Source organism: Hyperoodon ampullatus (genome assembly GCF_949752795.1).
Source record: "Hyperoodon ampullatus genome assembly, chromosome: 4".
In the NCBI taxonomy this organism is placed as follows: Eukaryota; Metazoa; Chordata; class Mammalia; order Artiodactyla; family Ziphiidae; genus Hyperoodon; species Hyperoodon ampullatus.
Window position 1 is genome coordinate 56,349,444 of NC_136917.1, and position 67,781 is coordinate 56,417,224.

The following is a 67,781-nucleotide window of genomic DNA, read 5'->3' on the forward strand; positions in this document are numbered from 1 at the left end:
AACTGGAAAGTTGAATAGGGCTGAAATTCTTCTGAGCCAGTATCAATAAATTCTAGACTTGGCTCAAAACCAGTGGACTATAGACCACTAATAATGTATCAGGTGACCCACAGTGTTTGTGGTATCAAAAAATATTTTAAAAATTATCTATAAATTTCTATTCTGAAAATCAGATCAAAATGACACTGGGCCATCCAATCAGTTATAGAGTAAAGGGCTTCCTCCAAAGAAGATTAATTTAGCAGAAATTCAGGTTGGAAAGAATGTAACATTGAGTAAATAACATCAGGCTCTCGGTACAATTTTAATAAGGCTTCTACCCACCCCAGTTGTAAGCAGTACTACTGAGGGAGCTCCCACAGAATGTCTTAGAGGGATGTTTCTCAGAGATAAAAAGGACTATAAGTTTAACTCTTGACCCCTCTCTCCTTACCTAAAGCTTGGAGAAGAAAATAAATATTTAATTTTTAACTACTCAAAGCTTTGCGCACATTGTAATACTAATATTTTCTAGTTTTCATTTTCGGAACCTTTGGCTTAATATTTCCTCAATCATGTTGCAATGAAAAATGTCTGAATATGCCTTAATCAGTAGTACCACATGAAAATATCAAACTTGTTCTTCCATATCTTCTACATAGGAAGAGGGAATCAATGGTACCCTAAATATCCTGCAAAGTTACTCTGTATACTTGACAAAAGATTAGGGCAAACCATTCCACTTCCATATCTTGAGCAGCAGCAGTTAACTAGTCTTCAACCTCATCTTCCCAAATATCTCCATTAACATCCACAGCATGGAACAACCTGGAAGCATAAAATAAGGTACATTTTAATACAACTGATAGAAACTGAATATAATTTCTTTCCTTTTCTCAAATATACTTTCTGTACTCTTCTGATAACATCTTTGTATATCTTTTCCTCTCCTTTAATCATTCCACTGGGGAGGGCTGAAATATGGGTCCCTTAAAGTTTATAGGAACAGCCCTTTTAAGGATCCAGACAACTCTCTAGGACCAAGAATAAACAATAATGGGAGATGGGTATCACAAAACTGATACTAAATGTGTACAATATGTGGAATAAGCCAAGACTGGAAAATTCAGGTAGTCTAGAAGCTAACTCCTTCAAAACACTATAACTTTATTACACGCTAATCACTCCATCCTCTCCATCTTCACTGTCCTTGCACTCTCCATCTATAGAATATTTTTCAGTTGCCCATTTGTTTTCCTCCCGTTATGTTACTTAAAATTTATGCAATTTTCAACACTATATTTCCAATGGTTCATGGGAAGAGCCTGTTTCTTCAACTTATCTTTCAGTTTCATAACACCAATGATTGATTGTAGGTACTCCACAGATGTCTATTAACAAAGATTATCAGCTGATGCTGAAATTGGAGCTGGTGGAGAACTAGATATTCACATTGTGCCAAGGAATCACCCCACAGATCACTTACTAATAACAAAAAGAGAAACCTTACCTTTACAATGGAACAAATGGTAGAACTGAGCATCATACTAACAGTGAGACAGCCCATTATTGATCTGATGTGGTACAACATGAAGTACGTCACCCCTTATTAAGTATTCTTATCAAAAATGTTACTCTAAATCTAGTCAAACTCCAGTCTAGAGCTAACTTCCACTTTACAGGAAATAGAGAGGATAGAGAAACAAACTCAAAGGTACCATGGAGAAACAAAACTCGAGAAGGTAAGAAGTTATATAGGACAACAGCCTGGACTCTTCAAAAAGTCAATGTTCCCCTCAACACAAACAAACAAACAAAAGAAAGGTGGGCAAAACTTTTCTCCATTAAGAAACTAAAGAGACAGAACCAAATAAAGTGATTGAACTTGATTAGATCCTGGTATAATAAAACAGCTTCAAGAGATATTTTTAGGGATAGTTGATAAGACTTAAATATTTTATTAGATGATAGTATGCCATTGTTGTTAAATTTTTTGCAGTACTGTTGTTATATAGAAGACTTTTCTTATCTTAGGAAAGACGTGTGAAAGCATATAGAGGGACTTCCCTGGTGGCACAGTGGTTAAGAATCCACCTGCCGATGCAGGGGACACGGGTTTGAGCCTTGGTCCAGGAAGATCCCACATGCCGCGGAGCAACTAAACCTGTGTGCCACATCTACTGGGCCTGAGCTCTAGAGCCCGTGACCCACAACTACTGAGCCCACGTGCCACAACTACTGAAACATATGCGCCTAGAGCCTGTACTCCGCAACAAGAGAAGCCACCGCAATGAGAAGCCCACGCACCGCAACCAAGAGTAGTCCCCGCTCACTGCAACTACAGTAAGCCTGTGCGCAGAAACGAAGACCCAAAGCAGCCAAAAATAAATAAATAAATTAATTAAAGAAAAAAAGCATATAGACATGAAGCATCATATTTCCAACTTAGGGTCAAGTAGTTCAGCAATAAATTTAGAAAACAAATATGGCAAAATATGACCAATCGTTCATTTTGGTGGAAGGTATCCTATTAATCATAGTCCTATCCTTTCTGTATGTTTGAAAATTTTCACTAAAAAAATTGAGGAGGATAATAAATAAAAGAAAATCCCCAGATAGTATATTTTCATCATAAAACTCATTTTCAAGAAAATTCATACATGGGGGAAAATATATGAGAATTCTCTAAATAAGCAAAGTACTGAAGTAAAACTTTCTGGGCTTATGGTCCGCAAACCAAGTACCCAAAACTGCTGAGACTAGGAGCTCTGTGTGTACGTACCGGTTAAAACATGGGGAAGCAGTATCAGTGAAATGCCTATAAGGGTTTGCTCTGGAGAGAGAACCCATGCAAATCCAGCAGAAATATTGCATACAGCCAGTACATGTCATCTTGTTACATCCATCTAATTTCTGGTGGGAAAGACAGAGAAAAATATCAAGGCTACAAAAGCAAAAGAGAAATGCACAATGCCAAAATGATTTGGTACAACATTCTCCTTGTCTTCTCCCTTTTCTAATGCAGGGTGGAGATATACAGGTAACACACAACGATAACTATGAATGCTTAACTCTTTTGCATTACAGGTAAAATACAGAAAATACTTAGCAGGTGTTCCTACAGTTAGATACTTAGCAAAACCTCTTCTGATAAACAGTAAATACAAACCAAACATGTATAAGTGAAACGTATAGTTAGATTAATATTAAAATGTTTGGATTTAATATGTGGTATTTAAACTTTTTACATAAATCTAAGTAAACATTTGGTACCAAGTCCCCTATTCTATAAGAGCTGAGGCATGTCAGAAGTGGTTAAATAGAACGCCAGTTTCCTTAATGGAGTAACTGGGGCATCACCACAAGGGTCAGCTCAGATATGATGGACTGGAACAACAGAATCAAATGCAAAGACATATTTCAATTTTGAAACATATTAAGATTTTGTCAAGAAGCAGTAGATGTATCTATCTATCTTGACTCAGATGTCTCCATTTCATAAGCAGGCACTTGTAAAACAGCTATTAAATTCCAGGGTATATAGTTCGGAGGAGAAGTCAGGCTTGATTCTTTTTTAGTCACGTAGATGAGTTAAGAGTTGACTGTAGCTCGAGTATGGCCTCTTTATAACCCACTCAATTTTGAGGTGGATATAATGGGAGAACAACTGTCACTGTATGAAAGCACTTTGAAATGGGAAGTCTACATACATTTTAGGTCAGTAACAATATTTAGTAGTAAATTTACATCTTCCAAGTTAAGAAAGTTTAATGAATACCAAAATGTGTTTTCTTAGTCACAAAATTAAAAGGCTTCTTGAGGAAATCGTAACATGCTTGCAATTAGGTTTGCCTCCATGTCTGTCCCCAGACCTTTACCTCGATGGGAGTCCCACAACATGGGCAGCTCTTTGAGTTCTTTTCTAGCCACTCCTTACTTTCCATCTCTTCCAGTGCCTTCTGAATCACCCTCTTACCATACCTCTGTTCCAAAAATCTTTTATTGGCCTCATCTGCTTGCAGGTACTCATTTCGTAAGTCCATTAATTTCTCTAGAAAGTGAAATGGAAAATTAACTTTTATACAACTTGTAATGCTGATTAAAAACCACTAAAATTGGCCATAACCTTTGACTACTCAATAATGCTATTCCTGGGATTTTATCATAAGGAATTAATCCAAAGTAAAGTTACATATAAAAATGGCAAACAAATTAAATGTCCAAGGGAATAATTATGTGTGGAGCCACTTAAGATATAATATTTAGCTATTAAAACTTATAATTAGGATGGCTACAACTCAGTTAAAATACTCATTATGGAATTCAGAAAAAAGCATATTTAGGTTGTAACTAGGTAAAAATTACACATGCATGAAAGACAAAGAATAGACAGCAATCCTCCAAGTAGAAAAGCTGGACTTGTTAAAGGTGACAGAATAACAGCTTATCTTTTTCCTTTGATTTTAACTTATTAATGTTGATATTTTTGTGCAACTAGTACAACTAGTAGTACAGTTTAAGACTGACTTATCTAAATGACACAAAGGTTGAAACAGACGCTGATTTTCTACTAAATCAGCATCATTCACCATTTGATTAACAACAGGTCTACGAAATTAAACAAAAGCACCTAAGGGCAAAGACCAGCTGTTCAATTTTGTATATAAAAAGAAGCCAGGGCTTCCCTGGTGGCGCAGTGGTTGAGAGTCCGCCTGCCGATGCAGGGGACACGGGTTCGTGCCCTGGTCCGGGAAGATCCCACATGCCGCGGAGCGGCTGGGCCCGTGAGCCATGGCCGCTGAGCCTGCGCGTCCGGAGCCTGTGCTCCGCAACGGGAGAGGCCACAGCAGTGAGAGGCCCGCGTACCGCAAAAAAAAAAAAAAAAAGAAGCCAGTGAATAAAGTTTACCACCCACAGGAAATGAAAAGTCCCTCCTGTCAACTTTTCCCCTTAATACTCTTCAGTCTGGTTTCTACTGCTTTATCACTTAACTCAAATGGAATGGGCAGCCATTCCCAAAGGCTTTAGTTGTAGACAAGGCTTTTGCTCACAATTCTATTACCTTAATCTTTCAACACAATTAATTAAAGACCTCTCTCAACAATGTTCTAGCTATTTTATTAATTTACTTTCCTCACATTATTTAGAGGTGGACATCTTCCCTCTAAATGCAGTGGACATCTTCAGGGGCGGAATTCTATCTGCACTTTTGCTTCACCTGTGAATCCTTTCTCTGTGTTGTTCATTCCCATGACTCCATCACTTCTACTTAGATGTAGCAGACATGTATTTTTTTATCCTGTCACTTTTATCTCCTCTACTAATTCAAAGCGTTTTTGTGTTCCTAGACATCTTAAGGACAAAGGTTACTGCTCTAATGTTCTCAAAATAATAAAATTATTAGTATATCATATATTTTGTACGGTAATATCGAATATATAGATACAGAGACTGAGAAAGAGATTCCTAATTTTGCTGAAGCCCCCAAGCCTATCTTTGATTTCTTCCCCAAACACTGTGAAACACCTGAAATGTACTTCAGCCTCTCAATGATAAGGATACAGAAGTCTAAAGTAAAGGCTATCATTATATTCTGGTAAGTTCTCCATCCCATCTGCCTATAACCACTACAAAACTCTGCAATAGGCAACTGGAAGTACTGTATTTACTCATTCTCCTCTCAGGGTCCTTTCTTAGAGATAATGACACTCTGCTAACAATTAATAACTATAGTAATACTGGCATTACTAGTTACTATTTTGTGGTTTAAGACTTAAATATAAGACATAACACCATAAAACCTCTAGAAGAGAACATAGGCAATAGAAATAAAAGCAAAAATAAACAAATGTGACCTAATCTAACTTACAAGCTTCTGTACAGCAAAGGAAACCGTAAACAAAATGAAAAGACAACCTATAGGCTGGGAGAAAACATTTGCAAATATGTAACCGACAAGGTCTAAATTTCCAAAATATACAAACAGTTCATACAACTCAACAAAAAACAAGCAAACAACTCAATAGAAAAATGGGCAAAACAACTAAATAGACATTTCTCCAAAGAAGACATCCAGATAACCAAAAGACATATAAAAAGAGGCTCATCACTGCTAACTATTAGAGAAATGCAAATCAAAACTATGATGAGGTTCCACCTCACACCAGTCAGAATGGCCATCACTAAAAAGTCTACAGGGGAGGACTTCCCTGGTGGCACAGTGGTTAAGAATCTGCCTGCCAATGCAGGGGACACAGGTTCGAGCCCTGGTCTGGGAAGATCCCACATGACGCAGAGCAACTAAGCTCATGTGCCACAACTACTGAGCCTTCGCTCTAGAGTCCGCGAGCCACAACTACTGAAGCCCGCGCGCCCTAGAGCCCCTGCTCTGCAACAAGAGAAGCCACCGCAATGAGAAGCCCGTGTACTGCGACGAAGAGTAGCCCCCGCTCGCCACAACTAGAGAAGCCCACGTGCAGCAACAAAGACCCAACACAGCCAAAAATAAATAATAAATAAATTTATAAAAATAAGTAAATAAATAAATAAAAATAAAAACTAAACTTTAAAAGAAAAAAAAGAGTCTACAGGGGACTTCCCTGGCAGTCCAGTGGTTAAGGCTCCACACTCCCAATGCAGGGGGCACGGGATCAATCCCTGGCCAGGGAACCAAGATCCCACATGCCACACATCAAGGCCAAAAAAACCCACAAAATAACAAACAAGTCTACAAATAACAAATGCTGGAGGGGGTATGGAGAAAAGGGAACCTTCCTACATTGTTGGTGGGAATGTAAATTGGTGTAGCCACTATGGAAAACTGTATGGAGATTCCTCAAAAAACTAAAAATAAGAGTAGCCATATGATCTAGCAATCCCACTCCTGGGCATGTATCCAGACAAAACTATAATTCAAAAAGATACCTATGTTCATAGCAGCACTATTTACAACAGCCAAGACATGGAAACAACCGAAAGTCCATCGCCAGAGGAATGGATAAAGAAGATGTGGTACGCATATAGATACAACAGAATATTACTCAGCCATAAAAAAGAATGAAATAAGGCCATTTGCAGCAACATGGATGGACTTAGAGATTATCATACTAAGTGAACTAAGTCATAAAGACAAATACCATATAATATCACTTATACGTGGAATCTAAAATATGACACAAATGAACCTATCTACAAAACAAGAACAGACTCACAGACATACAAAACAGACTTGTGGTTGCCAAGCGGGAGGGGGCCTGGGGGAGGGATGGATTGGGAGGCTGGGGTTAGCAGATGCAAACTATTATATTTATACAGAATGGATAAACGACAAGGTCCTACTGTATAGCACAGGGAACTATATTCAATATCCTGTGATAAACCATACTGGAAAAGAATATAAAAAAGAATGTATACATATGTATAACTTAATCACTTTGCTGTACAGCAGAAATTAACACATTTTAAATCAACTATATTTCAATAATTTAAATAAATAAATAAATACACAAACTAAAAAAAAATAGTTACCATTTTGCATTTTACATACATTAGCCCATTCTCAAACTATGGTTAAGTACCAGTTTTTTTCCCTCACTCTGTCAAGGACCAGTACTTTTGCAAAATATAATCAAATGAATTATTAGAAAAATGAGGGTAAAAAGACAAAAAATATAAGCCTAAATTTTTATTAGATTTGACTGCCATAAAATTTAGTCAGTGAATAGTGATAGCAAAATCGTTATTAAAGTTTCAAACACTGACTCTCAATTTCTGTATTTACCTTGTCACAGACCAGTATAACAACTATAACAACTTTAAGTAGCACCACAATAGGTCATTTCAAACTTACAATAACCTTATGAAGTAGCTATTATCATCAGCCCTTTTAGTTTGAGAAAGACTAAGTCACCAAAGTCTAGTCAAATTGATGTCCAGGGCCTGATTCCTCAAACCTTAATCTAGATCAGAAATGGCTAACAGGTTTTACCTCCTGTGACTACCTCAATAGAGGGTGGCCTTCTGAAGCACTGTGTTGAGGAAGATTCTGAGGCCTCCCTGGGCTCATTGAGAAAGCACTTGATGACTGATCAAACGTGTACCGTGGAAACAAGAGTGATAGCTTAGATGCTCTGCATTTGCCGACCAGGATCTACATTATTCCATATTCATAGACAGAAATTACTCTGTCATTCCTTCCCTGGAATGCTCCCCCCGATATCTGCGTGGCTTGTTTCCTTACTTCCTTTAAGTCTTTACTCAAACCACTTTGCCAGCGAGGCCGCCCCTGGTTTTTCTAAATAAAATCCGAAGCCCCTTCCCCTTCAGAACACTTCATAGCCTGTCCCTGCTTTATTTTTTTTTCCCTCTTCAGCATTTACCACCATCGAATATTCTTATTTATTTTGTTTGCCTATCTCCCCCATTAGAATGTAAGTTCCATGAGGGAATTTGGTCACTGCTATATCCCCAGAACCTAAGACAGTAACTGACTCAAAAGTATGTGTTGAACAAACACAGAAGAACACAATTCTTCCAAACTGGAGAATTTAAGTCATGTCCCTTTTTATTTGGGGGGGGTGGGGCAGGGCGGGTGGAGCGCTGGGAGACTGAGTTCACACAGTTACAACCTACCTGCAGTCACCTTACATGGAGAAACCCCATGGTAGGTCAATCTGCATAAAGTACAGAAGGCAAAATTGCAGCTGGAACAGATGCCCATTGTGCACCCAGGCTCCTGCATCACAGGCAGCTGGCAGGATGGGCGGGGGCAGTACACCACATCTGCCATCAGGTCCAAGGTAGACTGGAGGAGAAGCCGGTCATAACGGGCAAATAACTCTGCTTCCACTAGCTCTTTGACCTGGAGGGAAATATAAAACATCATAGGTTTGATGATTTCCCAACCAGTTGTGATCCTGAGGAGATCCTTAGGAAGCTAGTGTAAACCAGAGGCACATAAACTAAAACTCTATCTCCCTTCAAAATCAAACCAAGTATGGGAGGTCTACATCTTGACTGAGATGGTGGTTACATGGGTCTACACATGTGTCAAACTAAGCAGACGGTACACTTTAAATGAGTACATTTATGCCTTAATGGAGTTGACTGAAAAAAAAGAAGACCAAGCAGGCTGTCTTTAAAGTCTGTAAAACATTTGGTTAACTATTCTAAGAGATAACCCCTCAAGATCCCAACGTCACATAAAGACAGGGTAGTAGTTCCCCCACCTAGCAGATATACAGAGTAAATCACCAGAATTACTTTACTTTTTAAACTGCTCATCCCTGCGGAGGCCCACCCATTCCAAAGCCAGCAAAGGAAGCATTTACATTTGTTTAAACTAAGATCATGGCATTCTTGATGGATACAATGAAACAACTTGTGGGCTGGCTCCCAGGCCTCAGACTGCCCTGATGAGCCCTATCAAGAAGTTCCTGAGAAAATGTCTCCCTTTGTGAGAGAGAATTAGGGGGCAGCTGTCAGCAGAGTAAAAGAGTTACCTGACCAGGAGTGGCCACTGAAGGGCACTTGGGTTCTGGGCAGTTGAGGCACTGAACTTGGCCATCTCTGATCTGGATTTCAAAGTAGTCCTTGAGACAGGCTTTGCAGTACACATGCCTGCACTCCAAGAAGTACATGCACTCACTACCCAGCTTCTCACAGAAGCAGATATTGCACAGGAACAATTTACTATTAAAGCATTTTATCTGTTGAGCCTGATCGAAGTCCAAGATTTCCTGGATCAGACTGGACAACGATTCCACATCCTGCACGGCTCTCTTGTCCACAACTTCCACTTGGTCTACATCAGATCCAGCAGCTCCTCCAAAATCTAGCTCTGTGTTGGAAGAAGCTTGAGCCATCCTCCTCTGAACTTTTTTCTGAGAACCCATCTTGAGTTCAAAAGGAGAGACAATATTCAGGTACGCTAAGGTCTCTTCTTTAAGAAACTGCATCCAGGCAAATAGGACCACGCTGCCGCGGTGTTCTTCCCACAGGTTGTCTAAGTGCTTGCAGAGAGCAGACAGCTAGGGGAAAACACATGAGGATGCTGGTAAGTTTGGAAAGATGACGATGCTGTCAACTCCTGATTTCCCTTGAAATCTTTTTAAGTCAGGCTTTTCCACTTCCTAACATGATTTTTCACTTCTGTGATAAACTGTGCTGCACAACAGCATCAGTGTTCTTATCGAAGCACTTCTTAAACTATTCAGCAACACGAGCCACAGCAGAACACAAGGTCAGAAGCTAAAAGAAGTATCATTAAGACAAGAGAAACAGCAAGGCTCTACCAGATGCAGAACTAGGTTTACATACGAGCCACTGCAATGGGGGACTTTTTCTGTTCTTTATTTTTCTTCACGTTAGTATTGCTACCTCATGTAGGAGAAGAGATCTAGTTCTAAAATGAACTATTTCTATTACTTGGAGTCCTAGCCCTGTAGGTACCCTACAATAATGATTAGGAAAAGAACAGTTTAAAAATACTATCCAGGGCTTCCCTGGTGGCGCAGTGGTTGAGAGTCCGCCTGCCGATGCAGGGGATACGGGTTCGTGCCCCGGTCTGGGAGGATCCCACATGCCACGGAGCGGCTGGGCCCGTGAGCCATGGCCGCTGGGCCTGCATGTCTGGAGCCTGTGCTCCGCAACGGGAGAGGCCACAACAGTGAGAGGCCCGCGTACCGCAAAAACAAACAAACAAACAAAAAAAACCATCCAAACCTTAAAATTAATTCTTTCAGTTGTATCAAGAAGCCACCTCGTGCAAAAGAATCACTAACAGAATCTAACCTCAGAGTCCTTGGTATTCAGATTTACAAGCTGATTTTAACTAAGCAACCTGGGCTTACACCAGATCCTGGCTAATAGAGGGAGGCAGGCTGATATTGAACCCAGACATGATTATAAGCCCTTAACATGGTTTGGCTGCCATAGGCAAAGCTCACATTTCCTAACCTAAGCAACCAAAGTTTAAACTATTTTGACTTTTCCTCCTTAAAACTGGTCTGTTCAATTTGAAAGGCAAATATAAGAAGATTTTCCATTAGAAATGTAAAATATTTTTAAGTAGAGCTCAGGAATCATAAGCAGCTTTTCTTTTTAAGGTAAACATCAAAAAATAAGCCTTCCAGATGTAAACAAATTTTGTAAATTTGAATACCAAGTGAAAAAGGACCACATTCTCTCTTCCTTACACTGCGTAGTGCTATTCACTAAACCCTATACAGGCACAAACTTAAACACTTACTGACTACTTCAAGATTGGACAACTAATGCTTTTATACATTTGCATGAATATGCTTATATGATCAACCAGAAACCTGATGAAATCTTTAAAATGTAATAAATACTAAAAGGGAAGCCCTGTTCGTGAGTATTGTTTGAGCTACCAAGTCCAGTGAAGAAGCCATTCTCCTCCATCCTCTTTTCTTCTCTAGTCCCTTCTCAAAAGAGGCATCTGGGATGTACATAAATGTGAGGAAAAAGGGAGTAAGAAAGAGAAGAGCATGAGAGAGACTGTGTATATATATTGGAAGAGGAATAATGGAAAATACTAGAAAACTAAACCCACTTCTATCTACCAACCAAATTCAGTGAGGGACAGGTCCATGAATCAACTTCACTATCAACAGGTGAAATTCATAATGCCAAGGAATCAGGGGCCAGTAACAAACAAGAATTGAAGAAAGAAGGAACATAGAACAATTAAAATGCCAATTATATGGACAAAAATTTATTTGATAGAGAATCCTACTGTAATTTTAGCTGTGTAACATAAAATAATGAATAACCCTCTTCTCCCCACACCCTAAAAGCCAGCATTAAGTAGATGTTATTTGGCTAGAATCTGAAACTGTATATGTGCAAACATGAATGGACATAAAGTATCAAGAGCTCTCTGGAGAAATGGGACTATAAATATCTAGATAATTCAGTCAACTCTCAGTGATCTAAATGTCAAACACCTTTGATATTCTTGGGCAAATCATCCACTGTCTTGCATGTGCTGCCTCTGACACAGATATTAAAATGTAAGGTAGGGCTTCCCTGGTGGCGCAGTGGTTGAGAGTCCGCCTGCCGATGCAGGGGACACGGGTTCGTGCCCTGGTCCGGGATTGTGCCCCGGTCCGGGAGGATCCCACATGCCGCGGAGCCGCTGGGCCCATGAGCCATGGCCGCTGAGCCTGCGCGTCCGGAGCCTGTGCTCCGCAACGGGAGAGGCCACAACAGTGAGAGGCCCGCATACCGAAAAAAAAAAAAAAAAAAGGTAAAATTCCTTTTTATTCTACATGTATTATTCTTTTTTAAAGTTTAATTTTATTTTTAAACTGTAAGTTCAATTTTACAAAAGCACTCTCATCTAAAGATTAGACTGGTGATGAGCAGGGGTGGGAATGAAAATTACATGATCAAAAAGGAAAAACTGACAGCTGTTCTTTGAGGTCAAGTAACTCTGACAGCTTTTGTCTTAATACATCAGCCTATCAATCTTCATCATGACTTCTAGAAAAATAACTGCTACTGATCCATTATCTATCCCAGAATACATTATATTAGCTTCAAGTCATATTTATGTCTCAATCAAGAGCTGAGGTTGTTACTAGAAAAAGATATACAACCCAGAGGAAATGAAAATCATAATATAAGATCTCAAGCCTTAATGAGATATCTACAGGAATCATACACATTTCTAATTGTGTGCATTCACACCTATGTGAGAGTAGTCAACAACTCTGTTATTAATATACAGACTTTTAAAAATAAAAGCACTCTTATGTTTTCTTAGGAAATATTTATTATAACTCCATTAGCTCAATTTTAGTCCTCCTAACTACAATTAAATCTTTCATTTAAGGAATGGATAAGAAACTAAAAAAAATAAAAAGCAATACCAACATCTAAGGAAAATGAGGAGGACCTTATAGTATCCGTTACAATACAGATTAAATAGGAAAATAGCAAGACAAAGAGAGAAACAATATACTTGATTAAAAATTACTCCTACTGCAATTCAACATGATTAATCGTTCTAATTACGCCATTCTTTTCTAAAACACCAAACATTTTCAATTTATTAACATTACAATTCATGAAGGCAAGGGAAAAAAAATTACAAAATCAAACCCATTTGTTCTTCATGCACTGAATTCAAGATCATCAAGGTAGTGTTTAATTAAAGATGATTTTTAAGTTTCTAAAAATGGATAGGAGAAATTAAGTTTCGGGTCTAACCTGAGTTGGTGACAGCCATTTGCCACTAAGTGTGAATGAAGGTGGGGCGGAGGATGGATAATCTGGTGGCAGTTCAAAGTTCAGCACAAGTGGAGGCAGAAAGCAAATGGTGTATTCAAAGCCACTATTCTGGAGACACTCATTTGAATTGCCTGAACCAAAAACAAAGATTAGAAAGGATCAGTTGGTCAACACTTGAGTGTCCGTTACTGCTGAGCAGTGCTCAAGAAAAACGTAATGCTTTAGTTGAGGGGATAAAAACCCTCCCCCAAAGCACCTTCTATTCCCTAACGTTACTTCGTAGCCGCCACCTTAAAAAAAAAAATCTTGTAAGCCCTTAAAAAAATCTACTAAGCATCATGAAATTTAAAATGAAGATACACAACTTATTCTTGTATACACTTTTGAGTATAATTCCTAACACTAATGACAAGTAATACACAATGTTTTCTTTTGTTGTTGTTTTCCAGTAGATGATTAAAGACACAATCTAGAGAACAGGACGTTTATTTCTATCAAAGAGCCCTGACCTACTTAGACCAGCATGTGCCAACTACCCATGAATCATAGTTGGGTGAATTTGTGCCAACACAAGGATCTCTTGAGGGCAAGATGCAACACACAACACTCTCACAATTAAAGTTTCATTTTCAGTTATCACGCTTACTTTGTTTACTCAAAGCCTTTAGAGTAGAAACATTTTGAGAAAGTGTTCACAGATGACATCTGGTACATTGGTATCAAAAGTACCAGTTTTCAACTTTTTTCTGAAGCAGAAGGTCACAGAGTAGCAGCAAGTGCCATGTGCTTATGGTGGTTGAAAAGATTCTGGAAACCAAATAGTATTAACAACCGCCATGGTACTTTAAATCTTTCCAAGTGTTTTCACATATATTATTTCATTTTCTCTTTTATTATCCCTACTTAACAGCCAATGATCATGGCTAATGAACTGCTAGTTAAGACAATTAGGATGCATGAAATATGCAGGATAATATCCTAATTCAGTGATCAAAAAGGCAGAATCAAATTGAAAATTGTTCACCCCCAGCTCAATTTTCAATTAAAAGAGAAACAGGCATTAAATCTGTAATACTACCATATGTCACTAATGCCTATAAACACAAGATGATAAATAATTTAGGGTACACTAAGAAACTGAGAATAACCTTTATTTAGAAAAATCTGTTTAAGAGAATATTAACTAACCGCTCACAAATATCTTGAAATTTTGTGGTAAGTCCAAATAGATCCTGGTTTCTCCACCCTGGACAGACTCTGCTTTTCTAAATTCATCTCCATCATAAATACTCGCCAGGGCCAGCAATTCATCCTCCTGAGCTTCTCGGTCTTCTGACGACATTTAATTTTCTGAGGAGCTGAAGACAATCATTCAAGTCAGTTAAGAACAGAAAAGGCACAGAGTTTGGAAAAGTCTAGCGGCACTGTCCACGGCCCCCCCGCACACCCCCCAAAAAGAAAGTTCCTCAAAAACGACTGCAAAGAATTAATCAATATTCTCACTTTTCTGTCAAACTAAAAATGACAGGCATATCTAATATCCCAGTAGCTCTGCAACAGTAACAGCCTTTTCCAAAAAGGACAGTTGTGGTTCTTTTAATTGCTGACTTTATCAGTTAGGTATGATTTAAGAAAAAAAGCACAATCAAAAAAATCACAAATTAGTTTGACTTGCCCACTGAACTTCGGAAAATGCCTTGCTCATAATAAAAGTAGTCAAAGTATACTTCATATGCTTCTTAAAAATAAATGAATTTTTTGGGGACTTCCCTGGTGGCGCAGTGGTTGGGAGTCCGCCTGCCAATGCAGGGGACACAGGTTCGATCCCTGGTCTGGGAGGATCCCACATGCCGCGGAGCAACTAAGCCCGTGCGCCACAACTACTGAGCGTGCGTACCACGACTACTGAAGCCTGTGCTCCGAGAGCCTGTGCTCTGCAACAAGAGAAGCCACCACAATGAGAAGCCAGAGCACCACAATGAAGAGTAACCCCCGCTCGCTGCAACTAGAGAAAGCCCGCGTGCAGCAACAAAGACCCAATGCAGCCAAAAATAAATAAATAAATAAATAAATTTATAAAAAATAAATGAATTTTTTAAATCCACAGCAACCTCTAGGACAGGTTTTCTCAATCTCAGCGCTACTGACATTTTGGAACAAACAACTGTTGTGGGAGGTTATCCTGTGCATTAGAGGATGTGTATCAGCATCCCTGGCTTCAACCTACTAGATACCAATAGCATCCCTTTTCCTCAAGAGTTGTGACAGTCACAAACATCTCCAGACACAGCCAAATATCCCCCCTTGCACAGAGGAGGCAGAAGAAAATTGCTCCCAGTTGAGATCACCCTACTCTAGAGAATGTTACAGGGACAGATACTATGTAAGAGAGATAACTGAGGAAGTAGCAAAATAACATTAAATTTTTGAAACAAAATGAATTTTGTCAAATCAATTGTAAAGTTTATCATTTTTTAAGGTAACACCAACAGTGAAAATATGCTACAATTAAACTGTACAATGCTTTTTAATCGCAGCAGCTGAAAGATGCACCACACTATCAAATAATTTAAATGTGCAAAAAATATGTAGTGAGAATCTATGAAAATTACTTTAATAAAACAACCACCCAAAATTACCATTCTATCAATTAAAATATTGTACTATAATTGCATTTGCAAATATGCTCCCTCTTGGCTGAAATATTTTTCTAAACTGAAATGCACAGAATTGAAAAGTTAGGACATGGTTTTTCACATTATAAAAGGTGATACTACAAAACTTAGAAAAATTCATTTAAAATGATTCCATTTTCAAAAAGTACGTTTTTCCAGCAGATGATAACAGTTCTGCTTAAGCTGTGTCCCTAAGACACAGTGACATATTCTATTCGAGGTCAGTTAGTACCTGTTAGTAACAACCAGAAGAAAAGGATATTAGCACTGCAGTCCGTATTTCAGCTCAGTTTGGAACGCATGCAAATCTCATTTATTCTCCAGATGATGGAGATGAGACTGCTGAAGCTGGATTAAGAGGCCAAGATGTGGAACTCATACTAGGTATACTACAGAAATCCTGCCAACTGCAGAAAAAAAATACAAAAGATGGTGTTAGGACCCTCTCCAAATTTAAGTTCTGAATTTCCGTTACCATCACTTAAATCAAACATCCTAACACACAGTCAATCCTAATCTACAGCTGCACATTACTCTCCTAGGTCAGCCTAACTGAGGCACGTGGTTGAACGGACATGTGCATGTCCCCAGTAATAAGAGCGCCCTTCTTATCTGACTGCCTTCAGCCCCAGAAGGAGCTGAGGAGAAACACCGAGGTCATATGAGAGGACAGTACAGCATGCTCCCGTAACAAACGACTTCCTGCGGTTTTCTTGATTTTGTTTTTCCTTTCCTCTTCTGCTTCCTCTATTCCTTCACTTCCTATCCCCCTCCAGTTTGTCCTCTTGCCTGCTAATGAATTAATCCTGCCAGGGACACTCAACATTAGGTTAATTTAAGCAAGACAGCAGGATATTTAAAAACAAAACAATAAAAGCGCACACGCACGCACGCACGCACACACACACACTTTTAAGTCCTATTCTAAATGCTTTACCAGGCTTCTTAACTGGGAATGAAGGAGAAGGGGAGAGTGGTCCATAGACGGGTTTTAGAGAATCCTATGAACATCTTAATATTATATGCAAAAAATATGATATAAAAACATAATTTTAAAACCAAATTCTCAGATGTGTGACTCCCAAATAAGCTAAGAATGAAATTCAGGATTAATTTACATTTACTGAGTAGTATTACTATGTACTATACTGTTTTTTCACATTACTTAATTGTAAACAATTTTACCAGGTATAGTACATGGTGATAATGTAATTAAGCTTTTTGTTTCTTCCTTTTCAAACATTATAAATGGGGTGAGATGAATTTATAGTTTCTGGTTTTAGATTAGTGTTCTCTACCTTGTCTGCATGGTAGAATCACCTGAGAAGCTACTTTTAAAATCCTAATACCCAGGCTATACCCCAGAGCAATTCTATCAGGCATCAGTAGCTATCCAAGCTCTCCACGTGATTCTAATGAGCAGCCAGGATTAAGCTCTACTGCAAGCTGTTTCCCATCGGCAGCTCCTCATGACCTACCCCACCAGACCCCAGCTTCTGAAGCTGCCACTGGGTCCCAGTCCCTTAATTCAGATTGCTGACCTAGATTTCCTTCTGATTCTGTCCATTCAGCTTTCAAGACCCATATCCAAAGCCCCTATTCCACGTAAAAATTTCCAATTAGATATCATGTCTTTCTTTAAAAATCCAGCAAACTTTTCTACTGTAACTTTCCTATGACATTGTCACAACCCACCTTGCATAACAGTTCTTCCTCTGAACTTGCACTTCCTCTCCTACCAGACCGCATTAGCTCCTTAAGGGTGAGGATCAAGTCTTTTGCATCTGTGTATATTGTTCTCAGCATCTAGCAGTGCCTTACATTAGACACTGGAAAAAGTGAGAACTGAATTGGGGTGAGATGCAGTGTGCTCTTATGGGGGACTAGAATCAAGGTTTAGTGACAGCGTTGCCACATCCCACTAGGAGCAGGTTGGGTCGGTCTTCACAATAACGGTAAAAACCGTCACTTAGGGAGCTCTTACCGTGTGTCAGGCATTGTGCTAAGCCCTTTAAATGCATTAGCTCGTTACACTCCCACAGCCCCATGGAGCAAGTCCTGGCCCTACTTCCATTATGCAGAGAAAAATGACATTTTAAGTCCTTGCTGGCCCAAAGTCACACAGCTAATACAAAACTAAACCTGGATTCAGACCACCCTGTTTCCTCAGCCGTAACACGGTAACGAGAATAAACCCGGGTGCCACGACACAAGAGAGAGTTCAAGTTTAATATTACTTTTGGCAAACCGGAAACCGCTACACCAGTGAGGAAAGGCCCTTCCTCCTCCGGGTTTCCCTTGGGCCTGGCAAAATCCTACTCATACTCCCAGGCCACACCGTGCGGGCTCCAGCCTTGGGGTCTGCCCTGGCTCCGGGGTCAGCACGCCGCTGCCGGTGTCTCCACCGCTCACCGCGGGGTGTGGAGTCCTTGTTTGTGAGACTCACCTACAACTTGGGGGCAGGCCCGAGCCCTGCTACCTGCCCCGGCGCTTGGACACGGAGGGCGCTGCACGGGTGTGGGCCGGCCCGGGGCGTCCCAAAGGAGCAGGGCCTGGACCTTCCCCTTCCTCCTCTAAGTGCCCCGGGGGTCTTAGCCGGGCCGGGCTGTGGGCGCCCCGTCCCGGGTCTGGGGAGCTGAAGCCCGCTGAGCAGTCCCGGCCCGGCCGCCCTTCTCTGCCTTGCGCGCCCGGAGCGCAGTCCCCACCGTACCTTCCGGCTGCCCCGCCGTTCCGGGCCCGACAGTTCCGCCCTCCACCCTAGCTCCGGGTCCCCTCACCTCCACTCGCCGGCTCCGCCTGGAGACGCCCGGCTCAACCAGCGTACCGCCTCTTCAGTCTTCGGAGCTTCAGTCAGCTGAGCGGCGCGGATCTGGCTGGGAGGCCCCAGCGTGAGAAGGGCTTTGCGCAGCCGCCTTGACCGCCCCGGCCCCTCGGCCGCCCCCCGCAGGTCAAAGGCGGCGCTGCAGGAGCGACCACCGTCACCCGTACCGCAGCCCTGCACACTTAAGTATGCCTCTGGAGAAGCTGACACAAATGCAGATTCTGGGGCCCCCTACCCAGGGCGGTCCTTTCAGTACTTCTGTGACAGTGTCCGGGAATTAGAATTTTTACCAATCCCTACAGGTGATCATGAGGCAGCGATCTACCGGGGGCAGACATTCCTGTAACAATCCCAGACCTGCTCCCCCAAATAGACAAAGCAAGCCTCTTCTCCCTCCTCGGATCCTGGTCTCAGAAATGCTGCCCATCTTTCTGGCACCTCCACTATGAAGGCATTCATTCATTGTTCATAACAGTAATAACTACCATGTTTATTAAGCATAGGATGCTTCAGACCCTGTGCTACGTGCTTTATGTAAATTTTCTCTTTATCTTCACTATAACCTTATGATTTCGGTACCATCTGTTATTCCCACTTTACGAGTGAGAAAACTGAAATTTAGAGAGGTTCAAGAATTTACCAAAGGGTACACGATTATTAACAGGCTGAATGGGAGTTAAAATTACATGTCCCCTACCTCATGCCATATGCAAAAATTAACTCAAAATGGATCAAAGACCTAAATGTAAAAGGTAAAACTAAAAAACTCTTAAAAGAAAATGTTGGAGTAAATCATGAACTTGGATTATGCAGTAGGTTCTTAGATATGAAAAAAAGCACAAGAAACGAAAGAAAAAGTACATAAATTGGGTTCATCAAAATTAAAAACTTTTTTGGCTTCCCTGGTGGCACAGTGGTTGAGAATCTGCCTGCCAATGCAGGGGACATGGGTTCGAGTCCTGGTATGGGAAGATCCCACATGCCACGGAGCAACTGGGCCCGTGAGCCACAACTACTGAGCCTGCGTGTCTGGAGCCTGTGCTCCGCAACAAGAGAGGCCACGACAGTGAGAGGCCCGCACACCACAATGAAGAGTGGCCCCCGCTCGCTGCAACTAGAGAACGCCCTCGCACAGAAACGAAGACCCAACATAACCAAAAATATAAATAAATAAATTAATTAATTTTTTTAAAAAGAACAGTTTAAAAAAAAATTAAAAACTTTTGTGCTTCAAAGGACATTATCAAGAAAGTGAAAAGACAACCCACAGAATAGAACATATCTGAAAATCATATATCTGATAAAGGTGTAATAACCAGAACATATAAAAAACTCCTACAACTCAACAATAGAAAGACCAGTAACTCAATTTAAAAATGGGCAAAGGATCTGAATAGACATTTCTCGAAAGAAGATATACAAGTGGTCAGCAAGCATGTGAAAAATACTCAACATCATTAGTCATCAGGGAAATCAAAACCCCAATGAGAAGTTACTTCATACTCACTAGGACTGATATAATAAAAAGAAAAATTAAAAAAAAAAAACAAGCTCATAGATACAGAGAACCATTTGGTGGTTGCCAGAGGTAGGGGGTGGGCAAATTGGGTGAAGATACAGCTTCCAATTATAAAATAAACAGGTCATTGGGATGTTATGTACACCGTGGTGACTAGAGTACATAATACTGTATTGTACACAGTATTTGAAAGTTGCTAAGAGAATAAATCTTAAAAGTTTTCCTCACAAGAAAAAAAATCTGTATGTATGGTGACGGATGTTAACTAGACTTACTGTGGAAATCATTTCTCAATACATACACATATTTTTTTTTTTTTTTTTTTTTTGCGGTACGCGGGCCTCTCACTGCTGTGGCCTCTCCCGTTGCGGAGCACGGGCTCTGGACGCGCAGGCCCAGCAGCCATGGCTCGCAGGCCCAGCAGCCATGGCTCGCAGGCCCAGCCGCTCCGCGGCATGTGGGATCTTCCCGGACTGGGGCACGAACCCGTGTCCCCTGCATCGGCAGGCGGACCCCCAACCACTGCGCCACCAGGGAAGCCCCCATACACATATTGAATCATTGTTATATACCTGAAACTAACACAATGTTTTATGTAAATTACACCTCAATAACAATTTTAAAAAAGAAGACATAATAACAAGTGTTGGTGGGAATGTGGAGAAATTGGAACCCTCATATATTGCTTTTGGGAATGTAAAATGGTGTAGCCACTCTGGAAAACAGAGAGTCTGCATTTTCATTTTGTGCTGGGCTTCACAAATTATGATGCTGTTCCCGCACCCAAGAGAAAGGAAAAGCCAAGTGGGAAAAAAAATCGGGCACTGGAAGGGCTTACCTGACTGTCACAGAAGGGAACTTTTTGAAATGCAAATAATCAGCCCTAATTTTCTGTACTGTAAATCTTGACCGTTATAGAACAAAAACCTAACTACCCCTGTAATGGACACCAAAACCAGAAATATACTCCTTAAAAACGTAAAGGAAGGAAGAAGACTCTCTGAAGCCATTCACTAATATCATTGTTCATGTTTAGCCAAAGGAAATAAAATCAAGAGAGAAATGCATGGCAACCGTACCACAGAGTGCTTGAAGGTGAGACCACAAACACAGACAGAGACCTCCCAGATGCAAAAAGTGAGGGAGCCGAAGAACCAGGTCGGGAAATTTTCACAAAGTCGGAGTAGGAGGTGAATTGTGACATCACATCATGAGTTCATGTCAGAGGTCACAGGATGAAGGGAAAAAAGGGAGAATTTCAAAGCAGTGTTAATAATTTGGATGAATGTTTGAAGTGGACTAAGCATTCAGAGTCCAGTTTGGAGGTCAGGATTGGATAAAGAGAGTTTTCTACTTAATTTTCTTTTTAGACTCCATAAAAGTAACATTTCTGTATCTTTGGTTTTAAGTGACTGGCTTTATGTCATTTGGTTTTAAATTGAGCTATCCCCATGTGCCCAGCCCTTCACTGTGCTAAGCATTTTACACACATTGTCCCATTTAAATACCCAGGACCCCATGACCAAGGTAATTTTATCTCCCCATTTCACAAATCAGGAACTTGAGGTGCTAAGGGGTGAAATGATTTTACCGGTGTCATTCAGTGGTGACATATAGTATCAGGACCAATTCTACATCAGTCTGACCCTCTCTTATAGCCTGTGAAAGAACTAGGGTTTGTTGAAACAGAAATACAGAATAAAATCATTCTGCCTTTAAGAATTAAAAGGGAAGGCCCTAGGAAAGTCAGGATTGTAGTTTATGACATCATGATAGGTGAGAATGAAGATACAAAGAGAGAGAGAAAGAGACCCAACTCCATCCCCCGTCCCCAGAGACACTAGATGATGATGGAGTCTAGGGCTAGGAGAGGATGGGGTGTGTGACCTAGGCCAGAGGTCAAGACCCAGGCCATTGGGTAGAGATGCAGGAGTAAGTCACAAAATATGTCTGGTCTTGTAGGGACCAGCAGGGCTTCCATCAGGACCTGCACTGGTTCCCGTCCATCACTGGCATCCAAATGGTGTCCAGAGACTTTGCTGAGCTCATCTCACCTGCCCAGAGGGGACAGCCTCCTTTTCAATGGCCACCACTCACAAGCACCCCTGAAACAAGCCTTGATGTGTAGAGGGGCAGCAGTGTGGAAGGGAAAGCCCTGCCCCAACTCTGGGACAGGACTGGACAGAGGTGAGCCCCACCCCATTACAGAAGTTTCACTGCTGGTCTCCTGTCGTTATGTATTTGCTCACCTTGTAGATCTCAAAAAATTTACCATTATCACCTGGGAATCTGAAAAATTGGTGTTTTTTTTAAACGGGGGCTTCATCCTCAAAAAAAAATTGAGGGCTACTACACTAAAAGCAATTATAAATAATTAACAACTAGAGCGCTACTCATGTCCCATGCCCCACTCTAAATGTTCTGTATTGACTAACCTAAACCTGACAGCAACCCTGTAACATATTACCATCATCGTCATCCCTATTTTAAGGCTAAAGAGACTGATCACAGAGAAGTTAAGTGGCTTGCCACTGTCACACAGATAGGAAATTACAAAGCCAGGCTTTGAGCCCAGGCAATTGGAAACCTGAGCCCACATTACTAACCCTAATGCTATGCTTAGATCAAGTTTACACTTTGCTCATGCAAAGTGGTCAGGTCTGTAAGGAGAAAAAACCAGACTACCTGTGTGGCCAGCTTCCCTGGTCAGCATAGCTCAAACAATACCTCAGGTCATCCCAGGGTTATATAAAAACAGACTCCGAGAAAGGCTTGCATTGGCTAACAGTATAAAAATATTTTCTGTGCTTCTGATGCAAAAGGTAAAATTTGATTTACAATAATAGGCACAGAATGATCATGTTTATACTTGCAAACTGGGACTTTATTATTATTCCCCTGAATAACAGTGAAAAGAGTTTTGTAACCCCAAGGTAACATGGCACTCTAAGAAGGAAAGAGGGGTGAGATTTAGCAGCAGCTGCCATCATAAATCAGTGTATGGCTGTTTCTCTCGGAGCTCCAGGCTCAACTCATGGCTGTCATAAACTTATAAAGGGGAGCCCCATGAGAATTTATGTAATGATGGCAGGACTCATTTTCCTTCCTGCAAGAATCTTTCTGAAGCAAGGTGAGAATTAGGCTGATTAGATTCTATGTGAAGAAAGAAAACCAAACCAATGGAAAGGAAAAATGTGGGTCAGCTTTAGCTACTTACTACTTCCCTTGCCAAAAAAACCCTCACCTTGTATGTATGGAGAAGAACATGCTGAATTCCACCAAATAAATGAGTGGCTGGGGGCTTCCCTGGTGGCGCAGTGGTTGAGAGTCCGCCTGCCGATGCAGGGGACGCGGGTTCGTGCCCCGGTCCGGGAGGATCCCGCATGCCGCGGAGTGGCTAGGCCCGTGAGCCATGGCCACTGAGCCTGCGCCTCCGGAGCCTGTGCTCCGCAACGGGAGAGGCCACAACAGTGAGAGGCCCGTGTACCGCAAAAAAAAAAAAAAAAAAAATGAGTGGCTGGATGACTGAATAAATTAATGAATGAGTGTGATCCAGGCTTTCTCTGGGGTGGTTCTTTCAGTGTGAGAACAGTTCCATCCTAGAGTCACCGAGAAATGCTGAATACATAACAAGGCCAATCAACAGAGTCAGCCTCTGAATATTCAGGCACAGATGATGCTCCCAGTCAATATGTTTGATTTTTGTGTTTACTGATAGATTTTCAAATTCACCGTGTAAACCAAAGTTCTAAAAATAAAAAGAAGAAGAGGAAAAATGAAAACAGAAAAGAACTTGTGGTAAGATCATACATTACTTCTGGATAGGATTGCCAGATAAAAATACTTACACTAAAAATTTTTCATTGTTTATCTGAAATTCAAATTTAACGGGGCACAGTATATTTTTATTTGTTAAATCTGGCAAACTATTTCTGGGCTAATAACCCTATGTAGAAGAGAGGGCTGAAGAGACTTATCTGGTGGACATGCCCACACCTGGGAGTCAGAAGGAAGGCAAACCAAAGGAGGAATCAGAGAAGCAGACAGAAGAGCCTGCAGAAATACGGAAGAACCAGCTGTGCACAGAGCTTCTGCTGAGCATTGATACAAGCACAGGGGAGAGGTGGGGACCAGGAGGATGCTCAGTGAGAAAGGCCTGATGGCTGTAGAGTTTGGCCCTTACAAGGTTGTTGATGCTTCTAAGAAGTTCTATGTCAGTGGTTCTCAGTGAGGTTGGGGTGGAGAAGGGGTGCGTGGCAGAATGACCTACAGTATATCAGAACCGAAATCTACATGCTGGAAGTAGCCCTCTCCCCCTCTGAGGACTGGGGAGAGAAACATAAGTGTAACCCTTATCAACTCAGAATTTATGTGGTCTGTTTGGGGGGGCCGTGTTGTGGTTACTAAAGCACAAAATAAATTATAAATCTTTTCTTGCATTTATCTTGAAAACCACGAAGGTGATCCATAGTTTACAACTATCTGTTGGAAAGTCCTTATCTTCAATCTACTTCCTTCACAGCCTCTGCTGTTCTGTAGGGTACCTCCCTCCACAATATCCTCAAGCTTCAGCAATCCCCCACCCCCTCATCTATTTTTCCTTTTATTATGTAGATCAATTAGGCCTCTCTTGCCAGCAAAAAAGGTCCAATCAACTTTCTCAATCCAGTCCCAAATGATCTGAAAGATGAAGCATTTTCAGAGAGGGGGTAATAGAGCTGGCAATTATAAAATTCTCTTTGGCAGGCTGCGAAAGAAAAAAGTATGAATTTTCTTGCCCTGTTCCTGGTATTTTGAAAAGCTTTTCAAGTGATCGTGATATGTGGACGCTTTTGAGAGATACCACTCTTAATCAAGACAAAAAGCCTTTTCATTTCTTGAAAAGTCTTATTTCTTGGCAAATTTCTCCCTGCAAAGTGCATTCTTCTCTCTGCTCTTTGCCCAGAAAGAGGTGCCATTGTGTGGGAATGGACATCTGTGGTCTGTCCCAACAGAGATCACCAAGTGCAGGCCAGGACCAGGTGACCCAGAACAGCTACTTGAGTCTCCCAGTCAACGGCCCTGGCTAGACTGCCTCCAATTTCAACAAGGTCTTGCTGAAAAACAGAGGCAGACCTTAGGTGGTCCAGTCACCTCTCCAACCAGAATGATCCTGAGGATGAAGCTTCCCAGCTTCATCAACACTGCCTTGGTGGGTGGTGATGACTATGGCCAGCAACTGGGCAGATTCACAGGGAGCCCTGGGGGTGAGCAGCCAACCCCACAGGACATTCATAGGTGGGGCATGATCTTAGCCTTCCTCCAACTGGCCTAAAGTCCCGCAAGGGTCAGAGTCCCACCCTGCTGGTCTGACCCCTCAAGGTTCCTCAAGACACCAGGGATCCTCTGACCCCCCACCCTTCTCACTTCACTCCCAGACCCCTCCCAAACAATGGACCCAAGTGTGAACAACCCCAAGGCTGGTGGTGAACAAGGCCTCCAAGCACCAAGCCCAAGCCTGCCCTCCTTTCAAAAATATTTCAGACTTAGGGAGGCTGTCCTCAGCTATTTCAGACCTATTTCAGAGGACTTCTGCTCCTTCAAACTTATTTTCAAAACTCAGGATGATGAAGGCTCTCCAGATAAACTCCAGTTTCACCCCCTGACATGTGGCGGCTAAAGATCAACTGACCCTGTAGCCAGAAAGGAGGAGGAAATATTACTAAAAGGGGACCTCGTTCCCAGAGGTAACAGCCTTTAAAAGGTCTGGTTTGCCAACTTTGGATTCTTAAAGGGTTGTCTTAGCTTCCTGCCCCCAACGTGAGTAAAACAGAGAACAAAAATAAAACCACCTACGAAATCCAAATTCAAAGTTTTTCTTGACCTGTGAGTCCATTTTTTACATCTACGAATCCCAGTCAAGGCAACACACACACATACACACCCACACCCACACATCAATGCCCTTTCCAGAATATAAATGTTAACACATGTAAAATCATGAATTCCATAATTCCTCCTGTGGGCGTTGGGTCACATTAGGTTTCCCACTAAGTGAAATGATTGTCACCTGGGTATAGCTCCTTCCATTGTGTTGTACGCACAGGAACACGGGTCTGCAGCTGTGGACATTTGAGAACTCCAGCCACCCACCTCCCTACCTCTGTGGATTTCCTGCCTTTGGCCACAAGATGGCACTCTGGAAACGTTCTCAGCACCAGTTTCCTGCACCAAAGCGCCCCTGCATTACTCCCAGCTGGCCGCCTTCCTTCCCTCTTCTCTTCCCTTTCAATCCACGTCCCAGAGCACAGTTGAAGGGGCTTTGTGGAGGGCAAATGTGCGTGATCTTGGGCAAGTTACCCAACCCTCCATGCTCGGCTTCTTCACCCCGATGGCCTGGTTGTGAGGGTGGCATGGGACGATGCAGGTAAAACACTCAGGACAAGGCTTGGCAGGTAGCTGCTGTTCTCATCAGTCTGCTCAGACCCCTTCCAAAGCTCTCCATGGCCTTCAGGACAAGGTCCAAATCCTGAGCACGGCGTCCCAGGCCCTCCATCATCTGGCGGCCCCTGCTGACACCCCCAGCCCACCATCCTCCTCCCCACTCACACAGGCCCTCGTGTGGGACTGCGAGAAGCAAGTCCACCTCCAGCCTCTTCCATTCTGTTCCATTCTGTTCCCTCCACCTGCTCGCACCTGCCCCCCTCTGGCTCACTCCTCCCCGTCTTTCAGGGTGTGTCGGAGGGTCCTACAGGAGGAGCCTCCCCTGATCCCTAAGCCTGACTCTGGAGCCATCCACTGGACCCACTTCTTTCATTTTCCCCACCCTGGCTTGAGACTGCAAGCCCCTTGGGGGTCACTTTGTCTTGCTCACTGCCTTGCACATAGTAGGATGAGTGAGGGCCAGACAGTGAGGCCGCCATGCAGGCTGACTGTCACCAGAGGGCCTGGGGCCCACGCTGGTTCCCCTTGCAGGGCAGGTAGCACTGGGCCCCCGCCCAAGCTGAGGAAGCCCTGGGAAATGAGCCTTACTGGCCAAGAAGGCAGAGGAAAAAAAGTGAAGGGACAAATGCAAGACCATTTTTACCATTTGCATTCGAGGTACAAAGCCTGGCAAATAGTACAAGGTAAACTAGTCCCATGGAATGAGTGCTTTCTCTGTACCAGGCATTGCATCAAGCCCTCACTTGTATTATCTCATCAAATCCTTACCACAAACTCGGGAGATGGGTGACAGCCATGCTCTACAGAGAAGCAAACTGAGGCCCAAAGAGGTTATATGACTTGTGCCATGTCTCTGAGCTGTTGAGTGTTCTGTCTGTCTTCAGAGCCAGACTGTAGGAAACACCCCCATTGGATTCAGGCCCCTTGCTATTGGGAAGCCTCCAGGAGTAGAATATGAAAGGATAGGGTGTGGAAAAGAGAATACAGAGGGGAAGGGGGGTGCAAGGTGAGGCTTAGGCCAGGGAGGTCCTCAGTCGCCCCATCCTAATGGCCACAAGCCCCCTGGCCAATGGGCCTGATTGGAGTCACTTGTGTCCCAACAGGCACCTCCAGCCCCAATGACTGAGCTGCCAACACCCATCGAGGGGAAGCTGGCCCTTAACTCCCATCACTTCAAAAGCTTTACAAACCTCTGGACTCAACCTCAAGGTAAAGTGCGAGACTGGACAATGGTGGGGGCAGTGGATGGAGGAGGAAATGAGAAGGAGCAAGCCACCCCAAGGCCACCCAAGCCAGCTGCCCACTCGCCCCCCTCCTGGCCTCACCTCTGTGACGGGACTCTTGGACATGAACAGCAGTGGGAAGAGAAGAATTGGAGGAAGGGAGGGAAAGGGAGAGGAAGGTGTGGGAGAGGGAAAGGTATAAAAACCTCCAAGACCAAGGAGCAGGAGGCTGGGGGATTCCCCGGGACAGGGGCTCAGGCTGGACCAGATGTGGAGAACAATGGGCCGGGAGGCTGGGGAGCCGGAAGGGAAGGGGGAGGGAGGCCACACCGTCGGGTCAGAGAGTTCACTGTACTTCAGGAGCCAAGGACACGGGCACCTTTATGGGTCCATGTGGGCAGGGACTGACCCAGGGCCAGTGCAAGAGCCAGAGGCAGCCACAAGGTAGGCCAAGCCGGCAGATCACGCCATCCACCACTAATAACAACGTCATTGCCTATGACTCCGGGCCAGGCTCTCCATGCACGTTTCATTTCATCCCCACGATTTCCTGCTGAGAGGGCTACTGTTGTTATTCCCATCTGCACTCTTAAGATGAGGCCCAGAGAGGCTGAGTGACTTGTCCTACATGACCCAGCTGGGAAGCTGTGGAGTCAGGATTTGAACCCAGGCAGTTTGGCTCTGATGGCCACTCTCTTAATCAGCGCTGCTTCCCATGAGACAAAAACGGGTGATGAGGGCAAAGTCAAGACTGAGAGGTAGACAAGTGTGGGAAAAAGGGGAATGGGAGAAGAATAACGGGAGATGACGGAAACAAAGAGAGACAAGGAAGGGAAGAGAGGCCAGGGTGTGACTTGCCCAGGAGGGGCTCAGGCTCTCTGCTCACTTGGCCACAGCAGGGGCTCCCCGCCCCTCAGTGGCTGCCTCGCCGCATGGATGGCACCTTCCCATCCGGCCTGTCCCCAGCCGCATCCTCCTCAGCGGCGGGCCACTCAGCTTCACGGGAAACTCTCTTTCTCTAATTGGCATAGAAACTCATAGCCCTCCCTTTTCCTGTAGGTGGGGTTTCCATAGGAAAAAGCTGCTTCTCTGTTTCCCCAGCCTAGCAACTGTTTGGAAGTCAGATCCCCACATCCTGCTCTCCTGGGTCAAGTCCCTCCTGGACCGGCTCTTGTCCATCATTTGCTAACGGGGACGAACAATGCCCCTGAACAATTTTACTTCATTGGTCCTTGGACCCCTCAAATCTCTTCTGATGAAGATGGACTTGCCTGGGAATTCTGCTGGCTCCATCAACTAATTATGGGACGAGGCTGTGCCAGCAGGTCTGGGGGCAGGAGAACAGGGCTAATCAAGCCCCCCAGGAAACACTGGAGGACTTGCCCAGCCTTTGAAGAGCTCTAGCGGTTTCTGGATCTAGCCCACTCTGGCGGTAAGCATGATGCCACTTCTGCCACTTCTGCTGGGACTTTTGGGGCCAGGTGGCTACTTGTTCCTTTCAGGGGATTGTCAGGAGGTCGCCACTCTCACTGTGAAATATCAAGTGTCAGAGGAAGTACCGTCCGGCACAGTGATAGGGAAGCTGTCTCAGGAACTGGGCCGGGAGGAGAGGTCTGGGCGAGCAGGGGCCGCCTTCCAGGTCTTGCAGCTGCCTCAGGCGCTCCCCATCCAGGTGGACTCCAAGGACGGCCTGCTCAGCACAGGGAGGCGGCTGGACCGGGAGCAGCTTTGCCGGCAGCAGGATCCCTGCCTGGTTTCCTTTGACGTGCTTGCCACAGGGGATTTGGCTCTCATCCACGTGGAGATCCAGGTGCTGGACATCAATGACCACCAGCCACAGTTTCCCAAAGGTGAGCAGGAGCTGGAAATCTCTGAGAGCGCCTCCCTGCGCACCCGGATCCCCCTGGACAGAGCTCTGGACCCAGACACTGGCCCCAACACCCTGCACTCCTACAGCCTGTCTCCCAGCGAGCATTTTGCCCTGGATGTCATTGTGGGGCCCGATGAGACCAAACACGCGGAACTCGTGGTGGTGAAGGAGCTGGACCGGGAAATCCATTCATTTTTTGATCTGGTGTTAACTGCCTATGACAGTGGGAACCCCCCCAAGTCAGGCACCAGCTTGGTCAAGGTCAATGTCCTGGACTCCAATGACAATAGCCCTGTGTTTGCTGAGAGCTCGCTGGCACTAGAAATCCAAGAAGATGCTGCCCCTGGTACTCTCCTCATAAACTTGACTGCCACAGACCCTGATCAAGGCCCCAACGGGGAGGTGGAATACTTCCTCAGTAAGCATGTGCCTCCAGAGGTGCTGGACACCTTCAGTATTGATGCCAAGACAGGCCAGGTGATTCTGCGTCAACCCCTAGACTATGAGAAGAATCCTGCCTATGAGGTGGATGTCCAGGCAAGGGACCTGGGTCCCAATCCGATCCCAGCCCACTGCAAAATTCTCATTAAGGTTCTGGATGTCAATGACAACACCCCAAACATCCACATCACATGGGCCTCCCAACCATCACTGGTGTCTGAAGCTCTTCCCAAGGACAGTTTCATTGCTCTCATCATGGCAAATGACCTAGACTCAGGAAACAATGGTCTGGTCCACTGTTGGCTGAGCCAAGAGCTGGGCCACTTCAGGCTGAAAAGGACCAATGGCAACACATACATGCTGCTAACCAATGCCACGCTGGACAGAGAGCAGTGGCCGCAATATACCCTCACTCTTTTGGCCCAAGACCAAGGACCCCAGCCCTTATCAGTCAAGAAACAGCTCAGCATTCAGATCAGTGATGCCAACGACAACGCACCTGTGTTTGAGAAAAGCAGGTACCAGGTCTCCACTCGGGAAAACAACCTACCCTCTCTTCACCTCATTACCATCAAGGCCCATGATGCAGATCTGGGCGTTAATGGGGAAATCTCATACCACATCCAGGACTCCCCAGTTTCTCACTTGGTAGCTATTGACTCAGACACAGGCGAGGTCACCGCTCAGAGGTCACTGGACTATGAACAGATGGCCGGCTTTGAGTTCCTGGTGATCGCAGAGGACAGGGGGCAGCCCCAGCTTGCATCCAGTGTCTCTGTGTGGGTCAGCCTGCTGGACGCCAATGATAATGCCCCAGAGGTGATTCACCCCATACTCAGCGATGGGAAAGCCAGTCTCTCGGTGCTTGTAAATGCCTCCACAGGTCACCTGCTGGTGCCCATTGAAACTCCCAATGGCGTGGGTCCAGCAGGCACTGACATGCCACCACAGGCCACCCCCAGCTCCCGGCCATTCCTTTTGGTGACCATTGTAGCAAGAGATGCAGACTCGGGGGCAAATGGAGAGCTCCTCTACAGCATTCAGAGTGGGAACGAAGCCGGTCTCTTTGTCCTCAGCCCCCACCTGGGGCAGCTGTTCATCAACATCACCAATGCCAGCAGCCTCACTGGGAGTGAGTGGGAGCTGGAGATCGTGGTGGAAGACCGAGGCAGCCCCTCCTTACAGACCCGAGCCCTGTTGAGGGTCTTCTTCGTCACCAGTGTGGACCACTTGAGGGACTCAGCCCGTGAGCCTGGGGCTCTGAGCACATCGGTGCTCACGGTGATTTGCCTGGTCGTACTGCTGGCCATCTCCGGGTTGGTCTTGGCTCTGATTATGTCCATTTGCCGGACGGAGAAGAAGGACAACAGGGCCTACAACTGTCGGGAGGCCGAGTCCACCTACCGTCAGCAGCCCAAGAGGCCCCAGAAACACATCCAGAAGGCGGACATCCACCTCGTGCCTGTGCTCAGGGGCCAGGTGGATGAGCCTGGCGAAGCTGGGCAGCCCCCCAAGCACGTGGGCAAGGAAGCAATGATGGAAGCAGGCTGGGACCCCTGCCTGCAGGCCCCCTTTCATCTCACACCGACCCTGTACAGGACTCTGCGTAACCAAGGTAACCAGGGAACACTTGCCGAGAGCCGAGAGGTGCTGCAGGACACTGTCAACCTCCTTTTCAAACATCCCAGGCAGAGGAATGCCTCCCGGGAGAATCTGAACCTTCCCGAGCCCCAACCTGCGACGGGCCAGCCCCGCTCAAGGCCCCTGAAGGTTGCGGGCAGCCCCACAGGGAGGGTGCCTGGGGACCAGGGCAGTAAGGAGGCCCCGCTGAGCCCGCCAGCCTCCTCTGCAACCCTGAGGAGGCAGCGGAATCTCCATGGCAAAGTAGCCCCTGAGAAAGAGTCAGGCCCCCGTCAGATCCTGCGGAGCCTGGTCCGGCTGTCTGTGGCTGCCTTTGCGGAGCGGAACCCCGTAGAGGAGCTCACTGTGGATTCGCCTCCTGTTCAGGTACCTCGGTGTGGGCAGCTCCCTCTCTTGTCAGCCCCCTCACCCGCCCGCAACAGCATCAGACCCCATTACCCTCACATTCTTCACATTCATTCCTCAGGCTCACCACGCACTTTAGGATGCATTGGGTGCAGTGGTTCAGGGCACAGCTCTGGGGTCAACAGAATTTAGCTGTGTGATCCTGGACAAATGACTTACTGTTTCTGAGCCTTAGTTTCCTTATCTATAAAATAGGGATGACAGTAAGAGCATCTGCCTTGCGGAATTATCCTAAGGATTTGGTCAGTTAATTCCTATATGAGCACTTACTTAGAGTGCCTTGTGCAAGTAGACACATAGCAAAGGTAGTGATTAAGAGTACAAGCTTTGGGGCTTCCCTGGTGGCGCAGTGGTTGAGAGTCCGCCTGCCAATGCAGGGGACACAGGTTCGTGCCCTGGTCCGGGAAGATCCCCCATGCTGCGGAGCGGCTAGGCCCGTGAGCCATAGCCGCTGAGCCTGCGCGTCCAGAGCCTGCGCTCCGCAACGGGAGAGGCCACAACAGTGAGAGGCCTGCGTACCGCAAAAAAAAAAAAAGAGTACAAGCTTTGGAGCAAGCCTGCCCAGGTTCAAATTCTGGCTCCACCTCTTCCAAGCTGTGAACCACAGGGAAGTCACTCAGCTTCTCTGTTGACGTTGCCCAAGTTAACAGCACCCATCTCCCAAGTTTGCTTGAAGATAATAAAGTGAATGTGCTTAAAGCCTCTAGAATAGCATCTGGCGTGTAGTCAGCACTCAGAAAATGATTAGGATGATTTCTGCAAAGCTCTTCTCCATTTCACCTGCCCTCATCTCATCTGGGCAACCTCCGGGTGAAGCAAGCCAGCATAGGCATCATTGCCCCCAGGCTCAGGGGCTGCATTTGACCTGCCTGAGACCCCAGAGCTTGCCAGCTAGGCCTATGGGATAGGACAGTGGAAACAACCTTGGAACTTGGGAGTTAGGCAGATCTAGGTTCCAGTTTCAGCACAGCCACTTTAGGAGCTGGGCAACATTAACATCTGAGCCTTATTTTCTTCATCTATAAAATGGGGATTGTGATGCCAAACTTAGCTGTGTCTACCTCCCAGGGGGTTGAGAATTAAATGGGATGATGAATGGCTGTGTCCAGTGACCTAGGATTTACTGGACACACCTGGGAAAGCTTTTTCTGGGATGGTGCCTGATCTCACACCTGTATCAACTCCTCTGAACCCCAGATCATTTTCCCTGTGCCAGGCTGCCCGCCCAAGGCACACTTCTGTCATGAGCCAGGCTATCAGCTCATGTTTCCTGTGGAGCAAGGACACAGCTTCCTTCCCCCACCCCTTCCCCAGGAAGCCACCTCGAGAGGGCCCAGCTGCTCTCTCAGGAGTCCTGCCCTGGGCTCTGTGCAGCCCCAGAAGTTGCCCAGAGCCATTCATTCATTCATTTGTTCATTCATTCATTCATTCACCCATTCATTCATCAAATGCTTATTGAATGAGCTCTTTGTGTCAAACACTGTGCTGGTGCTTGGCAAACAGAGACAGCAGATAGCAAGCCCTGTGGGTGACCCCATTGGGGTGAAAGAGAGAAGGGTACCAAGTTGGGATCAAGTTGAGGGTAAGAGACAGCTTGCCTAATGCTTGCTTTCCAGAAGCACAGTGCTTGCGGGCAGCCCCACAGGGAGGGTGCCTGGGGACCAGGGCAGTAAGGAGGCCCCGCGGAGCCCGCCAGCCTCCTCTGCAACCCTGAGGCGGCAGCGGAATCTCCATGGCAAAGTAGCCCCTAAGAAAGAGTCAGGCCCCCGTCAGATCCTGCGGAGCCTGGTCCGGCTGTCTGTGGCTGCCTTTGCGGAGCAGAACCCCGTAGAGGAGCTCACTGTGGATTCGCCTCCTGTTCAGGTACCTCGGTGTGGGCAGGTACCTGTGGAGTCAGATCCCGGTTCAAAGTCCAACCCTGCCTCTAATTGCTGTGTAGTCCCTGTGAGCCTCAGGTGCCACATCTGTAAAGTGGGTATAATGGTATCTCTTTCCTTGGGTTACTGAAGAATGACATGAGATTATATATCACTGGACAGTTATTAAGTGCTTATCATAAGATCTATTACTAAGTAATTTATAGACTTTCACTCATTTAATCCTCATAGGCACAACCAACACATGACCTGAGTCTCATTATTATTCCCTTTTTCTTTTTACTGCTGAGGAAACTGAAGCTCAGAATGCTTAAGTAATTCCTCAAGGCCACACAGATGGGAAGTGGAACAGGGGCAGATTTAGGACTTGAACCCGAGTCTGACTCCAGAGTCTGGACTCTAACTGTGAAATGACAGCATATAACTTAGGGTTTGGCACTCAGGGAGTTTCCCTGAAGTATCAGCTGTCACTCGAAAAAAGGGTGGCAGGTGCTTGTAGGAGGGTTTCTGGGCCTGAGCCAGGAGGTGGGAACTGCCCTGAGGCAGGCAATGGGACCCTGACCCTCCCACATCACAGTGAAACCCCAGTCCTGGCCACCTCCCCTTCCAACTATCCTCTGAGGTTGGCATTTTCTGTCTTGAGCTGCCCAGAGGGACCCTCTCAGGGAAGAGGGGGACTGGGCCCAGGAGGGAGGCAGAGGCAGCATTTCTAGGAGGAACAACCCAAACCCCTCGACTCTGCAGAGCATTTCAAACTTTCAAACCACCTAATCCTGACAACCCTGTAAAGAAGTCTGGGTGGTATTTTTTTTTTTTTTTTTTTGCGGTACGCGGGCCTCTCACTGTTGTGGCCTCTCCCGTTGCGGAGCACAGGCTCCGGACGCGCAGGCTCAGTGGCCATGGCTCACGGGCCCAGCCGCTCCGCGGCATGTGGGATCTTCCCGGACCGGGGCACGAACACATGTCCCCTGCATCGGCAGGCGGACTCTCAACCACTGCGCCACCAGGGAAGCCCCTGGGCGGTATTTTTAGATCTACCTTAGAGATGAGGAAACTGAGGTCTGAGTATGTCTAAAAACCTGCCTGACGTCACACAACAAGCTAGAAACGACCTTGACTTGGTCTGTTGCCTTCTCCCTCACAAGGGCCTGTGGGGCCTCGCCCTGACATCTCACCCACCCCTGCCCCATTCACCAGCCTTTCTGAAACGCCACCGTTTCCTCTGGCCTTTCAGCTTGAGAACCTTCTGACCGAAACTCCCTTCCTCCCTCACCCTGGCCCTCACCCTCTCTCCACTTGCCAAGCCCCTGTGGAACCTGCGGGTCTCAGCAGAGGCACCTGGCATGTAGTATGAACTCAGAAAACATTTGTTGAAATAAGTGAATTACTTCCCCCTGTATCCACAGCCCCACCCGTAACTCCCTCCTTGCTGCAAGCTGGGTGAGGGGCCTTCCTCTGCTCCACTTGACCTCCATCCTTTCTCATCCCTGGTGCAACCCCCCATAGCAGCTGCTGTGTCCTGTCTCCCCTGACTGTCCTCCCTGGCAGACTGGGAACTCCCTGAGGGCAGAGACTGGGCCTTGTTCTCATTCTTACCCCCCCCACCCAGCAAGCATTTGGCCTGGAACAAACAAGCTCTCATTAAATACTTGTCGAGCGAATGAAAGGATGAATAAACAAATGATTCAAAGACACCCTTCTGCCTTCTGTACAACATAGTCTTACATCTGGCCCGCCAACAATGGCTCAGTCTTTGAACATCACTGAAGCGGGGGACATAACACTTTACAATAATCCTTATCGAGGTTGTAATACATTTATAGTCAGGACATGCCCTTTTCACCCCCGTCCCACAGCTTCCACTGGGAGCAGGTCTCCTGGGGGAATGAGAGTTGGGGGACAGGCCCAGAGGGTTCTCATTCTCTCTCTCAGACTCCCAGGTCCCGGGAATTTGTAGTTGACACATGGCCAAGCAGGGAACCTGTCTGCACACATCCCTGCCTCCGTCACCATCACCGTTCACCATCCCCCATCCGATCCACAAACATCTGAAGCTGGAGGAAAGACTATAAAAAGAAAGCGCCGGCATTGAGGGAAACATCCGGTGGGGAAGTGTGCTGGGTCGGAATTGTGTGGAGTCAACAGATTTTTCCTGTCTTGTAGCAAATCTCCCAGCTGCTGTCCTTGCTGCATCAGGGCCAATTCCAGCCCAAACCAAACCACCGGGGAAATAAGTACTTGGCCAAGCCCGGCGGCAGCAGGTAAGCTGCACGTAGCCCCCACTGGCTTCTCAAGCCCCCCACCAGCCTGCCCTCACCCTTGCAGCCTCTGTGCCTTGAGGAAGGCTGAGCACATCCCAGACGCTGCTCCCCTGGGAGACCGCAGCGAACAGCATCCATTCCCCCACCCAGGCATCCTGGCCCGGGAGCAACTGTATTAACAGTATTTACAGGACCCGAGTCACTAAGGAAGTGACTTCATCCCTGAGGCTCTGATTATCTGTTCCCTGATTGCAGAGGTGCTGGGCTATGAACTTTAAATCTGTAACGTTTAGCTCTTTCTCTTGACCCTTAAACATAATACGAAGGCTCCTGGCTAAGGATGTGGGTGTGTGGGTGTGTTCTTTTGGGCGGTCCTAGAATTAAAGAGACCTCAAGAGGACATCTAATTTAACTCCCTCTTGCTACACATGGAGAAACTGAGGCTCTAAGTAGTTTGATCCAACCCAGCTATGTAAACTTGAGCAAGTCAGATCAAGCCTCAGGGATGCAGTTTCTCATCCATGAAACAGAGGTCACCGCACTTCCTTGTAGTGATGGGGTAAGGATTTAATGATCACATGCATTCTAAGCCCATGGCCCAGTGCCTGGCACATAGGAGTTACACAAACAATGCTAAGGCCTTTCCCCTTAAAGTGACTTTGCTCAAGGTCAAATAGCCAGTGAGTGGCAAAGCTGGGACCAGCTCTCAGGACACTGACTTCCAGTTCGGTGCTCTTGCTGTGACAACTTACAGTCTTTTTGTTGTTGTTTTTTTTTTTGCAAAGATAGCTAGAAATAGTGTAGAGTAGGGGTGAGCACACACATTCCAGAGTCATATCAGCCTGGATTTGAATTCTTACTTAATTTGTGGGGACCTTGGACAAGCTACCTAATCTTTACAAATCTTGGTTTTCTCATTTGTAAAATGAGGACAACAAGAGAACCCCTTACAGACGTGAAAGGTTTGATGAGAAGGTAAATATACCTTGCAAAGCATATGTCTGACTCAGAGTAATTGCTCAATAAACATTAGTTGTTGCCATTACTTGCAAACTTGCTACCCCTGCATAGGAGCAGAAATGGCCACAGAAAAAAAGCAGCAAGGACCCCCAGGCCTTAAAGGGAGCCTTTCCAGATGCTGGGATGAGGGGCCAGGCCTGTCCCCACCATGCTAAGGTAGTCCCAGGAACTGGCTTCCCCCAGGTGATAGAGAGGGTCTTTGGGAGGGAGGGGTCAGGGAGACAGCAAGAGACACCATGGTAGATTCTGAGTAGCTTTTGGATGCCTCACCTCAGCTGCATCCTCTGTTGACCTGCTCTTCTGGTCTGGGATTTAGCCTCAAATAGGGAGGAAGGAACATTCAGTTACTCAGTCCACAACGTATTTATTAAGCACCTACTATGTGCCAAGTCCTATTCTGAGCACTGGTGAGAGAGCAGGGGATGAGACAGACAAATATCCCTGCCCTCACTGGAGCTCATACTCAGATAGAGGGATGGAGGGGTGGAAGGATGACTGCATTAGATCACCCAAAGTTTACTAAACTCCTATTCCATGCCAGGTAATGAGAAGCAATAGAGGGACAATGGTGAGTAATATCAGGGCATTCATAGTCACTTCTGTTTGCTGACTGCTTACAACACTGTGCTAAGCTCTTTACATGCAACACCTCATTTTACCCCCATAATGCCCCATGAGGTGGGTGTTATTTATTACTCCCATTTTACAGAAGAGGAAGCAGACTCAGAGTAGGCAGGAGGGCTGGGATCAAGTAACCCAGATTGGTCTGACTCTGAAGGCTGGGCTGTGGACCCATTTCCCTCTGTGGATGAATGAATGCTGGCATGAATAGAAGACTATTCATGAGCAGGAATGAATGAATCTATGTGTGAATTTCCTCACTCGTGGACTGTGTTGGCTTCCTTTGCAGGAGTGCAATCCCAGACACAGATGGCCCAGGTGCCAGGGCTGGTGGCCAGGCAGAACCGGATCAGGAGGAAGGGCCCTTGGACCCTGAGGAGGACCTCTCTGTGAAGCAGCTGCTAGAAGAAGAGCTGTCGAACCTGCTGGACCCCTACACAGGTAGGGACTCCCCAGAGTCACCCCGACCCCGCTTCTGCCCCCATGGCACCCTCCTGTGCCCAGGCTTCAGAGTTCTGCTCCAATCCACTGCAGGAAAACAGCCATTCTATTTCTGGAGAAGACTATCAGCAACATTTTTTTACTTCCCCTGGAGCTTCAGATCTTCATTTGTCTAAAGATCAGATTCTACTTTGATCATTCATTTTAAAAAATCATCATAAGAATAGTGAACAGTTACTGAGCTCTTGGTGTGTGCCAGGTACCAAGGAAGCATCTTATATACATTATCTCAGTTAAGCTTCCAAACAGTCTTTTCAGGTAGATATTATGAGCTCCAATTTAGAGATCAGCAAACTGAGGCTCAGAGAGGTAATACAGCCTGCCCTGAGTCACTTCAGTGATTGAAGGGAAGCCATCCTGAGCCCACGTACATCAGGGGACCTCTCTTTACCTCCTAAACCACTCATCTGCATTTCTTTGATGTCTTTAAATACACTTTTACCCTGAGAATTCAAGAATCTGCCAGCTCCCTCCGCCCCCGCACCAGTCAGCCCCCTTCAGGTAACACACAGTAAGTCCAACCTACGCTGTGATTTTGTTTCTGTAGTTAATACTCTGCTCCTCATCTGGACATATTCTGTGCGCTGAAGGCATGACAGGGACTTCCCTTTCATTGGTTAAAAAAATATATAGCTAACTTTTATTGAGTGCTTTCTATGTGCTAGTCCCTGTTCTAATTGCCTCATGAGAAAATCTTCTGAGATAGGGACTATTCGTTATCCCCATTTCATAAAGGAAAAAAACTGAGGGGCCAGGGTGTTTAATAATTTTCCCAAGGTTGTGCAGCCAATGGTTATTAACCCAGGCAGTGTGGCTCTAAATTAAAATTAAGTAAAATGAAATCTAATTAAAATCAAGTAAAATGAAAAATTCAGTTCCTCAGTCATATCAGCCACACTTCCGGAGCTCAGTAGCTACGTGTGGCTAATGGATATTGCTTGGAACAGCACAAATCTACAGAGTTTTATAGGACAGCATTGTCTAGAATGCAGAGCTGTGAGGTCCAATAGAGTAGCCACTGGCCACATGTGAAAATGGCTAGTAGCAATTGAGATGTGATAGAAGTATAAAACACACTCCAGATTTTGAAAGACTTAGTATGAAAAAAGAATGTAAAACATCTCAATAATTTTAAAAATATTGATTATGTGATAAAATGATGATTTTAAGTATAAAAAACGTTTACAAATTAATTTCACCTTCTCTTTTCTACTTTTTTTTTTTTGTGGTACGCGGGCCTCTCACTGTTGTGGCCTCTCCCGTTGCGGAGCACAGGCTCTGGACGCACAGGCTCAGCGGCCATGGCTCACGGGCCCAGCCGCTCCGCGGCATGTGGGATCTTCCCAGACCGGGGCACGAACCCGTGTCCCCTGCTTCGGCAGGCGGACTCTCAACCACTGCGCCACCAGGGAAGCCCTTCTTTTCTACTTTTTAAATGTGGCTACTAGAAAATTTCAGACGACCTCAATGCCTTGCATTATATCTCTGTGCACCAGCTCTACACTGGAACCTGTGGGCTCAGTTCCCATGTGGTCCTGCTTCCCCATAGCACAGAGGGCAAAAAACACAGGGAGATGGTAACAAGTGGTGTGACGAAGAGCGCAGCAGGGGTAGAAGTGCCTGCGCTGCTCACAGGGCTGGACTCTGATGAGGCTACTGGTGAATGTGCCTGACACTGGGGTTTTGGCTGCATCAGATAAAAGCCCCACCTGACGATGTGGTGATGACCATATTTTACCGTTGCATGAGCTCACTGAATGCTTACAGCCACCTGACAAGATAAGTGCTACTATTTCACCACTTTATGAGCGAAAAAGGAGGCTCAGAGAGGTTAAGCACATTTTTCAAGGTCACAATGCTCATAAGCTGCAAAGTTAGGAAATCAAATCCAGGTCTGCCCAGTGCCCACCTGCCGCGGAGTGAATTCATCATCACATTTCAGCCATTCTCCTACACTCCACTGATTTTCTCATTCCAAGCTTCATTCCTTCCAAAGCACTCTGACCCCTGTGCAAGGAAAAGCCTGATTCTGTAACACCAAAAGAGTTCTAACCTTATTACCCTGGAGTCTCAGGGAACTTAGATTTACATTTCCCAAATGTCCAGGGTTAATATTTATGTCCATTCAATCATTCAATAAACGTTCACTAAGCCCCAGGAGCGGGCTGGACCAGTCGGGAAGGGGCCTGACCCTGCCTCACAGCCTGCACAGCCCCACACTGTGAAGGCAAGACCGAGACTCATTTATCAATAAAAACAGCATTTACTGTATTTTGCAATAACTTTTCAAAATCACAAGAGTAGTATTTGGTTAATATAGACAAATGTAGATAAACAAAAAGAGAATGAATCATTTCTGCCCAGGGGTAATTTCAGTTAACACTATGACGCGTCCCCTTCCAGTCTTTCATTCTACGCACAGATTTTAAAGCAGGTTACCTTAAGCAAATATTAAAGTAGATGTTGTGCCTTTTTTTTTTTTTTTTTTTTTAAAGACACACATTCTTAACCACAAGGCCTATAATTTCTTCCCTCTGGCTTGGCCTCTATCACTGGGCTTGGGACTAATTTTCTGAGACAGGATTTTCTGTTGAGGAGATGGGAAAAGGAGAAGTGTGATGGTGGGATTTGGGGCCTGGGGGACACTTTTTCACTGCCTTGGCCCTTTCCTGGGACAGCTCTTAGGCAGCCAGCCCCTTCACACGGTTTCCTGCAGCTTGAGAGGGGAAGGTCAAAGAGTTAAGAGCATGGGGCCAGGAGGCAACAGTACAGACCTTAGTGGGCCTGGGAAACCAGAGCCACCTAGCATCCAGGGGGAGGAAGGCACAGCTCTTCAGAGAATGGGTGCGGTGGTGCAGTGACAGGGGGCTTCCAAGTCATCAGACCTGGGGGTCAAATCTGGGCTTGGTTGCCTAGTAGCTATGTGACAACTTCTTGGAACTTCAGTTTCCTCATCCATAAAATACTCTTGACTTCAAAGGTTTGTGTGAAGGTTAAATGAGATAATTATGTAAATTGCCTATCACAGAAGTACTTAATAAGTGGTCACTGTTATTATGAATAGGAACCGAAGGCACCACCAAGCCAGGAACTCCAGCAATGGCTAAAAACGGGGATCCGCCGCCCCCCCCATCCTCAGCTAGTGGTGTCCTGAGGGAGTGAAAATCCTGGCTGTACAGGATGAAGGACACCTAAACCTGAAACAGCCCCATGGACCGGGAGATGCTTTAGAAACGGGCCATTTCTAATTCTAGGCCTTCCTCCTCCCCCTGCCGCGTCCTCACTCAGCTCACGCGCGGACATCAGTCGCTGCCTTCCTGCCCGGCGCGCTTCCCTGTCAGGGCCTCTTCCTTCCCGCCCACCTCCGGCCGCCCCATCGGTCCCCTCCATTTCCCTTCCCTCCTTTGTCCGGCGCCCCGCCCTGCCCACGACCCCACCCCCGCCCGCCATGGGCTCCGCCCTCACCGCGTCCCTTCCGCCCCTTGCAGGCCTGGCCCTGGACCGGCTGAGCGTCCCCGACCCGGCCTGGATGGCAAGACTCTCTTTGCCCCTCGCCACCAACTACCGTGACAACGTGTTCTCCCCGGACGCTGCGACCTCGGAGGAGCCCAGGACCTTCCAGACGTTCGGCAAGGCGCCGGGGCCCGAGCTGAGCCCGACGGGCACGCGGCTGGCCAGCACCTTCCTGTCGGAGATGAGCTCACTGCTGGAGATGCTGCTGGAGCAGCGCCCCGCCGTGCCGGTGGAGGCCGCCTCCGAGGTGCTGCGGCGGCTCTCAGTCTGCGGAAGGACCCTGAGTCTAGACCTAGCCACCAGCGGGGCCTCGGGCTCGGAAGGCCCTGGGGGCCGAGCTGGAAAGAAGGGGGCGGAGGGCAGGACCAGCAGCGGCGGCAGCAGCAGGGGCCTGTGGATCCAGGAACCAGGGGCACCGGGAGAGGTTAGGAAGCCCAGGCCCTGAGGATTCTGGGACAGGAGGTGGTTTCTCTAATCTTTGAACTCACTGACCAGAGGTGGCCTGAGAACTTAAGGTGACCAGTGCTGCCCCACAGAGGAGGCAGGAGCCCCAGGACAAACAGCGGGCTGACCAAAGCAACCCCTTGTTAGGGGCTGGCTCTGCCTGTGGATTTTTTGGAGGAGGAAGACAGTTGGCCGCTGAGATAAGTGTTTGCTGGCAAAACACATGTAAGAGCACAGAGGGTTCATCCTCCTGCAGAGCAGATGCCAGGGAGTGTCACAAGCAGGAAAGGATGGCCTGGGTGCACACTGGAGGGTGTGGGGGGCTGGATCCTGGGGCACCAGGCAAAGCTCTCTGACCTACTAATAAAGGAAAAGCAGTGGCTCATTATCCTGTTTGCACCTGTCGAGAGGGAGGACGGAAGAATAAGAGTGAAGGTTCTTTGTCATCCAGTCCCTGGCCAGAGGGTCATGTGGGGCCTGGACAGGAGGGTGCACAGTGTCAGGTCGGCAATGATGGACATGGGTACTCCTGACCCCTGCTCCTCTGCTGCTGCTACAGTATCAAATAATCCGATTCTCAGCTGGAAAATTAAGGCTAAGAAAAGCATGACTATATATAGAGCATTAACACGAGCCAGGCACAAGTCTTTTTTTTTTTTTTTTTTTTTTTTTTGTGGTACGCGGGCCTCTCACTGTTGTGGCCTCTCCCGTTGCGGAGCACAGGCTCCGGATGCACAGGCTCAGCAGCCATGGCTCACGGGCCCAGCCGCTCCGCGGTATATGGGATCCTCCCAGACCGGGGCACGAACCCGTATCCCCTGCATCGGCAGGCGGACTCTCAACCACTGCGCCACCAGGGAGGCCCCAGGCACAAGTCTTTACGATAGGATTTCATTTCATTTCTCCACAGCCCTAGGAGGGGGGGTGTTATTATCCCCGTTTCACAGACAAGGCCATGAGACTTGGAGAGGCTGAGGGTCTTGCCCAAGATCAAGCAGAGAGAGGAGGCAGAGCCAGAGTCCAACACCAAAACCCATGCCCTCGACCTTGACACTAGACTGCCAGCCAAGGAAAGCAAAGGAAGAGCCCCCATAGGTGAGCTTTTGCCAGTAGCAGACTTGCCTGAGATCCCCTCAAGAAACACTGTTGAAAAGAACATTTCCAAAGCCACTCAGGCCTTCACATCTCTGCTCTTCCAAGCACATAGTGAGAGGGACTCGGAACTGACCTGATGCAGGGTGGGCGTCTGCAGACTCCTGTCCTTTCCCAGCAAGCAGCCCTTCAGGTACAGAAGTCATCTTTCCAGACCCACCAAACGTGAGTAAATCTTCCTCTGTCACAGCAGTGAATTCAGGCCCTAGAGGACAGTGTGTGAACCGGGTCTATGAAATTGACACTGACAGCAGCAAACCTTCCAGGAGAGGAAGGAGTGAAAAAAAATAGCGAATATTTTCCCAAGGCTCAGCCTTATAATTTCCCTGGAAATTTCCAAGCAGTCTCTTCAGCTTCTCAGTAATGTGGGGCTTTCTTGGATACTAAAGGGGAAAATTCCTTTCTGTGCCTCTCCTTTTGCCCTTTTTCTGGAGCTCAGAATACATGTTCACTGTCCACAGAAATGGGCCAGTCATACTCCCAACTAGGGATAATGAAAACCATCCACACTTGGAATGCAGTGAGGCATCATTATTCCATTATCCCGTTTTACAGATGAGGAAAATGAGGCCCTCATAGTGCTTCAGGAGCTTCAGGAATGCTTCAGGAGCTCCAGGAATGCTTCTGGAGCAGGGTCTCTGATCATCTCACTCTGAGGCAGAGTAAACTCTTTACAAGGTCTGTGATTTGCCAGCTGTTGAGTTCCCCAAGTCAATGAAAGAGGCTGGGGGACACCAAGCAGGTAGGGTCTCCAACCTGACCAGCCAGGTACCTGGCACAAGGCAACACTTGATGAATACTTGTTGAATGGAAGAATAAATGAATAAATGGGTAAATAAATGCTACAGGAGTCCCTTTTCTCTATACTGGAGCTCCAGGTAAGACTTCCTTAGAAAAGAGAAAAAAAAAAGTTCCATTATGTGAAGACAAAGTCTGAAAACCACAGCAGTGGAGTAGACAGTGCTGACCCCCAATTACTAGTGGATTTTCAGTGCAGAGCTGATGTTGGGAGGTGGAGAGATGAGGAGAGGAGGTGACCTAGGGAAACTGGAACCAGGGCTCGCAACTGGATCACTGCCTCACTCTAGTTCAAAAGTCCTAAATCTTGGACCCCCTGAATGCCAGGCAAGACTTTGTGTACAGGCATTTTTCTATGCAGAAGATGCGGAGTTATCAGATTTTCAAAGGAACATGTGACCTATAAAAAATAAGCAGCACTGCCCTCAGTCACTATCTAAACCTCCACAGACATGGGCAATTGTAGTCACAAGGAGTCTGAACATTTTATAGCCAAGGAAATGGCAAGACAGAAAGGGCTGACTGGCCCAGAGCCACACGGCAGGCTTGTGACAGGGCTAGCATCTGCATCTGAGATTCAGGATGATGTTCTTTCTAATATATCAAGGGTTCTTAACCTGGAGTTCTTGGTTGGGCTTTAGGATCTAAGAAACTGCTGAACTGCATGCAAAATTGGGAAGATGTGCATTTTTCTATGGGAAGGAGTCAGTGCTTTCATCTGATTATCAAAGGGGTCTGTGACCTAAATAAGATAAGGCCCACTGTGATCCTCTATTCCCCGCAGAACCTGGAGAACTCATGGGTAGAGCTGTTCCTGTTCTGAGGCAACAGACCTTTGATCAGGGCGGGGTTGTATGTACGTGAGGGTTCGTGCTCTCACCCGGACGCTGCAACCCCTCCAAGTAGGCTGATGCCAGCCCTTATCCCCGATAACCGACTGAGAGTGAGACAGTGTGTATGCTGACAGAACTGAGTGTGCTGAACAGAAAGGTTAGAGAAACTTCTTGACATCAGCCGAGATGTCAGATTTGAGACCTTGGACGTGCTCAAAACTGTTTCCACCAAGATGGGCTCTGTCCCCCCGGGAGACTGAAGGAGCTGGCGAGCCAGCGAGCTCTCAGTTAAATGTCGTCTTAATTTGGAAGGCGGAGAGGGACATTTTTTATCAATAGTCAGCTGTTCTCCAGCACCAGGAGGGCAATGCAATGCTCACTCGGGGCCTGGGGGCCGTTCTGAGATTGACAGGAAGCCTCCTTGTCTGTTACCCAACTTCAGCTTGGCAGCTCACTGATCCCCACCTCTCCGCTGACTGAAATGAGTGAGATGGCAACTACCACCCTTGGGACTCTGTAGAGAACCAAATCTCCAACACGAGAAGAGAGGACAGGGGAGGGGAGGGAGGAGTTTTAGCACAGGCTCAGCCTGGCACATAGTGCGTACCTAGAAAATAGGTCAGTGTTTTCCAGTCCCTACTGAGTACTGGGCACAATATAATGGGTCTGGGGTGGGGGGCACGATCAGAAACGCTCGTTCAACAAACATTTTATATTTGCTGAGCTACTACAGGTCAGAAGTAGCACTAGGAATGGCAGTCAGGGGAGGGGTATACAGAATCATTCATTCAACAGATATTTTAAAGCATCTCCTATGTTGCTGGGTAGGCTTGGTGCTGGTGTCCGGTGGAGAAAAGACAATGCATAGAATCACTCATCCACTAAATGAATATTTACTGAACATTTACTAAGTGCCCTGCCCTGTATTAGCACTGAAGATATAATGAACCAAACAGCCTCATTCCCTCCACAGTGTCAGGGCTCCCTGAAAACAGCATCTCCGGATGAGGAAACTGAGGCAGCAGAGCCTTGCGCAAAGGGCTCATTGCTGAGGGCATCAGGGCTCGAACCTCGGGTCATCCTGACGCAGGCTGGCCCTGCTAACAAAGGCCACCTCCCTAGCCTCCCCTCACATTTCCTTTCAGGGCACTAACAATGAGTCATTAATAACGGAATTTTAATGGCAAAAGCACAGCAGTTCCAGGGTCTGCGAGGAAGCCCATCCCCTGGGGCTGTACAGAGACCGTAGGGACTGAACAGGGAGGATTCTTGGCCCCTTGACAGCATTTCTCTCACGACTCTTCCATCCTTCCTGCTCCACAAGGAGAGCTTAAAAATATTCTCCCTCCACATTTGGTACCCTAAATTGGATCAGCACTTGACTTATAACGACGAAGAGGGAGGGAGAGGCCTATTTGGCCATCAACACAGGAGGCCCTGGGTCTCCAGACTGTGTGAACTGCCCCTCTGCCCCAGGCATGGCCAGAGAAGCCCATAATCAGAGAACCCCAAGTGACAACAGGAGGGGAAGAGGCTGGCAAGTGGAGCTCCACGGGAAGGCAGGAAGTGACACTTTACTTTACACAGAGGGTGCCCGGGAAGGTTCATCGGCGATCTGCAGGGAGCTGGGCTCTGCGCCCGACTCTGTGAGGGAAGCACTGGGTTAACCAAGTTCTTTACTGCAGGACTTCTTGGAACCTTGAATATGTTGATGTGCATCGTGCATCTATAAAAAGGGGACGTCTAGTGCAGTGTTTCCCAAACTTATTTGACCACAGAAATCTTTTTTTTTTTTGCAGAGATTAGTGCACTGCACAGCTTAAAAACTGGAGCTTTAACCAATGTGTGTATTGAGCCCTTACCTGGACGACGGGGCCTTGTGCTAAGTGCTGAGGATACTGGAATCCAAAGACAAAGTCCCTGCTTCCAAGGAGCCATCTGTGGGAGAAAGCCACATGAGGGGACCAGTGGGGGTGAGGCCAGTGTGCAGGGCAGCCCTGGAAAGGGAGCAGAGGGCAGGAGAGGTGCTCGAGCTGGACGAAGCTTAGGAAGTTGCTGGGAAAAGTGTGATGAGACCACTAGAGGCTGGGGAGGGGGGCGGGCAGCAGAGAGGGAAATGTGGACAACTCCCCTCCTCAAATCCTCCCCGCTTTGAGCTGGCCATGCTGGGTGGTCTTTTGCATTTGGACAGTTCCTAGGGGGTTTGGGCCTCAGTCCCCCCACCCCCGTCCTCAACCACATCTCTGCTATTGAACTTGGGCTAACATCCAGAAGCCGGGGAACAGCTATATACAAATTCAGTAATTGGAGTCATTAGCGTTGACTCAGAAATCATTTTTTGCTATGTCTCTCTCTTGGAGAAGCTTTTAAGACCCTTTAAATTGGTTAATGGAGAGTTTAGAGATGAGGATGGAGCCTCGGCTTTCTGCTTCCCCTGCCCGTCTCCCTGGCTTTCCCCAACATACTCAAGGGCAAGAGTGATGAGATAATCCAGTATCTGTTTTATTAAACTCCCATCCATTTCTGGCACAAACCTTTCACAAAAGAGGATCTCAAAATCTACACTCTCCTGCTTCAAGACTCCAAGGGCCCAGTTGCCATTTACCCCCTCATATCTGCAGGACGATAGTAACGCTTTCACCTAAAATCACAGTGAGAACTGTGCAAAAGAGCCCTGGGCCAGGAGTCAGGAGGCTGGGGTCCTTGTCCCGGGCTGGTGACTCATAAAGCCATGTAACCATGGGCATCACTCTGCCTCCTCAGGCCTAAGTGAGCACCAACGTCCTTTCCGCAGTGAAATGCCCTACATGAGCCCTGGAGGGTAGGAGGGCAGACACCGCTGCCCTTGGCCTACAATTGAGGAAACAACACAGCAAGTAAGGCCACTGCTTCAAGGTGACGTGGCCAGAACCTGGATCTTTACACACTTTCTTCTTCTGTACTGTGCTGGGCAGGTACTTAAGGTTCTTTGGGAAGGCGGGTGAATATCTGGCCTCTTCTCTGGGATTCAAGTTGTGGTATCTCTCTGAGAACTCGCAGGCTCCATCTTTAGGGCTGAGTGAAGTGTGAAGGTCTGAAAAAGTCAAACAGTTACATCAGGCATTTAGACACTAAACTCCTTCCTTCCAAATCAAAGGTGAAATGGAGACAGTCGGGAATCCATTGGGGATGAACAAAAGCGGACATCATTCAGCGTTTCCTGAGTTTTGGGCATTCATGAAACCACCCCATGACTTTTGCCACCTCTCTGGATCTGTGCTCCCCTTTACGCAATGTCACAAGGTTTTTTCTCTACTTGATTCATTATTTTTAGTATCTGTGACACTATGATCTGCTAATCACATTTTTATAATATCTATTAATATAAAAACACTAAAATTAAAAAATATTAGTTTGAATACTACCTAAAATCCTCTGGTGAAGCACTGGAGGCACACACATCAGATGCTGGCAAAAAATGATGTGGTCTAAGCCTGAGGAAGTCGAAGACTGGCAAGGGGGAAGGGAAGGGAAGGGATTTGCTCCAAGGCAAAGGCTAACGTGAGGACCAGGGTCTCTGGACCCTTCAGTAAAGTTTTTCACAGGTCACTGAACGAATCTTTTTTATGCACAGAACAGAAATGACTGTGAATGGGGAATTCCCTGGCTGTCCAGTGGTTAGGACTCGGCGCTTTCACTACTGAGGCCGCGGGTTCAATCCCTGGTTGGGGAACTAAGATCCTCACAAGCCGTGTGGCGTGGCCAAAAAATGAATGTGTCCACTGCCCATTTGTGAGGCTACCAACTAGGGGAAATGGTCAAAGTCATTTATTAGCCATGCATTTGAAATTGCTTGGGAACCTGAGCCCCCATGGAATTTCTACCCTGTAAAGGGATACTGACACCCTGTTTTTGCTGCCATCCCATCTCCTCCCTGCCCGCCCCTCCCCCCCAGCTCCAGTGAGAGGTACCAGTGACTGCATTTTATCTCACCTTAGCCAAAACCCAGTCTGACGAGACTCCTTTCCAAGGGGTAGGGGTGTGGGAGAGCAGCCCTGCTGGGGGCTCCGGGGCTGGCTCTGAGACGAGCGCTTCTATAGAGGAGGCCAAGGTTCCCTGTGCTCGAGGCATGTGGCAGGTGCGAGGCTCCTGCCAGCAAGGTGTTCAGGCTGCAGAGGGAGGGGCTGGAAAACGACTTCAATCCTCTCACTGCCAGGTCGCTGGGCCCCGGGGCTGCGAGGAGAGACAAGAGCAACTCTTACTCAGGCTGTGTTCTTAGACTCCTACTTTGGAGCAGGGGCTTCTTAAAGGACTTGGTTCCCCTGGCACTACTAACCCAGGTCAGCCCGAGTGAGTCAGGAGTGAGCAGGGCTCCCAGAGCCCTAGATGGTAAGTCAGGGCACGGAGGCAGTCTTGGGATAGCGTCTCTCCTGACAAATCATTGGAGTGACTACCATTTATTCAACACCTACCGTGCGCCAGGCTGTGCTAAGCCCTTTGCTGTCATCTCATTTAATCTTTTTTTTAAAAATTTATTTATTTTTGGCTGCACTGGGTCTTCGTTGCTGCACGCAGGCTTTCTCTAGTTGTGGTGAGCGGGGGCTACCCTTCGTTGTGGTGCGCAGGCTTCTCAGTGCGGTGGCTTCTCTTGTTGTGGAGCACGGGCTCTAGGCTCGTGGGCTCTAGAGCTCAGGCTCAGTAGTTGTGGTGCACGGGCTTAGTTGCTCCGTGGCATATGGGATCTTCCCGGACCAGGGCTCAAACCCGTGTCCCCTGCATTGGCAGGCAGATTCTTAACCACTGCGCCACCACGGAAGTCCCATCTCATTTAATCTTTGCAATCTAATGAGTTTTCAGAGGTGAAGAAACAGAGGTGCAAAGACATACAGGCCAAGTTCAGGAATAGAGCAGGGGTTAAAACTCAGGTCTGACTCAAAAAGCTGTGCTCGTTCCCACCAATGGAGCAGAAGTAACAAAGAGACCAAAGGCTACTGCCACCCCTTCTCTGTCACAGGGTACTGAGCTCGGGGAGGCACCTGCTGGCTTTGACTCTCATCTGTACCTGCTGCCTCCATGGAAAAGAGGGTCCGCAGCCTCTCCTGGGCAGGCGCATTCCCCAGAGCTGCTGACTGCTGGTAGCATCTCACAGCCTCTCCCAGATTCCTCTGCACACCAAGGCCCTTCTCATAGCAAATTCCCAAGTGGTACCTGCTCTGTGAATCCTAAAGGAGAAGACGGACAGACACACAGATGCCCACGTATGCAGGACTGAAGAACTGAAACGCTGGGGCAGGAGGAAGGTACAGCAGTCAGCAGGCTGCTGCTTCATCCCTGCAGGGTCAGGCCCAGCCACAACCCTCCCTGGACCAAGGGATCTCAACTGTGAAGAGCCAGAGGCCCAGAACAGAGGACAGGGATCCCTCCACCCAGGGAGCTTCCGGCCAGAGCAGCATGGAGGCTTCTCGTGCTGAGGATGGTGCTGAAAGTGTGCAGAAGTGAAGGCTGTGGGAAGCACTTGGCCCTGCTCTGGGAGCCCAGGGAGTCGGGCTCCTATGTTATCCTGAAAGAGCCAGGAGCAGGGGTGGAGGCTGAGCTTCTGAAGGCCCTGAATGCCTTCCTGATTTCTACCCAGAGAGCTACAAAGCATACATTACAGAGAACATGTTTCTCCTCCTTTGAAACGTTAAAAGGCTAATTAATCCCTTTGTCCCTGGCTCTGGATCCTCTCTCCCCTCTCACTGAGAATGAGGCTCCTGGGAGAGGCAGTATCAGGTAGGGAGTAGGAGCCCAATCTTTACAGCCAGACGCCTGGGTTCCAATCTTGGCTCCACCACTTACCAGCTGTGTAACCTCGGGCATCATATTCTGTGTCTCTGTGCCTCAGTTTCCTCATCTGTAAAGTAGGCATAATAATAGCACCTATCTTATTACCCTGTCGTGAGGATTAAATGTGTCAATATGTGGAAAGTGCCTAGATTAGTGTTATTTTCACGCCTTTGGTTGCCCACATCATTCATCTCTCCCTCTCTGTAATGAATATTTTCATTATATTCAATCTCCCAACCATGGTTCTATTTCTCTTCTACCTTCTAAAGAGTTTCTGTAACATGTAGGTCAAAGTCTATGTAATAAATATGGTGGACTCATGGCTACAGGCCAACTTAGGACACAGTTAGGCCAAAACACCCATGCTGTTATGTATGTGTTACACAACATCCCTTTGTGCACTTCTCCTGGCGCGCTGGGTGACTAATGCCAGCCAGGGTGCCCCCAGGCTTGTCCCACACATGGTCACACAACCCACTGAGCCCAAGGAAGACTCTGGGGCTCTTTCATAGAAAGACAGGCACAGAGGCAGGTACTGTTTGATGACATTGGTCCCCTTTTGACGGCTACTGCAGATACTTTGGACAACACAGAGTGAAAAACGAGAAGTATTCTGATGCCCAAGAGTTCAATAACGCTATCACTGTGTTGCCAGGAAGTAAAGAGAAGCAGCAGCCTCTATGCAGGGAAATTCTAGTACATGGCCACTGCTGGCTTTAACCCAGGGCTCCTGGTCCTTTAAGATACAACTCAAAAAATATACTGGGGCTTCCCTGGTGGCGCAGTGGCTGAGAGTCCGCCTGCCAATGCAGGGGACACGGGTTCGTGCCCCGGTCCGGGAAGATCCCACATGCCGTGGAGCGGCTGGGCCCGTGAGCCATGGCCGCTGAGCCTGCGCGTCCGGAGCCTGTGCTCCGCAACGGGAGAGGCCACAACAGTGAGAGGCCCGCGTACCGCAAAAAAAAAAAAAAAAAAAAAAATATATACTGGTCAAAGACACTTGAGGATACAGCAAACCCACAGATGCCTTTTCGGTAATTCACAGTGACATAAAGCTCTGAGATTTCCTGCATTAAAGATACCTGTTTAACAAAGTATTTCCCAAACCCATCTGACCATTTTTCCCTCGTATTATTTATAAACGTTCCATGGAACTAATGCTCTGTGGAACAAACTCCATGCTGCCTGGATGCCAACCCCTAGGTGACAGACAACCAGACACCCTCTACACCCCCAAACTGCTCAATGTCTTCACATCACGTGTCTCCTGACTTCCCTGGACTATGCACCTTCCACGTGTACACTTTACAAAGCACTTTCACACTTATTATCTCAGATTTTGATCCTCACAACAACCCTGTGAAGTGGTAGACAGGTCAGGCAGGCATTATTATCCCAATCTTAGAGATGAGGAAAACAAGAAGTGACCAGCCCAGTAGTATGCTGGTAAATGTTTAACAACCAGCTCTCCAGGGGAAAAAGCCCTGTTTTGTAGCATTTGGCAATTCTGTGGTGCTAATCCTCTCCCCATAGCTGATTTCAAGCTAACAACAATTCTCGCAGGCTGGTACAAGCTAGTGCCAGCACACCACTGGACCTGTCCAAGGGACACACAGTAAGTCAGCAAGAGTTAAGGCTTGAAGCCAGCCCAATGCTCTTATCAACCGTCTCCTGGGCATGGTACCAGTTCCAAAATCCCTTCCTTTATCAGACTTGATCCCCATCGTGCCTGGATATGGACACCTCATACCCCATTGTTGGCTGCAAGCCAAAGATATTTCACGGCTCTCTGCTCGTCCAGGTACGCCTCCTTGGTGAAGAGCACCCCGAGGAAAGCTTGGGCCTGTGGTCAAGGAGGAAGGAAAAAGGTATCTTGGTCACTGCCAGGCCCCACCTGCCCCAAGTGCCCAGGAGTGACCCCACCAATAGCACTCACCTCTCTCAAGCCTGAGTCTGCAGCATGCTTCAGCATGGACACTGCCCTCTGCTGCTCAGGGTCCCATGAGGAGGCTGGATCTTGCAGCAGGCACCTGGCATAGCGGTACTGAGCCAGGTTGTGGCCCTGGCTGGCAGCCAGCTGGTAATAAAAGGCTGCCTGGGGCAAAGGGAAAAATATCCAGTCAACTGATAACTCTGTAAGCTGCCTTTTTTTGGAGTGAAGTTTTTAAAAATTATTTTAATTAAATAACACATAATCATTATAGATTAGTCAGAAAATACAGATAAGCCAAAAATAGAAACAAAATCCCAAGAAATCCTGCCTCCTAAAGATCATTCTCTGTTAACATTTTAGTGTACAATCTTGTAAATTTCTTCCCCCCTGTACTGTATGTATTAACATATATACACAAATATGTTAATATACACTCACACACATATATAAATGTGTGTGTGTATGTGTGTGTGTAGGAAGAAAGGGAGAGAAAACTACAATATTTTTTGTAACGTATTTTGTAACCTATTTTCTTTCATTTAACAATACACCATGAATATCTTCCCCTGCAAATAAATATAGGTCTAGCATATCATTTTTAAGGCCCACAAAGATGTTATTAACCAATTCTCTGTTGAAGGAACTTCAAGTTTCTTCCCTTTTTTTGGCCATCGTATACAATTCCAAGAAACTGTTATATATAAATTCTTATATATAACATCTATGCATACTTATCCTACTTTTTAGAATTAATTGATCCATTCATCAAGGTAATGTTCTATGTCGTGAGGATACAGCTGCAAAGAAGATAGACAAGGTCCCCGGCCTTCCTGTGTTTTGAGTCTAAATTCCTAGAAGCTGGGGACTTCTTTCTTAGTTTTCCCTCTGGGCTGGAAGACAGAAGCTGGACTTTCCCAAGCCCTGCCCACTGCTCATTCCTGGAGGTCACTCTGGACAGTGCAGCATAGGCCACGGGCCTGGGGGCAGGGAGGAAGTGTAGTACCTTGCCTAGGTCCCTGGGGGTACCTCTGCCGTGCTCGTGACACAAGCCCACATTGTACTGCGCTTTGCTGTAGCCACGGTCTGCTGCTTTCTGGAAGTAAGAAAAGCCTGCCATGTAGTCTCCATCCCTCATGTTCTCTGTCCCTGTAAGAAAGCACTAGGCATAAACATAGCTTCCTCTGTGAACTTCTCCACATTCTTAAGTCAGATACCCACATGCTCCTTCCTTTCTTTTTTGTGCTAGACACTTCGCATGCACTTCCATCCTCTGAATATTTCACTGGTTTGCCATAGGTATCAGTGGGTTCTGCCCTCCTGTACACCATCCTCCTCTTGGTAACAACATCCTCATTTCCCTTTGGGAACAGCCCTCCCCCCAGTGCTGTCAATCAATGTGCCTGCCCTCTTCCCAACCAATGAGACCCTCTCTCAGGAATCTGAATCTTGATCTGGCTGCAACAGGAAAGAAAACAGCTTCTGCAGGTTTATTCTGATGGCAGCACTCTGAAGACGCTGTTTCTCAGTTACTGCCGCATGCATCCCTGGAGCCTCTGATTCCTTTCCTTTCTGAGGCTTGGCAAGTCAATAGATCCCAATAGATTCCTTTTGTGCTTAGGTTAGCCAAAGTGGTTTTAGGCTGCTTGTAACCAACATAACGTAACTGATTCAGCTGACACTGTCAATCTTGCTTTGTGAGGAAACTGTGAGAGAATATAAGAAAGAGAGCCCAGCTCCAAAGCCCATGTTCTCTTTATCATCCAAACGAAAAGGAAAACAGGGAAGGGGCTGAGCACAGCCTACTCTCAACTCTAAGCCTTTGCTCAAGCTGTTTCTCCTGCCTGGGATATCTTTTTCTGCCTCTATCATCAGGCCTTCCCAACCTGTTTCTGCTCTGGAATCTTCAGACCACACTCAGGCTTTAAACACTCTTTCGGCACTTACTTCATACACAAGCCTTTTTCTAGGAACTAAACTGTTTCAAGAGTACAAGCCCTGTCTCCTCAATTAGACTGTAAAATCCTGGAGGCAGAAGCAGAAAAAGAATGTAGAAGAAATAACTTTGCATAGGGTGAAAGCTCTATACAAATGCAAAATATGATTATGGCTTATGCTCCCTTTGTGTTCTGCCACAGTGCTTAGCACTTGCTGAATAAATGAATATGCATATGAAGGAAGGAATGGGCAAGAAAATTCTCAGAAGACTGTCTGCCCATGAAAAATCACAAAAAGCTAATGAGGCAGAAGCCGGGTTCCATTCGGCCAGCAGTGAATGAGTCACCTCCTGGCTGCCTGAAAACTCACTGTCAAGGGTTCACAGAGCCCTCTGTCCTTGAGGAGAAGACTCGAGAGGGCACAGGATCCCACCCTGTCCCCATCCCCCACACCAGATCCTCTGCCTCTAACCTAAACCAAGTCACCATCACGTTTTGCTTAGCCATCAGTAACAGCTCCAATCTAGTCCCCTGTTTCCCCTCTGGCATTCCTATGACCCGCGTCTGTCTACACAGCAGGCAGAGAGATCTGTGGAAAAGTAAATCAGATCACATGACTACCCCCACTTCCTGCTCCAGCGTAAAACACTCCAATGGCTTCCTGTCTCACTTAGAAGCACCATACACCACCATGGCTCAGAAGGCCTGATCTGATCTGGCCCCTGCCTGCTTCTCTGACTTCATCTCTTTCTACTCTCCTGGTGATCGCTAAACTACAACCACGCTCACCCTTTTCTTTGTTCCTTTAACAAACAAAACTCAATCCTGCCTCAGGACCTTTGCACTTGCTGTTCCCTTTACTTGGAAAGCTTTCTCCAGATGGAAACAAGACTGGCTTGTTTTTGTCAGTCAGGTCAAGGATCTTTCCATCCGCGAGGCCTTCCAAATCAAAGCTGCTCCTTGCCCAAGTCACTAATGCATCCCCCTGTTTAATTTTCTCCCTAACATTTATCACTATCTGAAATTCTCTTTTTTATTTGTTTACCAGGTTGTTGTTTTTCTTTCCCTCAACCTACATGGAAGCTCCATGAGAGGAAGGACTTTGTCTTTTGAATCACTGTACCCCCAACACCTAAACTAAGGCCTAACCAAAGGTGAATGCTTAATACATTTGTACTGAATGAATCCTAGCCTCTCACTCACTTGCCCACTAGAGTCCAGGAGATGCTGCTGGCAGTCTGGGTCTCCACATGAGAAGGCCTGAAAGAAGCCAAGTCACTGCAGAGAACAGGACAAATGGTGGGGAGGAATCTGGAGTCTCCAGATGTGGGTAAGGAAGGGCACTTGAGGGCCTGCTCCAAACCTCAGGAGCCTGTTCTTGCCTAAGTGCGGCAGAAAATTCAAGGTGTCATTCAAGATTTATTTTCTCCTTCTTACACAGTAACCGAATTTTCAGGTAAATGGTCATTCACCTAAGGACTCTATTTTCCAGGCTCCTCTGTGACTAGGTAAGGCCGCAAGCCTTCATTCTAGACAATGATTTGTGCAACTTCTAGGTTGGGGAGGAGTGGTCCTTTAGTTTTCCCACCTTTCCCTTCTAGCTAGCTAGAATTTGGATATGAGGCAAACTGAACCTTGAGATGGGAGCCCATTTTAAGAAGGGCAGAACCATTTGACTGAGAATAGGTCCCTGACACCACTGTGCCACCATGCCAGATTTGGTCGACCTACCTGGGAGAAAATAAACTCTCTCTTATGTAAACCACTCCCTGCCCTGACTCTACTTGACCTACCGCATACCCTTTCCATTTTCCCATCCGCCCTCCTTGAGACAGGGTCCACCCAGTTACCCAGGAAGTTGAAAGCGATGGAAACACTGAGCTGGAAGAGCTGCTGAATGGAAGTCATGGCCTCCTCGAGGGACAGACTTTTTGATTTATCTTGTTCCTGGGGAAGAAATACAAAGACTCATCATGGGACAGTTCACTGGGATTGCCACCTGTCTAGGGGAATGTTATGGGGATCCAGGTGGCCAAATCTGGACAATACCTGCTTTTCGCCAGTGGGCTGAGGCTGGGCTGGCTTTGCCTTGGACTTGAAGCTACTGCTGGCATGCAGGAAGCCGGCGTCACTGGGATCTGCAAGGGAAAAGGCAAAGGAGGAAGGTGTTAGTTCTCCTTTTCTCTCACTCCCCTGGTCCACAGAGCCCTCCATCCAGCACCACTGCCAGGAACCAAAATCATTCCAAATTGCCCCAGAAAGCATGGGGGCTCACAGGAATGACAATTCCCCAATGTGGCATATGCAGCAACAAATGTCCATCTGCCCAACTCCCCACCCCGCCACCGCCTTCTGCTGATTTTAGGAGGTGGGACCATACCTTCCTCAGAGGCACCCTGAAGACCAGTTGCTCTCAAGGAGCTGGGTGAAGAGAGGCTCTCGGGCCGAGTGGAGGGTTCTTCCTCGCCCAGCCCGAGTTCCCTGAGGCCAGTGTGCCTGGGAGCCGGGCTATCAGGGCTGGGCAGAATGTGTCTCCGCAGTGCTGGAAAGAGCCAGTGAGAGCGGTCACGTCAGAAGGGGATAGGTTCAGCCTGCTGGGGCTGACTGAGCCCTCCCTGAGGCTTCGCGGACCAAAGGAAGAATCTGGAAACTCCTGAGACATGTCCTTCACATGCCTCCTCCTCCATTTCCTTGGCTGGCTTCCCTCTGCAGGGGTGGAGAGGGGCCCACATTTATGCTGATCCCCACACCCCAAGCATAAATCACTCCTTGGCTTGAATTCTTCCAGTCGCAGGGAGGGATCTACTTTATTCACTGTTCTAGCCCCAGCACTTAGCACTTTGTTTGATGGTTAATACTGATTATGATTATAATCATAATACTAAGGGCAAGAACTTAAACCGCTACTTACTGAGCACATACTACATGCCAGGCACAGTTCTAAGCCCTCAACATGTATTAACTCATTTAGTCCTTCCAAGAAACCTGTGGGGGTGGGTTTTATTATTTCCCCATTCTATAGGTGAAGAAACTGAGGCACAGGGAAGTTAAAAGTAACTCATCCAGGGACACCAAACTAGTATCAGCAGTTCTAGGCTTGAACCTTGACAATGTGACTCCAGAGCCTTAATCACTATGGTGCATTGCCTCTGTACCATGGCACATGATAGCCATTCAATAAAGATTCACTTATTGATGAATGACTGACCAGAGAATGACCTAACTGGCTGAGGAGTGGGCAGGAAGCCACTCCTAGGATCTAAAATAACCTGGACCCCTGTGGGGCTCTGTCAATGGAAGGGGAGGGGAGGACATGGGAGGAGCCTGGAGGGCAGGCGTGGCCCACACGCTGGGTGGACAGACCTTCCTCCCATTCCTCTTCCTCTGACTGCAGATAGGAGAGGCAAGGAGCTGCTGACGGCTCTTTTCCTGAGGTGTGTCCAGAGATGCTTCCTGGCCCAGAGAAACTCCCAGCCCAGCTCTTCTGCCCCAGGACTGAGAACTCACAGGAGCACGGGTGCCTCAAGGGAGATGAGAGGAAACGGTCCAGAGGACTGTGCCAAAAGCAGCGCTCCGCTCGCCGAGGTCCTGCTGGCAGGGACGCCTGGAAGTGGATCTGCCTTGCCAGCTGCAGGGCCAGCACGGCCAGGGTGCCCTGAGGAAGACAGCACTTCAAGGGACACAGCTCTCCACCAGTCAACTCCTTCAGTCTTCGCCTACATCTCCAACATCACTTCCTCGAGAAGTCCTTCCTGACTCCTGGTTGTAGCCGCTCCCCCACTGCACACTCTCATAAGCACCCGAACTTCCCCCATGGAGCCCTGATCACACTGGTACTTAAACAGCCATCTCTACAATTATTCATCAAGGTCTGTCTCTCCTGTTAGTCTCTAAGCACCACGAGGGAGGAACCATGTCTGTTTTGCTCACCTACGTATCCCCGGCGCCTAGCAGAGCACTAAGATACAGCACTAATAAATACATGCTGAATAAACGCCTGAGCGAGTGACTGAATAAACAAAGTCTAAGCAGGCAAAAAGATAACGTGGCAAATTTGGGCTTGGGCACACATGCAGCCAAATGCAGACAGGTCAGAGTTCCCCATCAGGCTCCCTCTTTCTCTAGCCTGGCACAACTCCTCCCCCACCCCCAAGCCACCCCACCACACACATTCACAGCTACAGGCTTGTTGTGGGTGTCTCTTCTCCAACAGGTCTGCAGAAGACCTAAGCTAGCTCCTAGCTCAGTGCTTGGTTTTCCCTGTCCCTTCCTGTGTTATGCACGAGAAAGGACACCCAAATATGTATTTGTTGCAACAGGCACTGTATACAATGGCAAACAAGACAGACCCAGTCTCTGCCCTCGTGGAGTTCATATCTTCATTGAGGGAGAAAGACAAAATCCAAGTACACAGAGAAATAATATAATAACTACAAATTATGCTAAATGCCGCTAAGGAAACAAATCAAGAGTTTACACAGGGCATAAGAGGGACCCCTGACAAGACAGGGAGTAGAGGAAAGCCTGTCTGTAGAAGTGATGTGTGTGCTGAGACCAGAAGGAAGAGAAGGTCCCAGCAATGTCAATAACAGGGACACGTATCCGTATCACTGGAGATAAGCTTGTGCTCAGGCCCTTTCACATAGGCAGTAGTGACAGAGCTGAGGGATGGCATCAGGACCCCTGAGATGCAGACCCAGTTTCTAGAAGGACTCACTATAGGATTGCCCTAGGGTTCATATCTTTGACAAAATGGGAAAACACATCCCTCTCCCTAGGCCATAGCTCCCCAGAGAGAAGTGTCCCTGGCATGGAGACATTCCAGTCTCAGCTCTGCTGATGACACCAAGTTATAGATGAGACAACTGAGGCTCAGAGAGGTCAAGCCACTTGACCAAAGTACGCAGCATGAAAGTGAGAGGGATGAGAAGCAATGGAGACAAGTGTGACGTGAGTGCCAACTTCATTTAGAATATCTTATAAGCAGAACCTAAGAGGCAAAGATTCTGCCTTGTTAGACCTCGTGTTAGCTCGTATTACCGAGCCTCTGCCTTTATAGATCAGATTTAACAAATATTTACTGAGCGACGATCATGGGTCAGGATATGTACTATGTGCTTTTACAGGCCATACTAGGTATAGCAACCAAGCCGTAGAGCACAGTAGCTAAGAGCACGAGCTCCAGAGTAAAATCTGGTTCCTCTACTGAATAGCTGTGTGACCTTAAGAGTGTTACCTAAAGTTTCAGAGCCTGAGTTTTCTCATCTATAAAATAGAGATTATATTTCCTCTGCAAGATTTTGTAAGGATTAAATAAGATGATATATATAGATACATTAATAAATTAAAAGTTAGCTATTTAGTATTGTTTAATTGTAAGATTCAGGAAGGCAAGAATCATATCTACCTTGTTCTCTGCTATGTCCCTAGTACTTAGCAAAAAATGCCTGGCTCAAAGAAAGTGTTAAATAAATGTTTACTGAATGAAAGGAGGAATATATACATGGGGAGTAGGGGGAAAGGGAGCAGCAATATCTCCCCAAATATGCTCCAATGCCAGTTACTCAAATTTTGAGTGTGGCCACAATGATGCCCTAGCTCTTGTTTCTAGGCTATACTTCCATACAGGATCATTCTCATCCACACTGAAGGACAAGGACAGGACTGGGGAAACCTTACCCATGATATGGCATCCCACAATGTGTTCCGGGAGTCACGGGCAGACATCCACTGGAAGGCAGCCTTCCATCCATGGGACCTTGGGCCCTTGCTTGTGCCTGGGCCATGGTGGCCAGACCTAGAAGATATAACAGAGGCTATCAAGTTCTGTCCTAAGTGGGAGTAGAGGGAGGCTAGGGGAGCACATGGGTGACGGAATGGTAGTATTTCACCTGTCGAAACTGGGCACAGGGACCAGCAGGTTGGAGGAGGTAGCCTGAGGCCCATCTGGGCTGGTGGACTTGGAGGTCACCCCACGGAGGTCAGGTCCCAGCAGACGGGGAAGGGCTGTGCAGAGCAAGGATCAGTCACTTTGATATGAGCGGGATTGAGGCAACAGTAGCCCCACCAATCTTCCCTCTGACCCTTGACAGAGCCCCCACCCCAGGAACCCAGGAAACACTGGCACCTGCTTCTGCAGAAGTTCTTAAACAAGGATACATACACGTGGGGATCTTTTGCTAAGTACAGATTCCAGCGTGCCACCCCAGAACCAAATAAACTAGGATCATTCAGGGTTGAGCATCAATATTTTGAAAAAGCTCCCCGGGTGATTCTGACGCCCTCCTAGGGCTGACAACCACTGTTCTAAAATGACCAGACATTCATACACAAACTCTCGCTCATTGTTTGTAGCTCTTTGTCTCTAAATCGCGCCTCTTTTCATTGGCTCCGCCTACCCCATTGGCCCCGCCCACTGCACTGGCCTCTACTCATCTTTCATGAACTCCGCCCACCATCTCCGGCTACTTGGCTCCTCCCCTTCCAATAGCTCCACCCATCTCCTTGGCTCTAAGTTCCACCCTCTTCCTACTAGCCGCGCCCACACCTCAAAATCGAACAGCCCCTTGACTGAGTGCAGCGGGTCCCCTAGCGACCCCGCCTCTCTTCCGCTCTAACACCGCCCACTATTGCTTTGGCTCAGTCCTCCGGCCCGCCCCCTCCTCAGTTCCAAGTCTCAGCTGCCGCAAGACCTGCGGCCGAAGGCCCTTACCTCGGCCCAGGAGTCCCGGGAGCCGCCACATGTCGTCGCCAACACCATAGAGCTCGCAACCGAAAGAGCGCGGCTAAACCCCGGGACGGCGGCTAGAGTGGCCTGTGTGGCGCCCTCGGAGTGGCCGAGTCCCCAAGGAAGCTCACCGCCAGCCAATTAGAAGGGGGCCCAGCCGGAAGGACGGCGCTCAGCGAAAGGAAGTGGGAGGTGTAGGCGTACTGGGGCTAGCGGGGAGGTGAATTGAGACAAGGGCACGGGGATGTGGGCCCGGCCTCCGGTGGAAGAGGTGTCATTTGCTGCCCGCATAAGAATGGCGGGGGGGCGTCGCGCAGAGGAGTGGGGTCGCAGGGGGCGAAGCTGAACCGCCTCAGAAGAAGGACCATTGAGAAGCGGGGCGAGAGCGGCCTCGGTGGTGCCAGACGACCTTGGAGACACCGTGGAGACTCGAGGGGCAACAGTCTTCCCCAGGCCCCGATGCTAGAGGAGGTGGGAGACACCAGGTCCAGTGGGTGGGGGAGAGGAACCTTAGGGTCCGACGGAGGAAACCAGTAGTACGAGCTTTCCGCCCAAGGCCATCTGCTTGGAGTTGCCCGACTGGGTAGGCGATGGAAACTGCGAGTGGGGTTCCGATTCGGGGGGATCCAGCTCTGGCTCCAGCTTTGTCTCACTGTGTAGCCTCGGGCTGAGCCCTTCCCTTGTCTGGGCCTCCGTCTGCCCAGTGATAGGGTCAGATAGAGTGAGCTCGACTGGTCCTTCCTGATTTGACAAGGAACAACTTGAATTGCTGCTTTCAAAATACCAAAGAGGAGACTGGCCCTTTCCCCGCCCCCACGCCTGTTAATCAGAGCTCTCATCTTCAGACCCAGCCAGAGTTATCTGTGTATTCTTTTGTTGGGCAAAGACTCGGTCCTCTGCCCACACCTGAATCCGTGAAATAAAGGAGCTCAAAATCAAATGTAAGTTGCTTACACTTTCTCCCTCCTCCTTTCTCCCAGGTAGTGACTTCTGGCTTGATGGAAGTCTCTATCTGGGGTAAAAGTACTGGAGGTACCTACTTTTAGACCCAGGCATGTGTATGACAGTGGTATTAATTTGTTCAGCAATTTTTGAGCCATATGTCAGCCAGCATCCTAGAATCGGAGAAGACCGAGGAGTAAAGAGCATTTGTAGTCTCCAGGAAGACATGGTCCAGTGTTTTAAGAGTGGCCTCTGGAGTCCCACACATGGTTTGAATGGTTTCTTACTTCCTGTTATGTATTCTTGGTCAGTTTACTTAACCACTTTAAGCCTCAGGTTCTTGATCTATAAAATAGGAAAATGGATACCTCATGCAATTGTTGTGAGGCTTAAACAACACATTTAAACTGTCTAGTTCCCGGCACATAGTAAGAGCCTAATGAATGTAAGTTGCTATTAATGGCAGTGGTAGAGGAGGTGAGTAGGCAAAAGGCATAGATATGTTCCAGTAGAAGCAAGAGCACTGGGTTATGGGATACCATGGAAGGATTCAGAAAAGTAGTTGCATTTGAGTTGGACCTTTAAATTTGAGTAAGAATTTACCAGGTGGAGAAGGGAGAAAGGTATTGCAAGCAGAAGAAGCAATAAACAAAGGCCCAGAAATGTGAATATTGGGAAACTTCAGAAATACCCTTGGCTTTGGGATTTGGGGCAGCCACCTTTCACATTCCTTGTGTTATTGTGTCAAAATAAAATAACAAGCATGCTGGTTCAGCTCTCTTCCTCCTCCCAGCACTTCCCAACTGTTTGAGCCCTCACTGCTCTCCACGTTTCCCAATTCCTGTAGCACTTAATTTCTTACCACACAATTTAGCAGTAATTATATGTTGTCCTGTTATTTAATTATCTCATTTGTGTAAGTCTAGTCTCCCCAGTTCTCTCCCTCAGGGCAGGGATGGCATTTTCCCATTTTGCATCCCACGTAAGGCTTGACACAGAAGATATTCAAACAATACACGTTGACTTGACTGGACACTTTGTGCTGATGATTATTACAGACAAGACCACCAGACCTCAATCCTGGGATTTACCGATTTGAGCAGAAATGTATTCATTCCACGTACATTGAAGGCCCTCCGTGTTTAAAGCGAGTTAAAAATTTTTGACGATGATGTCTGTTCCTATGTGTAAAGTGGCATTTTGATGTCTTTTGTCCCTAGAAGCCTGTGAACGCTAACAGACCATTTGAGTGAGGGGTACTTGGCTAGGGCAGCTGGAGTCCTCACTGACTGACACACCAGATCACCTGTTCAGTGCTGCCCAGAGGAGCACCATCAGGGATAACAACTTTGTTCCTTGCCTTTAGCTTCTGAACTTGCAGGCCCGAACCATTAGCCATTCTCTTCTGCTCCTGACGTTGCTCTGTGTTGTTGGCTTGCAGCCCAAAGTCAATCTGACTCAGTCCCGCTACAAAGGTAAGCTGTCTTACATTGGGAACTTACTGCCCAGATGTCCAGTTAATCACCTTTTGTTGATGCCATTGTATACTCAACACAGTGAGTGGTCTAGACATTTGTTGTTGGCTTTGCCTTGTAGACATTGTTAATTTGCATTCATCAAATATATGAGAGCTTATTCTGTGCTGGAGAATGTCCTGAGTATATAACAATTTTTAAGAATGGAATGGTCCCTGCCTTCATGGAGAAAATAGTCTAGAAGGACAAACAAATTCAGTAGATGATTGAAATCCAGAATGGTCCTTTAGTTATGTATTGCAGCATAGCAAACTCTCCAAAATTTAGTGGCTTAAAACAATCATTTTATTATCTCTTGCAGTTCTGTGAACTGACTGGGCTCAGCTGGGCAATTCTGCTGCTCTCACTTGGGGTCTGTCGTGAGGTGGCAGTCAGATGGCAGCTGAGGCTGGAGTCATATGAAGGCTCAACTAGGCCTCTTTCTTTCTCCGTGTAGTCCCAGGGCCTCTCCATCTGGGTAGCTGAACTTCTTTTTTTTATTTTTTTTTTTTGCGGTACGCGGGCCTCTCACTGTTGTGGCCTCTCCCGTAGCGGAGCACAGGCTCCGGACGCGCAGGCTCAGCGGCCATGGCTCACGGGCCCAGCCGCTCCGCGGCATGTGGGATCTTCCCGGACCGGGGCACGAACCCATGTCCCCTGCATCGGCAGGCGGACTCTCAACCACTGCGCCACCAGGGAAGCCCTGAACTTCTTAAATAGTGGCTCAGAGCTTCTAAAAGTACAAAAGCAGAAACTGCCAGGCTTCCTCAGCCTTAGGCTTGGAACCTGCACAGGGTCACTTCTCCCACACTCTGTTGGTTAAAGCACTTCACAGAGTCATCCCAGCATCAGTGTGGGAGGGGAAGACACACAGGCACGAATACAGGGGAATGTGGTTTTTTTGTGGGGAAAGAACAGGGTGCTATTGGAACACCCAGGGGAAGCTCATAACCTAGGTATGGAAGTCAGGAAGACTTCCTGGAGGCAGTGACTTCTAAACCAATGAACCTGAATGAGGAGGCCTGGGAACTAGCCAGATGAAGGAGGGAAGGGAAAAACAATTCAGGCAGGGGAAACAGCTGGTACAAAGTCCCAGGGAGGCAAAGAGAGCACAATTTAAGATCAGTGCAACTGTAGCTAGGGTAGGGGATGGTGGAGGGGGTGGTATAGGATAGCAATAGCCCTTTAGTCTGGAGAGGTAAATGGGGCCAGATCATAAAGTCTGTTTTTTTTAACTTTTTATTTTATATTGGAGTATAGTTGATTAATAATGTTGTGATAGTTTCAGGTGTGCAGCAAAGTGATTCAGTTATATATATATCTATATATATATCTATTCTTTTTCCAACTCTTTTCCCATTTAGGTTGTTACGTATTATTGAGTAGAGTTCCCTGTGCTCTACAGTAGGTCCTTGTTGGTTCATAGTCTTATATAGCGCCCACCCCCACACCATGTCTGGACTCTGTCCTAAGGGCATGAAACATCAAAGAAGGAAGGAGGGGCATGATCAGGCCCAAGGGATGCTAAAAGGCTCTTGGCTGCTGTGTGAGGGATGGTTTGGAGAGGGTCAAGCCCTCATTTTCACCCTGTCCCTTCTAGCCAGTGACCTCACCTTCATCGCTGAGAAGGCTGAGTCATCGCAGCACTGACACCAGTTCCTTTTGCTTTTTGTTAGTGGGAATTTGTATCATTAAAAAATGCAGACTCCTTTGTGCAAGTTTTTGATTTTTTTTGTTTGTTTTGTATTAGGGAAAAAAACCAAAAACATGTCATAGAAAGTCTGCTACTTCTGGTAGCATCTGGACATGAGGCTGGCCAGGTGGTCAAGCAGTTTATACTTAAGTGTGAACTGTGTTAAGGAAGAGCCTGCCTGCAAAAAGCAGGGATCGTGCCAGGCTCAGTGGATTCTACCCCTCACTTAAAAAATGGTCTGCCTGCTGGGACTTCCCTGGTGGCGCAGTGGTTAAGAATCCGCCTGCCAATGCAGGGGACACGGGTTCGAGCCCTGGTCCAGGAAGATCCCACATGCCGCGGAGCAACTAAGCCCGTGAGCCACAACTACTGAGCCCACAAGCCACAACTACTGAAGCCCATGTGCCCAGAGCCCGTGCTCCGCAACAAGAGAAGCCACCGCAATGAGAAGCCCACACACAGCAACGAAGACCCAACACACCCAAAAATAAAGTAAAAAAAAAAAAAAAAAGTCTGTTAAAGGAGAGCCTACTCTAGTAAAAACATCACTAAACGGCTTATAACAAAACCCAGCAGACCCCACACACAGCTCTCTACCCTCTAGTCCTACTCCCTAGAGGCAACAATTTTCAACTCTTTAAAATTTCTAGAAGCAGCACAGAAGAGCAGTGGAATGGGACTATCTGGCATCCAACCCCGCTCTCCCACTTACCAGCTGGGTGACCTTGGTCAAGTGAATTATATTATCTTTTACCTTGGTTTCCACATCTGTAAGATGGGAATGATAATTGTACACATCTCATGAGATAACACATAATTGCCTGGCACGTGGTCAACAAACAGTAATGTGAAGAAGGATCTAACTTGAAAGCAGCTGTGAAGACAGCTGTGGATGTTTAGCTGCACACTGTACAAATAAATGTAAGCCATGAATGTGCGTTGGAGGAAATGACAAGAACACAGAAGGGGTTTGTCTCTTTCCTTTGTTCTAAGGCCAAACTCTGTATTTGCTCCTGTCCCATTCCCTTCCTGTCTCTTCTAGAACCTTGTCTCTATAATTATCCTGACCCTCAAGACAAGCATACATCTATTAGTTTTTTTCTTTCTATGAAATATACACAGGCCTTTCCTATCTTGGGGGGAAAATCCTTTATTTCATCCTCCTGCCCTTTACAGCTACCATTCTGTTTCGTTCTCTCTACTGCTGGATTTCTTAATTAAGTAACACACACACTGCCTCCCATTCCTTCACGACTCCCTCACTTTTCGGCCGTCTCCCAGCTTCCATCGCTACTCTTCTGACACAGCTGTCTCCAGGGTCATCAAAGACCACCTCATTGACCACCTCATTAACCACCAGTGGGCCTTCGCTCAATCAGTCTTGACCCAGAGCCCTTGACTCACTTGACCGTCCACTCCTTAACTCTCACATACCAAACCACCTCGTCACCCAACCCTTCCTTATGGCCGTCAATTGTATCATTTCCCCAGACCATTCAGGAATAAACCTTAAACTCAGGGTTGGCTCAACTCCTTTCTCTGCCCACCCCCATATTACTTTTGACTCTTACTGCAAATGTGAGAAACTCATTGAAGATAGCTTTATAGAAAAGTTTTTATCAGGATATGGAGGAGTGGGGGACAGCTAATGGACCCCAAAGGTAGAATGCATCTGGAACCCGGAAAGCCCAGGACTGCAGACTCGAAGCCAATGATGTGAGTCCTCTCTCTCTAGCTTGCCTCCTGGATTTCTCGTGATCGGCACTCCAAAGGTGTCAGACACTCCCACACCCAGCTAGTCACCAGGTCCTGTAAAAATCACCATCTTTTGTGTCAGCCCCTTGAATCTGTCTCCTCTCCAGCTTCCCTTGTACTGCCTCTCCCATGTTTGTTTACCTCCTGATCACCGTTTCTGCCATTGCCTCTTCCTCCTGACGCTGAGTACAGCATTGCGAACATTTC

At 46.9% G+C, this 67,781-nt stretch overlaps 3 protein-coding genes across 3 annotated transcripts; 1 reads left to right on the forward strand and 2 right to left on the reverse strand.

Annotated features, from left to right (window-relative positions):
* Nucleotides 1-297: 297 nt before the first annotated feature.
* Nucleotides 298-16,184, reverse strand: RNF14 (ring finger protein 14). Its single transcript, XM_079702973.1, has 8 exons — nucleotides 16,141-16,184; nucleotides 14,422-14,591; nucleotides 13,213-13,364; nucleotides 9,480-10,007; nucleotides 8,611-8,839; nucleotides 3,858-4,030; nucleotides 2,762-2,892; nucleotides 298-807 (listed from the first exon to the last, which is right to left on the reverse strand). The coding sequence occupies exons 2-8, from the start codon at nucleotides 14,573-14,575 to the stop codon at nucleotides 750-752; spliced, it is 1,425 nt and encodes a 474-aa protein (XP_079559099.1). The 5' UTR covers nucleotides 14,576-14,591; nucleotides 16,141-16,184; the 3' UTR covers nucleotides 298-749.
* Nucleotides 16,185-29,332: 13,148 nt separating this feature from the next.
* On the forward strand, nucleotides 29,333-42,489 carry PCDH12 (protocadherin 12; the record flags this gene model as incomplete). The annotated part of the gene is made up of 4 exons (XM_079704070.1): nucleotides 29,333-32,212; nucleotides 36,292-36,389; nucleotides 38,320-38,471; nucleotides 42,020-42,489. The coding sequence occupies 4 exons, from the start codon at nucleotides 29,333-29,335 to the stop codon at nucleotides 42,487-42,489; spliced, it is 3,600 nt and encodes a 1,199-aa protein (XP_079560196.1).
* Nucleotides 42,490-48,228: 5,739 nt separating this feature from the next.
* DELE1 (DAP3 binding cell death enhancer 1) lies at nucleotides 48,229-61,686 on the reverse strand (the record flags this gene model as incomplete). Its single annotated transcript, XM_079701832.1, has 13 exons — nucleotides 48,229-48,344; nucleotides 49,244-49,483; nucleotides 50,313-50,472; nucleotides 52,827-52,919; nucleotides 53,013-53,171; nucleotides 54,013-54,155; nucleotides 56,794-56,890; nucleotides 56,996-57,081; nucleotides 57,324-57,485; nucleotides 58,451-58,598; nucleotides 60,623-60,740; nucleotides 60,835-60,949; nucleotides 61,656-61,686. 12 exons carry the CDS (start codon nucleotides 61,684-61,686, stop codon nucleotides 49,245-49,247), a joined length of 1,551 nt encoding a protein of 516 aa, XP_079557958.1. The 3' UTR covers nucleotides 48,229-48,344; nucleotide 49,244.
* Between the last annotated feature and the right edge of the window lie 6,095 nt (nucleotides 61,687-67,781).

What these genes read in the sequence shown, in the direction of transcription:
- RNF14 (XM_079702973.1), bottom strand. Translation starts at nt 14,575, where the DNA reads ATGTCGTCAGAAGACCGAGAAGCTCAGGAGGATGAATTGCTGGCCCTG. An exon ending in TCCATGTAAGGTGACTGCAG is followed by an intron (nt 4,031 to 8,610) that starts GTAGGTTGTAAC and finishes TTCACTTTCTAG; the next exon opens with AGAAATTAATGGACTTACGA. An exon ending in GCTTCCCCATGTTTTAACCG is followed by an intron (nt 808 to 2,761) that starts GTACGTACACAC and finishes TTATGCTTCCAG; the next exon opens with GTTGTTCCATGCTGTGGATG.